General features: G+C 36.2%; 3 protein-coding genes across 3 annotated transcripts; 2 read left to right on the forward strand and 1 right to left on the reverse strand.

The window, feature by feature from the left end:
* Positions 1–14653: 14653 nt before the first annotated feature.
* On the reverse strand, positions 14654–16139 carry LOC141602099 (protein FAR-RED IMPAIRED RESPONSE 1-like). The gene is made up of 2 exons (XM_074422411.1): positions 15857–16139; positions 14654–15765 (listed from the first exon to the last, which is right to left on the reverse strand). Exons 1-2 carry the CDS (start codon positions 16137–16139, stop codon positions 14654–14656), a joined length of 1395 nt encoding a protein of 464 aa, XP_074278512.1.
* A 4842-nt stretch (positions 16140–20981) lies between these two features.
* On the forward strand, positions 20982–24577 carry LOC141602100 (protein FAR-RED IMPAIRED RESPONSE 1-like). The gene is made up of 5 exons (XM_074422413.1): positions 20982–21222; positions 21316–21926; positions 22442–22693; positions 23266–23837; positions 24571–24577. The coding sequence occupies exons 1-5, from the start codon at positions 20982–20984 to the stop codon at positions 24575–24577; spliced, it is 1683 nt and encodes a 560-aa protein (XP_074278514.1).
* A 9441-nt stretch (positions 24578–34018) lies between these two features.
* LOC141600350 (protein transport protein SEC23 E-like) lies at positions 34019–43911 on the forward strand. The gene is made up of 12 exons (XM_074420571.1): positions 34019–34921; positions 35022–35195; positions 36037–36198; positions 36529–36671; positions 37392–37467; positions 37672–37844; positions 37947–38028; positions 40545–40622; positions 41399–41560; positions 41645–41908; positions 42208–42312; positions 43383–43911. Exons 1-12 carry the CDS (start codon positions 34214–34216, stop codon positions 43527–43529), a joined length of 2274 nt encoding a protein of 757 aa, XP_074276672.1. The 5' UTR covers positions 34019–34213; the 3' UTR covers positions 43530–43911.
* The last annotated feature ends 10866 nt before the right edge of the window (positions 43912–54777 follow it).

The raw sequence follows: 54777 nt of genomic DNA on the forward strand, positions 1-54777 counted from the left end.
GTTCAAAGTTAATGGCCAATATGTGAAGCATTATCACGGATCAGATGCATATGTTGGGAAAGTCGAGGTTTTGTACTTCGACCCGTTATCAGATGATGCAAAGTGAGGTAAAAAGGTCGTGCGGGACCTCTTTAACCAGCGCTAACCGGGAGGCAACCCGGGTTGTAATTATTTGTAATTTAGGAATTTTATTTTGTTATTTGATTTTATTCGCATTTCTTTTGAGTTTATTTATTTTCATGCATTTTGCAATTTCTTGGTTTGGGAAAATTGTGCGCCTTTGATAATTTCTGCAGGAATTTATTTTATGCAAAGTGCGTAAGTGGTTTACTGGATGTTGTGAGAAAGACGGAAATTAAGTTGGCAAACAAGTTTGACGAATTTGAGCTAAATTGCCAGCTCTAGCAGTCGATCGACTAGGTAGTTCAGTCGATCGACTGAAGCGGAGACTCCAGAAGCTGATTAAATGACAGACCGGTCAATCGACCGAGTAAAGTGGTCGATCGACCACTTCGCGGGTTCAGAAACCGTTCTAATAAGGAAGTTTTCTCTCCTTATTCATTCATTTACTCTTCTTTTCTCACAAACTCAGAAAATAAGCAAACCCTAAGTTCATCCCTTTTTAGCGATTTTCACCTGAAATCTCGTCTTACACTCGATTTTTCTTGCTTTAATCTTCAAGCTTCTTCACGGTATGTCTCTAATCCCATTTCCATGCTCTATTTTCGCCTCTACTGCGGTTTTTATGCAAAATTTTCGAGTAATGTGCTTTTAAGATGGAAAAAAATCGATTTGGGGAAATTGATTTTTGGGATTGATTCCTTGTATTTTCTATCCTTTGATCGCTTTTTCTACCCTTTCCCCCTTGATTTTTGACACTAGCTAGCATCGAGGAGGCGATTAAAGCCGTTTTCCCCAAAATCTCGAAACCCTAATTTGCGTGGATCATCTAATTTTGATTCGGGTTTCCATAAATTGACATTGTTAGGGGATTTCTCGTTGCTAATGCGTTAATTGCAGGTAACAAAAATGACAAAAGGGAAGGAGCACATGTACGGGGGACAGTCGAGCCAAGGCCCTCCCAAGCGGCCACGAGGACCGCCGCTGCTGATTGTAGACACCACGGATAGTCTACCTGACTATCCGCAGGTTATCTTTGCTACTTCTACTCAGCGTGCCAAGTTTGCTCTTTTTGTTTCGAGAATAAAAGTTCCAGCTACCCGGTTTCTCCATAAAGATACTTTGGAGAAATTAGGCTGTTATGAGTCGGTAGTGTCCCTGCTAAATGGGACGGGTATGACAGGTTTAGTGGATATGGCTGAGTTCACATACTACGTTTTGACCCTTGAATTTTTTTCGTCTTATGCTTTTGACTCAAAAGCTTTTGAGGCTGATAAGACCAAACCCTGCATTTCCTTTCGACTTTTCAATGTCAATTACTCTCTGACATTATCTGATTTTGCCGGTCTTTTGGGTCTTTGTTTCGAGGGCAGAACCTCGGATACCTCTGATACTCATAGAGTCATGTGGTCTTGCATTAGTGATTTCTACGGGCCTAAAAGGACGGGCACTTCCGTCCACTTGCCCCCTCTTCGTTATTTTCTACGGCTAATGGGTAATACCATTTTTGGCCGTAAAGAGTCTAATAATGTGAATAATATCGAGCTGTCTATCTTGGCGGGCTATCTGAACGTTGAAAGTCGGATAGCCCGTATCTATAACATCGCCTACTTGACTGCCGCTCACTTTCAGACTGTAAGTGAGGGCACTTTGACCACCATTGCTTGTGGTGGGTTGGTGACACGTATCGCCAACCGTCTTGTTTTACTTTTCCCTCGACAGGAGGACCCCATCGACCCTGACCTGCGCTTCATGGACCTCCCTTACGCGAGGGGTGTCTATTAGGTCGATAGACAGATGCGGTGGAAGATTGATTCTTTCATCTGTGACCGCATCCCTGTCACTGGCTACCCTCCTGTCCTGCTCCTTACCACTATTGAGGGGGTAGCTCGGCCGCCCTTGCCTAGTTACAGGCTTCCTCTGGTGGCGGCCACTCCTACTGCTAGCACTTCGAGGAGAGCTCGTGCCTCCTCTTCACAGGCACCCTCTACCTCCACTACTGCTCCCACCGGCTACCCAGCCACTTCCACTTTCCGACCACCTACACCTTTGGTTGTCCCTTCGGTCATGGACCAGAGGGCAATGTCACGTGTTTTGGGTGATTTGTGCAGGAGTTTCAACCAGCACAGGTTGGATACGGCCATCGCCCTGTACCCGGTTTACGAGGAGTTAGCTCGGGGGGGGGGGGGGGATGCTTCCACAGGGTGACTGGACTCACCCTTCTTACTTTGTTCCCCCTGTGGGTGGCTACCCTCAGCCTGCCAGGAGACCTCCTCCTCCTACTACTACTACTGGTCCCTCCACTTCCAGGAGAGCCATTGCCGCTGCTGCTGAGGCGGATGAGGAGGATGACTCGGGGTCCTGAGAGTCTAGTGGCGAGGAGTACGATGGTGGAGATTAGATGCTGGTGACCTCCCCGTTTTTGGCTGGTTTGGGGAGGTCGTATTTTGTGAGTTTCTTTCCTTTCTTTATTCGTTTCCTTTTATTTTATTATACTTTTATTCTCCCATATTTCTGCTGGTGATTTGCTGATGAGCACAATGGGGGCATTGTGCGTTTTGGTTTGGGGAGGGTATTGCATATGTCTTTTACATCTGCATTTGTTTTTTATTGCATTTCAGTCACACGTTTACTGCATTTTAGCTTGCATTTGTGTTATTTCAAAAAAAAAAAAAATAACAAAAACAAAGAAAAAATTGAAAAAATTCATAAAAATCAAAAAATATCACGTTTACTTTTGCATATAGTCGAGTCGGATTGGAGTTATTAATGATGATTTTGCACTATTAGTCAAATATGCCATTCCTTGCTTTTTCACAGCTGCTTAGCTAAAATTAAAAGTGATTTCTCAAATTTTGTTATGGAATTCATTTCGGGTAATTAGACTTGGCTCATTACTTTTGGCAAACTACTTATACTTTCTGAGATATAGAGCCTATAACTGGTGACATTCATGACCGGTTAATTTAGGATTGAGAGTAGTACTCCCTTCATTTCATGTTTTGCACGTGTATGAGTTTTGATTGCTTATTGCCTATACGCATTGGTTTCTGGTCGGTATTGCATGTTTCGAGAACTATTGCATCCTCCCCTTTCTCGTTTTACCCCATTAACTCCACTATAAGCCATAACTGCCAGTTGCCCTCAACTACATCCCATACTTAGCCTACCATTCTGCCAAGCTAGGAAGTAGTAGAGGAATTTTTATCGGATTAGAAGCGGTTTTGGTTCGTTTGTACTGATGGAGTGAGTATTGATGAGAAGTGAAGGGGTTGTGTCTTTTTGAAGGGAAAGAAAGAAAGAAGAAATGAAAAAAAAAGAGATGTGTTTACCTGGCAGAGAGCACTGGAATGTGCAGAGTGGTCGATCAACTGCCATCACTGGTCGATCGACCACCATTTCACAATTTGAAAAAAAAAATGAAAATGAAAGAAAAGAAAAAAAACAGAAAGAAAAAAAAAGAAGAGTTTGAAAATAATAAGTTTTGGTTGAATAGAGAACACGCCTCATGTGCCTACTTCATGAATTGGAGGCGTTTGTTTGGGATATTGTGTAGCCTAGTCATTAAAAGGCATGGTTTATATTTTGAGTTGGAGGAACGGGATACGGTTTCTAATGGTTCGTTAGGTACTAGCTTGGCTCTTACCTTCAATTTTCCATAATTGTTTTGCCCCTTCTTTCCCCACTTAGCCTCACATATCCAAATCTTGCAATGGTTCGGCATGTAATAGTCTTTGACGATGGTTATGCGTATGTACGGTAGCTAGAATCATTATTCATGCTAGTCAAGCATACATGTTTTGTCGGTCGCAGTCTAGGTGAGAGACTGTATTTTTCCTTCCTCTCTTTTACATACAATCTTACCATTTGCTTTGCTGAGGGAAGAGTGACCCTGGAGAGTCCGAATGTACGAGTCTTGCAAGGTCGAACGCCCGATTTAATTCCATGATATGCATAAATTTGTTCACTTGATTTAAGCTCTGCAGTAGTTGGCTATGTGCATTAAACGATTTGGCATTGATTTGTAGCTAGCTCTGAGATATACTCCTTTCCAATAGATTTTTATATGGGTCATAGTGCTTGCTTGGGGACAAGCAAGGTTTGGTTTGGGGAGATTTGATACGTGCATATTCTATACACTTTATCTGCGGTTTTGGCACGTATTTCCATGCATAATTGTTAGCTTAAGGCTACTATTTCTCCCGAAACGGTTTACTTTGCATTTTCTATGATTTATTGTAGGGATGAGTGGAAGTAAGCTAAATCAAGCCTAATTCGTCTTCCGGAGGCGACTTCGAGGAAGCTTGGAAGAAGGAGATTCGGATTCACCCACCTTGGGATGCGTACAATGGAGTGAAGAGCTGATTTGGAGGAACAAAGAGGCCACTGCACAGCATAACCAGTCGATCGACTATGCTGTTCAGTCGATCGACCACTGAAATCAAGCAGAAGCTGTGGTTCTGCATTTACCAATCGATCGACCACGCTGACCGGTCGATCGACCAGCTTTCGAGCTGATACTTATTTCTTCGTGTTAGACTTTTAAAAGCCCAACTTGTAATTAACTTTGGGTATCTTTTTATCAGTAGAACGCAGCAACTTTGAGGTTATGCTTTCATTATTGAAAAAACTCAGTTTTTAGATCTAGCTTTGGGTGACGGAAAACCTCGAATTCGATACTTTGTTCTTGAATTCAATTAGTAAGTTTATGCAAATTTCCTTCTCTCTTAATTCTTGTTATTTAAATTCTTGTTCTATCAATTAAATTCCAGAAATTTATCTCTTGTCTTTTGTCTTTTATTTAAATTCAATCATGTCAATCTTGTTCTCTGTTATCAACTTAGCAATTGTTTTAGTTTTAGTCATGCGTAGCTAATTGTTTTGATTGGGAATGAGGTGAACCATGGCATAAATTAGGATTGTTTGTTAGTATGAATTTTTCCGTTTAGATTTTGTCGTCTGTTGATATGCCTTTTTGCTAGATTGAAAGATTAGTAATTAGAATTATCTTTAGATTGGAATTTCTCTTGAGTGAAAGCTTGAGAAATTTCGGGGAATTAGAAGACCGCAAGGTTAATTTGAGCAAAGACCGAAAGGCTTGCTTATACCCCTTGGGACCGTATTTTAGGAATTCTGCTACCTTATTGTCCTAACCATTGCCATGGTGAACCGAATTTCCCGATCCTCTTTTTATCTTGTTGAGAAACTTCATTTTAGCAATTAGTCAATTTAGCCAAACAATCTTAAAACCCCCAATTAATTGTTACTTTTTTTAGACTGAAAAAAAGCAAACAAAATCAACCTTGTCTCTCTGTGGTTCGACCCTTACTATCACTAGCTATAGTTTTAGTTTGGAGTTATAAATTTAATTTTGATACAAAACGACGATATCAATATGTTTATTAAACAATTGTGTATGTGCATGACAATGTAGAGTATGTGCATTAAATAGTTTTCTACATGTATAAAAAAAAAGGGAAAGGGTTGAGGGTTGGATTAGGCGGATCCGCGGTAGCGGTCCGCCTAATCCAACCCTCAACCCTTTCCCGTCCCGTTTTAGGATACCGAGCCTTCTACATTTAATCCCGTCCCCAAACAAGTGTTCACTCGATCCCTCTACGGTGTCTTTATTAAAACAACCTTGTACATGAATGAAAAAGCATAGTATGTGCATTAAATAGTCTTCTACATGTATGACAAAGCACTATATGTGCATTAAAATTTTACATCTGTTGCTATGCTCTTTGATGCATTAATGCTAAAATTTGTCATTTTATGTGAAATGCTGAACATTACTTCACTAAAAACTTCTGTACATCACCTAATTAATGTTGTTTAACATTTGACAGATGATGGGGATGTCTTCTTAGAAACAGTTGACAACGAAGCTACTACAACAGAAACATTTGACAAGGAAGCTTCTAAACCAGAAACAGCTGACAAGGAAGCTACTAAAACAGAACCAGCTGTTCCGCGTCGAGTGAGTCCTCGTACTAAAAGACCAGTTGATGAGGATGTCTTAACGAAAGATGTTGAAGAACCATCTACCAAGAAAAGGAAGTCCACTGTTACTGATAAGAAAGATGCTAGCAGCATTGCTAGTAGGAAAGGAAGTCCACATAGGAAGTGTGGTAAAGATTATGATACGCTGGTAACTAGGATGAGTCCTTCTTTGATAATTAATTTTATCAAGTCGAACCCGTCTGAGAAGCAAATTGAAGCTATTCAGAGCATGGGTTTTGGAGAGTCTGTTAAAACTTGATCGGAAGAAATCCATGGCCATTTGGCTAGATGGATTGTGGAGTCTTTCAATCCATTCAGTTGTTCGTTGATGAATGGGGATTTGACTATCACGGATGAGGATGTCTACCTTGTCACGGGAATTTCTATGGGGTCATTAGATATCAATCCAGTTGGGAGGTACTGTAAAGAAGAGGGTTATTTAGAGGCTGTCCGGAGATTTAAGGACCAATTTAGTACCACAGATATTACCAAGAAGGATTTACTAGAGAAGATGATTGAGCAGCGGGATGCTGGAGATGATTTTAAGAGGATTTTTCTTGTATATATTGCTTCTGTTCTGTTGATGGGGGTAGCTAGTGATTACCCCAGCACTCGTATATTAAGCTGCCTGTCCGATCTGTCTGATGTACCTAAATTTAATTGGTGCAAGTTTGCACGAGTCAACATGATTGAAAATGTCATTTCCTGGAAAAAGGCAGCAGCTAAAGACCCTGGTACGTCCTTTAAGGGACCAATTCTCATTTTCTGTCTTATCTACTTGGACAGAGTCGTTTTTAAGATAAGAACGGTCATTCGATCTTTCCCTTTGTTAGCCAATTGGTCTGACGAACGTATCAGAGAGAGGGTGAAGATGGAAAAACATGACGCAAATGGTTTTGGAGAGGGGCGTGTAGAAGACAGATTTGTTTATAAAGCACCCGTGTCTGAAACTGACAAACGGGTTGATGCTGCAGTGACGACAAAGGGAAAGGAAAATGTTGAGGGTGCTGGAGTGACGACAAAGGGAAAGGGAACGGTTGAGGATACTGAAGAAGGAGGTCCCGTTGATAAGAAAACAACAGATTGTATCAATTTTTTAGCGGGGACTGCTGTTAGTCTAGCAGACTGTTATGGTGCATTCTCAAAGGCAATCATGCAAGCAAAGTTTGTGGTTCCTCGTATGGAAGCTGTTACCAAAATGTCGACTTTGGCAGATTCGTTATTTGAAGGGTTTTCACTTTCGCAGCAAAGTAAAGAAGAATCTGAGATGGAAGAAGAGGAGAGAAAGGACGAGGAGAAAGATGACCATGAAATGGAGGAAGAGGAGAGAAAGGATGCGGGTAAAGTGGAGGAGGGGAAGAAGTATGTGGATTATATGGACTCTGATGAGTTTTACAACGATCCCAACATCTTGGCTGATTTAGAGGGGATTCTGAATAGTGCATATAATCGTGTTGGTGAGGCATTTAAAGAACATCAAGTTACGAAGGAAAAGGTGGACAAGGAACTCATGGAGGGACCATCTTTCAGTCTCTTTCACGGTGAGGATGCGTTATATACATCTCAAGAGTTCCGCGAAGCACGAGGCAGTGATATGTGTGATGTTCCCCATGCGAGCACGTCAACTGCACCTGTCATTCCATCCCCTCCCTGTGCAACAACGTCAGCTACACCTTCAATCCCATCCCCTCCCCGTGGAAGCACTTCCGCTGCACCTTCTACTCATTCCCCTCCCCGTGCAAGCACATCAGCTGCACCTTCCAATCCATCCCCTGCATCACCAATACTTATCTCGTCATAACTGTCATTGAATGAATCTCCAATTATGCCTTCTTCTCCGCTTGTAGAACTGTCCCCAACCGTCCCCTCCCAGACCGGGAAGTGTAAGAGAAAAGTTAAGTTACCTGACGTTTTTCGTTCACCTTTTTTCATACGAAATGTGAACGTGATGGATGCCTTGAGTCAGTCTGAAAAAGCGATGGGTGACTATGCATTTTTTGACTTAGATGAAGGGTATGTATTAGTCTATTAATTTTGCTTTTATTTTTTCCTTATTTGGTATATGTATTATATTTTCTTTCTATAACACTAAGGTTTTATTTTTGTAGCGAGGTTCTGTTCAGCCGTGGCGGCAAGATTCTTACACGATATGATATAAAGACCTTGCTATTTGGTGGTAGCGTTAATATCGACGTGATCAATGTGTGGTGTGATTATCTGAATAATGGAAACAGGTTAAGAGATCGTAGATCAATTTCCCGACTCTTTCTCACTGAAACAACTGATGTAAGTTTGATATTTAAATTTTGTTGGTCTAAGTTATCAACTTGTACCTTTTTATTCTCTAATACGGGTCACCTAATTGAAACAACAGATAGCCTCATTGGATATCAACTATAGAGACGTGAAATTGGTAAGTTGTTCAATATTTTAAAAGTTTTAAAAGTACATAATTAAATAATATACAAATCCAACTAACCATTGTTTGACAGGTTTTATTCCCTGTTGTTGCACCCAGCCCACTTCTTCATTGTTTTGATATTGATCATAACTTGTATGAAGTTATACACCCGTGTGATCCAGGGTGTGTAGATTTTCATGTCAGTGTTCAATATGTGGTATGTTTTCACACCGTTTGGCAATAAGTATGTTAAATGACTGATTTAATTCATATATAACGAACTTATTTGCTTGGCATTGTCTTCTGCCTAACAGAAGAAACAGTTAAGTGCAAAGCTTTCTTCCATGATTCCAAAGCTGCAGGCTACATATTTTGTAGTAGCCAAAGAGTATGTTCCGAATAAAAGTTTCTCTGTCGAGCGTGATACTGGAATTTACATGATGCGACATATGGAGACGTACAATGGGAATAAGTGTCGGTATACTTTAAAGCTGCTCAAGGACGTAAGTCTCCATTATTTAAGTCAAATTTTTAGTTGGTGTTTCTATATTTCCCGATGCCAGAAGCCATCAACATGCATGTATTAGCTTTGTTCTTTCATGAATCAGCCTTGTATGTGTATTAGGTATGTAGGTATGTGTATTAGATGTGTAGGTTCTGCGGTTGATTTCACTTTATATCATTGTTCAGAGAACTGATGTGAAGCATTACATTGTGAGGGTTTGCAATGAAATTTTGACTTGGCAAGACAACATCGTGAAAGATCAAGTGAAGTCTAAAGCAAAGGCTTACAAGAATGGCTATGTGATTCGGTAATCAGAAATCTTTTACCAACAATGCTTCTCATTACTATATGATGACTCCTGGTTTATTAAAAGTGTGCTATGCTTATGTAATTCTTCTGTGTTTTCCCTTTTTCTCCCCAGGAATGAAGTTCCACGAGACTTGCCCTATACAGATGAACACTTGATGAATTTTATTAGGACAAATGTGGCAAATAAGGAGTAAGTTATCACTGACCATATAGCATCTTTTTGAGTTGTTTTTGTCCATTTTGCTGTTCTGTGTGCATCTAATTACAATATGTGCATTATTAGTGACATTGTTGTAGACACTCCATGGCTGCAAGTAACCCAAGAAGGAATGTCGACTTTGTTTGGAGGAAAATGGATCATGGATATGGTCATTGACCTTGTTGGTCTTCGTTTAACACGTGAAAGACCAAATCTTGTGTACTTTCCGACAATAATCAAGGTATTCATATTCATCCTTAGTAACCGCTAATGTTTCTACTTGGAATTACCAACATTTTTCACAAATTTTCTCAACTTTCAGGATGTTGTCGCTAAAAACAGTTTTCAAAGTCAGTACATTAAGCTTCAGTACTTGCCCAAAAGTTTAACCAAAGCTAAACTGCTAATTATCCCGTCACTTTTTTAAATTATTATATCGACGAAATTTACTACTTGCACAAGAAAGAACTTAATTAATTATCATGTCTAACCTGTTTGTATATTATCCCGTCAAACTGGTAATTATCCCCTCACTTTTTCATTTCCTTATGGGCGTTTTTGCAGGCTTTCTTCCCTTACTGTGTTGACCGTGAACATTGGTTTGCTTGCGTGTCTGACTTTGTTAAAAAGACCAACTTTATACTTGACTCAAACTTGCCTAGGCGTCCTGACACAAGATGTAAATTTGTAGTTGAAACGGTATGATTATATCCGTATGCCTTAGGGTTTGTTACCTCAATTTTGTGTTGGTTTTCCTTCGCTTTTATATTATTCAGTTTTTCTTTTTTTGGTTTTTTGTAGTTATTTCCTGCTTTGGGGATTATTGCAAGAGACTTTCCAGGATACAAAAAACTGTTGCAAATAGAAAATTTTCCGTTTGTGACTGTGGATGTGCCTCGACAAAAGAATGGGTATCTTACATGTTTAAATTATACTCTACTCGTTTTTAATATTTTCGATGGGATACACACCATTTTAAAGCGTTTAACAAATTTCCTTATTTCAAAAGGTATTCTTATGAGTCTATTTCTTTGAAGTTTCTAGAAAACTTGAGTTGTCAATCATTATGGTCCGATCAGACTTGTTACGAGGTAATGATGTCTAAACCAAGTTATATTAGTCAAATATTATTCGGCATATTTTATTGCAACACTTTCAATATTGTTGTCAAATATATATGCAGAATTTGGATGAATATGGTGAGAGTATGATTGTAGATCTTATCAGATGGGAGGAAAACAAGAGAACGGTAATAACAATATCTTCCGAATGCTTTATCTAATTTTGTTTCTATTATTTCCCAATCTTTTAACTGCAAGACTTTCAATATTGATGTCAAGTGACTTTTTTTTGTAGGATTATAACTAGGTGTTATTTTTGCAAGAATATGGTGAGAGTTTGCGTGCTTAGCAAACGGGAGTGGCAGAGAACATTCTCATTGTCTTTTGTTGATTCTTTTATTTGGGCAGGCATTAGTTTGAAGGTGGAATAGTAGTATAGCATAAGTAAGGGTCGAACCCAAGAGAAGGTCTAACAACTAAAACTTGACTAGTAAACTAATTCAGATACTAATGACGATTAAAATTAACAATCAAGGACTAATCACAAACTATGCATATTCACAATGAGCAACAATAAATTGACATAAAAGAGGAAATTGGGTTTTGAGATAACATAACAAAGTTAAAGATGTGAACTTTTCTAAGAGACAAATCAACAAACACTTGATATGCAAAGACTTCAATATTTGGGAGAACTTGGTGTAATTCTCTCTTAGTAATCCAACAATGATAAAGCTTGATTCTTTTCTCTCTATTATTATCTATCCAATACTATCAACTCAAGAAATTGATACACACAATTAAACCATATATGTGAATCCTTCAATTCCAACCACAACTCATTAAACCATGAATGAAGACTAGAATTGAGCATGAAGCTTTTACCAAAAGATGTAAGCTAGAATCAAATCCTACTAGATTAAACCATGCTAACAAGAAAAGACATGTAATTTCCTACTTGATATATGAATCCTTTAAACCAAATCAACATACACCAAGTTTGCTCCAAACAATTCTAGATAGATTAAACCATTTCTGTAGAATTTGCAATAGTTAGGTAAATAAGATGCAAGAGTGATCAATTCATACATTCATCTACTCAACATAAGAATTTAAGAACAAAGGAAAGAACAATAGATAAATTTAGAGAGATTTAAGAGTCTTACAATACCAAAGTTGGATACTTTGATCAAATTACACCAAGAAATGAAAGATTTAGCCTTCCATAGTTTGATTACAACCCAATTTTTGTGGAAAGATTACAATGAAAATGGAAATGATTAAGGTCTAATTATTACAAGATTAAAAGCAAAGCATAACCTTTGATGGTAAGGAGGTGAAAAGGGGCTCCCAAAACCTAATGCAAAACATGTATTTATAGTCTAAAAACAAGGCATAGGAAAATGGGCTTTCAATAGGAACATATGACGGAATTTAGAATCTCGTTTCCAGCCAAAACGGCAGTCTGCCGTGGTCTTGGCAGTCTGCCATGGCAGATTGCCGTTATTTTGGCAGACTGCGGTTTTTCCTGTGGCAGCAACTTGCGAGAGCCATAACTCTCTCGTTTCTTGGTCAAATAAGGCATGCGACCTACCGTTGGAAAGCGAAGCTCACAAGCTTTCACCTCCACTTGGCCTTGCATCGATACGAGCTTTATAACTCCAGATATACGCGTTTGAAGTTGACCCTTGTGAAATGGAGTTCTCAATTCTTCATTTTGGCTCTTGTTTGTGCATGTCAAGGCTTCAATTCTTCCTTTTGCTTCCTTCTCTTGATTTTGCACTTATTCCCTTGGCTTTCCTTTTGCTCTCCTTCTTTGCCTTGGTAAGTTATAAGCTAAGTCTCTAAAATTACAATCAAAAGTGCAAACCGGTATATTACAACAAGTTCAACTAAAACCCGGTATCAAGCATGTTTATTGTGATAACGTTAACCTATTGACTCGTCACAATTTGACACTATCAGTACTCCAAGTAACTTTTGCGTGTATAAAAGACCCTCCTACGTGCATGAGAAGGAGTTGTATGTGTATGCAACACCTTTCGACGTGCATGTAATTTGTCGACTTTCGGGTCCGTTTAACGAGACTTGAGCGTGCCTGAGGAGGCCTTATATGTGTATGGAACAGCTTTTGTTACCGTGTGGGGCACAATTATGTCACTAGATTATGGCCTTTTTAAATGAGACTTGTAATCAGAATTACCCCATTTGTCAGGGTGTTGTTGTTTTAAAATCCCAAAGTAACTTGCATATTTACATGCATGAGAAGGCGTTATATGTGTATGGAACAACCTTCTACATGCATGAAATTTTTCAAAACAAAATTACTTGCATTATTTAGAGTTCGCCTAGGCTATGCTAGGTCATGGCCTGTGTCATGCTCGTATCGTGCTTGAGCGTGCCTGACTAATTCTTCAACTTTAAACCAACTCCTATGTACTTTGAGCGTGCTAGGCCGTGCCTAAAGTGCTGATAGGATTGGCCCGACTTCTTCAATAATCACTCACATTTAAGTTTTGAGACTTGAAATGAGAACTAAAACCCACATTTAAGTCTTGAGACTTGAAATGATCCTAAAAACAAGTGTTGTAATGAGAATTAACCCATCTCATGGGGATTATCCCATTTGGGTTATCTGTGCATAAAATGGCCTTCTATGTGCATGGAATAACCTTTTAGTTGCATGATATTAAACGGCTTGTCGTACACGATGATGATTCAACTAATCACATTTTATTGCTGGCATAAAATGATCACATGTTTCAGCTTTTTAATTACCAAATTTGGAGAAACAATTATCACGTGCATAAAATGACCTCGTACGTGCATAAAATGAGCTCGTATGTACATGCCATAATTGCTAAGGGAAACACATGAATCACAGATGAAATCCATGTGCATGGAATAACCTTTTAGTTGCATGATATTAAATGACTTGTCGTACACGATGATGATTCAACTAATCACATTTTATTGCTGGCATAAAATGATCACATGTTTCAGCTTTTTAATTACCAAATTTGGAGAAACAATTATCACGTGCATAAAATGACCTCGTACGTGCATAAAATGAGCTCGTATGTACATGCCATAATTGCTAAGGGAAACACATGAATCACAGATGAATCCATGTGCATGGAATAACCTTTTAGTTGCATGATATTAAACGACTTGTCGTACACGATGATGATTCAACTAATCACATTTTATTGCTGGCATAAAATGATCACATGTTTCAGCTTTTTAATTACCAAATTTGGAGAAACAATTATCACGTGCATAAAATGACCTCGTACGTGCATAAAATGAGCTCGTATGTGCATGCCATAATTGCTCAGAGAAACACGTTTTCTATTCTTAAATCGAATCACAATTTCATCTTCTCAAATATACAATTTAAAAATCCGGAAGACTCCCGTTACATTTATTACAAAACAATTGTTGCCTTCTCAAATGATGCTAAAAAATAATCCTAAAAACTTCAATGATGCTGAAAAATAATCCTAAAAACTTCAATGATGCTCAAAAACAAGTGTTGACTTCTCAAATGATGCTCAAAAATTCCGCTGCACAGTCCAATTCCTCGCAAAAAACTTCAATCTCACACATAAGAAAGCAAATGTCAACAAAGATAAAAATTAGAAGCAAACAAAAAGGGTAAAAGTAGAAAACTTGCGCTAATAAGAGACATCACTTACTCGACTATTTGTCAGTGATCCTTTGGTCGGTCACAATTCCTGCTATCGTGGTTCGCCATCTGCCCACAAGCCTTGCATCTTCTTAGTGGTTTCTTATTGACTTCCCCTGCTCTTTCTCTTTGTGAAATCATTATTTTTCCCGAGCCTTTGTTTTTGCATTGTCTTGGCGGCAAAATTGTAATTTCGCTAGGCACACTTGTACCCAAGAGCATTCCAATTTCCGCATTTTTGTCCCTTTTCTTTCCAATACTACTATTACCACCATCATCAACGACACTACTTGTTGTTTTCGCAAGTACCCTTTCCTTGAACTCGCGTAAAATGGTTAGTAACTCATCACAATTAACAGGACTCTGTTCAACTAGTGACACACAAGTGAACATTTCGACCACAATTGATCGGTTTGTTCTTTTGTGCATCGACCGATCTGCAATCGCAAAAACCGCCCATCGAATTGAAGTTTGGGTGGCGGGTTGCTAGTTTGCTCCACCTATTAAGTAGGTATTCGCTTGGAATTTTCTCAAAACCATAATCTTTAAGGACACAGAGAATATGTCGACAAAGTATTCCATGTCGTTCAAATTTCTTGCAATTGCATACTAGTTTCACTTCAGCTGTCTTATAACCCACCTTATAGTCTTTCTTTCTCTCACGATCCTTGACATCTATGTAGAGAATTGCATGATTCTTATCTTTTTCTTTGTCCCCAATGGCACATGTAAAGCATGCTGCTTTTATTTCCACTTTGAACTCCTCGAAAATTCTCGGAGTATAGGTTTCTGCTGCATGCTTTTCCAGGTCTAGAGGAGTAGCCAAGTCAGGAAACGAGTACTTAGATTGTGCAATCAGTTTTGATTGAGGCCATCGTTGTGTATCCATTGCACTCTCAAAGCGCATCCAAAATTCAACAAGGGTCAAATTTGGATTAGTGAAATTGCTAAAAAAATGATTTTCTGACTCGGACCTCGAGGTGGTTCTCATCAACCCTCCTAATAACAAGTCACGAAGGTAAGCTGGAATCCAAAATTGTCTAATGCCATACTTTTCCTGAAGCCACTCATTATTCGACAACCCATGAGCTTGCACAATGGCTGTCCATCTTTCCTCAAATTCAGCAGGCTCCACATCTTCGCCCCAAACACATGAGTTTATCTCTTTCAAAAACTCAGTTTCTCTACATATCACAGGCCCTACCTTCTCTGGAAACTTCTTCAATATGTGCCACATGCAATATCTATGTTGCACTTTATCTTTAAAGACTTTTTTAAGTCCTCCTTCTATCCCCAAATGTTCGTCAGTTATTATACAAACAGGATAACGACCCCCCATATCTTCTAGGAATCTCGTAAATAACCAAGCAAATGACTCCTTGCTCTCATTAATAAGAAGCCCTGCCCCAAAGGTCACACATCTCTTATGATGATCCACCCCTGTGAAAGGGGTGAATATCATTCTATACTTATTTTTTCCTAAAGGTAGTGTCAAAGGATGTCATGTCCCCAAATAGCAAATAATTTTTTATACTAATAGGGTCAGCCCAGAAAACATGTGACAATCTACCTTTCTCATCTACCTCAAAGTCAAAGTAAAAGGATGGACACATTCTTTTTATTTTCATAAAATTCTCAATAAGCATTTGAGCATCCCCTTCTGACAAGAACTTTTTGATATCCCTTGAAAAGTTTTTAAAGTCTTCCAATGAAGCACCCACATTCTGATAACCTCTGACATACTCCTTAAACATCCTATAGGTCATAACTGGACCTTTGTTAACCTTTGAGTTGTCAACTATCATTTTTTTATGAACTATATTCAATTCTCTCGTTTGCGTCAGATGTACCATTGTTAATGGTGTAGCTGGCATATGATTATGCCCTTCAACAAAACCATAAATTTGGTATTTACCGTTAGCAATTCGTTTAAACTTAATCCTAGCAAGGCAACCTACCCTAGTCCTTTGCCTACGGTGTTTTTTGCCTTTGGCTTCACATTCTCCAGCCTTAGTACACAAACAAGTTTTATGTGTAGTGACACCCTATTTATTCTTTTGTGAGCCTTTCCTAGTCATAAACCCACATTCTTTTGCATACGCTTCATAAAAGGCAATACCGAGTTCAAGTGTATCAAAGACCATACCAATAACAGGCTTGAGATGGGTAGGACAACCAAAAATCCGATTCATGTTGCTTGAACCGGACGCCTCCTCCTCCTCCTCTGCATCCTCTATCACCTCTACCTCCTCTATTACCTCTGCCTCGTCTACTACGTCATCTGCACATGTGATGAAATTAGTTAGGATTTAGATTTACTGACCCAAGAAACTCTTGTACGATTATATAGAACAGTATCTGATCATTCAACAGTTCAACAGAATTGTACCTTGTACGATTTCAGGAACATCAATGTTAAGGGCAAATATTTCTGATATGGATTGAGATGAAATAACTTCAACCATCTGTCCTTCATTTGTAATGTCATTTGTAATGACATTAGAAGAACTACGCGACCCCATTGAACTAAGAATGTCATTGCTGCAATAACAACGACTTAAAATTAAATAACTGACAATAAAATCATATCAGGGAATTATTACTAAAACTAAATTTAGAAATTTTGATGCACATAGCAATAATTTGATGCACGTAGCTAATAGTTTGACGATTGTAAAACCTGTCTAATTAAAATGAATCGATTAATTGAAAAATTACAAACAGATCAAACTATAAACCCTAATTTAACGCACATAGTAACAATTTGATGCACGTAGCTAATAATTTGACGATTGTAAAACCTGTCTAATTCATAAAACTAAGCTAACAATATCACGATTTCAACCAATTTAAGCAATTTCTAATTTTACCGAACCCTAATTTCTCAAATTACCAAACCCTAATTGCTCAAATTCAACAACTTTAATCGATTAATTGAAAAATTACAAACAGATCAAACTATAAACCCTAATTTTAATCGATTAATTGAAAAATTACAAACAGATCAAACTATAAACCCTAATTTTAATCGATTAATTGAAAAATTACAAACAGATCAAACTATAAACCCTAATTTGACGCACATAGCAACAATTTGATGAACGTAGCTAATAATTTGACGATTGTAAAACCTGTCTAATTCATAAAACTGAGCCAACAATATCACGATTTCAACCAATTTAAACAATTTCTTAAATTACCGAACCCTAATTTTCAAATTCAACAAATTAATCAGCAATTTCGAATTCAACAAATTAATCAGCAATTTCGAAATATTACCAGGTTCCATTCATGAAGGACGCGTCGAATAGGTAGATCGTTGAAGAGATTGATGGATCAGTAGTTGAGGATCAATGGCGCGCATAAAATGGTGTTGTGAAGATGGTGATATTCGAGGAGAGAGAAAGAATGATGAGAGGGAAACGAAAATTGGAGAAATGACGGAGTTTAGAATGTTTAGGGGTAGGTGATTTGCGCGCGCGTCTACAATTGTACTCCGTATTAGATTATTAAGGTGGTTCTCACGGTTCTCATTATATGGGTGGTTCTCACCGGATCCCGACCCTATATATATATATATATATATATATATATATATATATTAAGTTTATCATGCATTCCTCTCTATCATCTTGCTTCTTCTTTGTTTTATTTTATTTAATTTGTTTTACAAGCTAATAAACGCAGAAAAACAACAGTGACAAAACTAATTAAGCGATTAATACTTAGAGAAAGAACATAATTATCGATAAAAACAAATGCAAATGAAATAATTAGCGAAAGAAAATAAGGACTGAAATGACAAAATCTAAATTAAACCATGCATATATATATATATATATATATAGAGAGAGAGAGAGAGAGAGAGAGTAAAGTTCTTCTAAGTCCTTCATATCTTTTGAGTCCCTAAGTACTTATAAGGGCTCTTGGATGAAGGGAATGAAGGGATGAGATTACATCTCAATGGATGGCCACAAATCAATCAAGTCTAATTAGCTCCTCATTGCAATTAAGTTACCCACTAATCCATTCATCCCTCATTATCACAAACTCCTTCCCTCTCTCTAAATCTCACAATCTCTCCTTTTTCTCTCTTCCTCTCATCACCAAACCACAAAAAAAAAACCAAACAAAAAAACCCAAAACCAAAAAAACCAAAACAAAAATTTGAAAAACAATTTCATCTCCCTCCTTCCCTCCCTTCATCCCTCCCGTACCCTCAAACAACCACCCCGCACCCGACCACCGCCACCTTTCCCAGCCCGCACTAATATACCATCCGACACACCACTCCGACCATATACACTACGACAACCACCGTCACCTGCAATGAAACTCAGAATCGAAACCCGAGTTGAATCGAGACCAGATCCGATAGCAACCACTGCTACCCCTTCAATTCGAGCAACCCAGCCTCGATAACCGCCGGAGAGAATGGCGAGGCTGCTCACACAATCACCTCACCACCTATCACTCACCTTTGCCGACCATCTATAACTACCTTTGCCTTCGTATTCGCACCTCCACGAGCGGTAATGATTGGAGCATGACCGGATGACAAATGAAGAGATTGGAGAGAACGAGGGTTCGTCGGCGGCCTGCAACAACTAATCTATTAGCCACTGGTACGTCCGGCGTCGGAGTCGGCGAGCTGAGTGAGTGGGGTTAGAGATAAGGAGAGAGGAAGGATGTAAAGATTAGATATGTCGGAGACGAGGAGTACGTCGCCGGCGTGTTTGACCGGTGATGACATGAATAGGGAGGGGTGATTGGAGTTGAAATGGGGGAAGATGAGTGGGGGGCCTGTTGATGAGTGGATAAGGGAGCAGTATACGGAGTTTGGTTAACGTGTGTTTTGGTTTATAAGTTAGTTCGCACGGTTCGCACTGAACTTTAAGTTCGCACGAGATCCTATTTCTATATATATATATATATAGATATATATATATATATATATATATATATATATATATATATATATATATATATATATATATAGGCAAGATCCGGTGAGTTTGCCACTTTTCGTGAGTTTCCCCCGCATATATAAGCAAATGAGTTGACAAAACCCAATTATCAAAAATTTAGCCGTCATAATAATGCGCAGCGCTTTCTCTCTCTTTCTCCCCCTTTCTCTCTCTACTGATAAACACTCTGTTTCATCAAAAAATCAAGCGAATTTTTTTCATCAGTTCTTCAAATTTTGATCAACAAATTTGATCAAGAAATTCATCAGTTCTTCAAATTTGATCAACAATTCGTTCATTATTTTGATTCTTTCAATTAAAACTATCAATTTGTTCATCAATTTTTCGAAATTTGATCCACAATTCTCCGAAAACCCTAATTCTTCAAATTCGACTGAAGGTATTGATATTTCTTCCTATTTCGATTTAATAATCGAATAATTTGTAATTGAATCAAATAACAAATTCTGCCTTAATTTACGTGTTTTTCTAATAAAATTCAAACTTCAACGATCTTTGAATTGACGATCAAACGCTTACTATGATTGATAATAATCTTTGATAATCAAACAACGATGAATTCAGGTATAAATTTGTGACATAATGCTGATATTAAAACTGTTGTTATTACGTTGATAAGTTTTTTGTTCAAATTATCGATTGCATGTAAGTTGTTTTCATATTGTTTTCATAACAATGATAATTGCATGTAAAGTTTAAGCGTAGAATCGCATGTAGGTTTTCATTCATGATATCATTCAATATCTAGTATTTGAATAATTGGATTACAATAATACAATAAGCGCTTTACAAAGTATTAAAATAACTTTGTTATTACATTAAAATAATCGCATTAATACTACTTTATAGGAACTGATAGAATAATTGCATTTGTATAATACAATAACCGCATTATAACGTTAAAATAATTGTTGTAACAGAGATTGTTTTTTCCTAATAAATACTACTTTATAGGAACCGACAAAAAATCCTTACAATAACTACTCTTTCGTAATGAAATAACTTTGATATTACATTAAAATAATCATGTGTGTGCATTGTGGTGGACTAGGCTACCAATTTCACTAAAACCCTTTCCCCCTCTGATAGAATAATTGCATTTGTATAATACAATAACCGCATTATAACGTTAAAATAATTCTTTGTTGCACTGATTGTGTTTTTCATAATAAATACTATTTTATAGGATCGACCAAAAAATCCTTACAATAACTACTCTTTAATAATGAAATAACTTTAATACTACATTAAAATAACTGTATGTGCGTTGTGGTGGACTAGGCTACCAATTTCACTAAAACCCTCCCCTCTCTGATAGAATAATTGCATTTGTATAATACAATAACTGCATTATAACGTTAAAATAATTTTTATGAGATTGTTTTTTTCATAATAAATACTACTTTATAGGATCGACCAAAAATCCTTACAATAACTACTCTTTAATAATGAAATAACTTTAATACTACATTAAAATAACTGTGTGTGTATTGTAGTGGACTAGGCTACCAATTTCATTAAAACACTCCCCTCTCTGATAGAATAATTGTATTTGTATAATACAATAACTGAAATATAACGTTAAAATAACTGCTGCTGCAGAGGTTGTATTGTTTTGTTTTGTATAGAATCTAAGATATTGAAATTAATAATACCATAACAGTTCTCTTGTTTTAATGTTTCCAGGCATTGAAATTAATACTACCAATGCAACAACTTTTTCACACCTTTGTTGCGTCTGAAACAGGAGAAAATACTATCCATAATCTGGGATTGAGATATACTCCAGGTGGCAGTGAGGAGTGGAATAGGATGGTAGAAAATGGTTTCAAACCTGCTCTGGGGTTAATGTTTGTAAAGCTGGAGGAGGCAATAGAGTTTTACAATTTATATGCTGTGGCTTGTGGTTTCATACCAAGGAAGTACACACAAACAAGATTCCGTGATGGTTTGATAGACAAAAAATCAATGGTCTGCAACAGACATGGATTCAAAGAGGATCGCAAAAAACTCAAACCTGTTGTTGAATTTGAAAACACAGAAGAGAAAAAAAAGAGGAAAAGGTCTGTAGAGCCAAAGAAAACAAAAATAACAAGATTTGGTTGCAAGGCAAAAATACGGTTTTGTGCTGTATTCAATGACCTTAAGGAGCTAATAGGGTATGCTATTGATACATTTTATGAAGGTCATAATCACAAGCTCTGCTCACTCAAAGAACGGGAATTCCAGAAAAACGTAAGAACACTTAACCTTTACATGAAGCAGACAATTGTTAACAATTGTAAACTCAACATCGGGGCTACCAAGACTTTTAGAATTCTGGCGGAACAATCAAATGGGTATGCAAACATTGGTGCATCTCTCAATGATTTCAATAACTTCAAAAGAAATATTAAATGTTATATAGGTGAGAATGATGCTGACATGATTCTCGATTATTTAAAGGCGCTTTCTCAATCGCAAGATGGCTTTTACTATGCTTACCAAGTTGATGAGGATAATTGTTTGGCTAAACTCTTTTGGGCAGATGCACAAGCAAGAATGAATTATTCCTTGTTTGGGGACACCATCACCTTTGATCCTACTTACGGTACTAACAAGTACCGCATGGCCTTCACCCCATTCACTGGTGTTGACAACCACAAAAAATCGGTGACTTTTTTCACGCACTTGTCGATCATGAGAACGATGGGTCATTCATTTGGGTGCTTAAGAAGTTCCTTGATTGTATGGGCAACAAGGAACCTCGGTGCATTCTTACCGATCAAGATCCGCAATTAAACTCGGGGTGTGTTCGTATTCAAGCAAGCAAGACATCGCTACTGCATGTGGCATATAATGAAAAAACTTACCGATAAAGTTGAGTCACAGATTTGTAAGGAGACTGACTTTGTTGAGCGGATATGCGGAGTTGTTTGGGATACTGACTTGGAACCCATTGAGTTTGAAGAAAAATGGACTCAAGTGATTAATGACTTTGAGTTGAATGATAATACTTGGTTGACATACATGTATGGCAAAAGGCACAAATGGATACCTGCTTACTTTAGGGATTTGCCTTTAGGTCGCCTTTTGAAGACTACACAAAGATCGAGAGTCAAAACAGTTATTTCAAAAGATTTGAGAGCATAGACGGCACACTTGTAGAATTTTGGTTGCGTTTTCAGAGTGCAATGGAACAACAACGCTATAATCACAGATTTCTTGATGCTGCAAGTGACAGCACATTGCCACAGGTTTCTTCTAAGACAATGATTGAAAAACATGCCTCTAAAATCTACACACATACTGTTTTCTATGAGTTCCAAGAGCAAGTGCAAATGGCTCCCTGTTCGTGTGCCGTTGTTGGATTTTTCGAGCAAGGAAACATGCACATTATAAATGTTGAAGATGCCTACGGGAAGCATAGAATATTTCAGGTTATTCAATTTTATAAACATAATTGTCTTTTTACTTTAACATACAATAAGCGTGATAAAAGAATACAATAACCGTCTTTTACCATTACAATAATCATGTGAAAACTATACAATAATCACAATTATGCTTTACAATAATTGATGTAGAGTTTATTTGCAATTGTTCTGATTTTTTTCCATAAATATATTAATTTGATAATGCTTTACAGTAATTGATAATGCTTTACACTTGCCAATTTGTTACAATAATCAAGGATATGCTTTAAAATAATTGGGGAAGAGCCTTACAATAATCAGATACATGAGAGCTTTAAAATAATCAGAGGTATGCTTTACAATAATTGGGCAAACGCTTTACAATAATCAGCTACATAAAAAGCTTTAAAATAATTGCATTTGATCATTTGAATAAATTAATAATCATGTGAAAACTACTTTGTAACATTATATTAAACATAAAAAAACTGAAGGACTTCTACCTTGGTGTTAATTGCTAGTCTGCATAAAATAATTCATGTTGAACTATATAATAACTATGATTGCCTTTTAAAATAACTACGCTGTGCATGCAGGTTGCTCACAATAACGAATCAAAGGAAACAACATGTACGTGCAAGATGTTTGAGAGGAAAGGAATCCTTTGTAAACACATTATATGGATTATATCAGGAAAAGGACTGCAAAGCATACCGGAGCAGTACATCGAAACTAGATGGACGAAGAAATCATATAGAAAGCCTTTGTATGGACTGGATGGAAAGTTATTGCAAGACTACGATCCCACTGATTTGAGAAAATTGGAATTATCAAGGGTATGGTCAGAGTTTTATGCAACAATAAGTGTTCTTAACTCGATGCCTGATAATCAAATCAAGGAGCTAAGTTTGATGCTTTTACAATTCCGAGAGAAAATAAATCCAACCAAAGAGAGCTTGACAAAGGATCAAGAACTGGAAATGCTCTTAGGTTGTTCAGCAAAATCAAATATTACTGTTCTTCCACCCAAGATTGCAAAAAACAAAGGAAGCCGCATGAGAATGAAATCAAACAAGGATAAGGCAATTGAGAAGGCGAGCAAACCGAAGAGGCTATGTAATAACTGCAAACAAATGGGACATCATGACAAGAGAAACTGTCCAAATCCGTTTGTTGAGCATGCTTTGGAGGAAGAAGATGAAGAGGAAAACGAAATGGAGGATGAAGATGAAGAAGAAGAATGAAAAATGAAAAATGCATTACGCTTTAAAATAATCAAGATTACGTTTTAAAATAATCCATATTATGCTTTACAAATAACCGCAAGATTGCAAAATAATTGTGTTAGACTTTTTACAAGTAATCGGGGTATACTTTACAATAAGTGTGTTAGACTTTTACAATAATCAAAGTTATGCTTTACATTAATTGATGTTGAATTTTTTTGCAATTGTTCTGATTTTGTTCATTTAATAATACCTTGCGCTATTACAATAATCATGTGAAAACTATACAATAATCACAATTATGCTTTATATATTTCCATAAATATATTAATTTGATAATGCTTTACAGTGATTGATAATGCTTTGCACTTGCCAATTTGTTACAATAATCAAGGATATGCTTTAAAATAATTTGGGAAGAACTTTACAATAATCAGATACATGAGAGCTTTAAAATAATCAGACGTGTGCTTTAAAATAATTGGGCAAACGCTTTACAATAATCAGCTACGTGAAAGCTTTAAAATAATTGCATTTGATCATTTGAATAACTGAATAATCATGTGAAAACTATACAATAATCACAATTACGCTTTATAATAATTGATCTTGAGTTTAGTTTTCGCAATCGTTCGATTTTTTCCATAAATATATTAATTTGATAATGCTTTACAGTGATTGATAATGCTTTGCACTTGCCAATTTGTTACAATAATCAAGGATATGCTTTAAAATAATTTGGAAAGAGCTTTACAATAATCAGATACATGAGAGCTTTAAAATAATCAGAGGTATGCTTTAAAATAATTGGGCAAACGGTTTACAATAATCAGCTACATGAAGGCTGATAGAATAATTGCATTTGATCATTTGAATAACTGTCTAGAGATATTACAATAATAAGACTTAAAGGCATTACAAAAACACTAACTTGTTCGATCAACCAATGATGACTACATCAAATTTGTTCAAAAAATCAATAATGACTATCTAAACATTAGATTATCGAACAAATCCATCTAGAATTGTTTGCTAAATCCATCTATAATCAATCAATTGTTCTTTTATGTGTTTCCGAGAAGGACCGATGAATTACGTTGTTTTAACCCTTTTCTTCCCCGATCTTGAATTTTATAAGTTCTTTCTCTACTTCCGATATACTCACTTTGAAAGTTCCCACTTGTTCCAAAAGAGATGCTCTTGACTCGTTGACATCTGACATCAACAAAATAGCAACCATCTCAAGCCATATAGGAATCCTCTCACATTTCTTGTTAACCGCATACAATCCTTGCTCGTGCTTCCCTTCATATGTGAGCATGTGAAACATTGTGTAAAATCCCGATTCCTTATCACCCCTGATAGTCGCTTTCCATTCAAAATCAACATTCACGAATGTAAATGTGTTAATGACAACTCCTTCTTTTGCTGTTTTCCTTGTCTCCAAAAAGTCAGAAAAACAATTAACCTACAGCATGTACAAAAAAAGAAAGAATTAGAAAGCACGACTATACAATAACAAGTTTAAAACAATACAATAACTTTGTTTACAAAGAATACAATAATTTGATTTGAAAATAGCATTTGTATATGATCGGGAGTTAGAAAAACGTCTTTCGCAATCTTTGCAAGTCTGTAAAAATCGGATTTTTCCCAATCTTTATGCGACGTATGGTCCAGCACATCAACCGTCTTGTTCATAAAGTTCACACAAACACAAAAGTAGTACTTCTCTAAAGACAACGGGATGAAGACAAGGTCCACATCGATCTCAGAGTTTACAACATTTTCACCTAAAAAATGGGACCAAGACTGCACAACCTTGTCTTTCTGGCTGTCAGTTACATCATCACTATCTGCTGCTTGCTCTAGCATCTCTTCAAAGATTTCCTATAAATACCATAAAACTGTTAATAAAATTGAAGATAAATGATTAAACATTCTACAGTAACTGAACAATGAAAAACAGATCATACCATATGTTGTGTCCCAAGGAACATCATCACTGGCGCTTCTTTCTCCTTAACCTCCATGAAATTCAAGACAACTGACCAGGCAGCTATTACGCGCAACTCAGTGTAATCATCGGGCTTCGTAGAAAGAATATCAGACCTATCCAAAATAGCATTGCCCGCAGAAAACAGAAGTTCACTGCAAAGGAGTTAAAAAAAAAAAAGCTTAGTAAATTTTAAAAACAATATTTAAAAAATAACTACCAGCAACAATAAACGAGTTTTTCATAAAACAATAACTATGTTAATGTAATACAATAATCGATTATTGTACTACATTAACATAGTTATTGTTTTATGAAAACTCAGTTATTGTAATTGTAAAAAAACATAGAATAATTGAACTTGTAGAATACAATTATTAGAATAATCACACAAACTTGTTTCTCATTGAGTTTGGAGAAAAATGAACATACTCATCTGCAAGATTGTAATCATCCAAGAAACAATAATCAACAACTTGTTTCTTCTTGCTTGGCATATAGCGCGTGTATATCTGCTTTGTTAGCCCTCATAACTTTTGAAACAACAACAAGCTTTGTATCTGCCTTGCCACAGTTTATTGAGCAGCCAAGACCATCAGAGTTCGGTCTACTACCACGGCCTGATCTAATCATCCCAGCGCTCATAGGTGTACCAGGCATACTCTTTATCCTAGGCCCCGGAGTACCTACACCATCATCAGGTTCCTCTGCCATAACCCTAAGAGCTTCCAAAGCATCACTTCACCCTTGCCGCTTCAACTCGGCTAGCCTACGCTTCTCAAGCAAAAAGCAAAGACAAAGGTGCCTTTGTCTTTGTAAAATCATCAACCAAATCCAACAATTCTTTCCTAATTTTGTTGATATTGGCTAAAACCAAGATGGCAGCTATCTCAGCTCTATATATGATCTTTTTCAATGGGTCATGCAACTCAGATTTGAACAACTTCCCAGCATAAAACATCATATGAATCATGACAAAAACACCACAATCCAAATTCTGGGACCCTTCCGATTTCCACCCAAAAGCCACATTTACAAATTTGAAATTGCGGACCTCACTGCCTCTTTCAAAACCTTTCTCGACAAGATAACTACCAAATATTTCAACCTGGTTACATTTTTAAATCAAAAATCATCACTAAAGAACAAGAAAAATAACTAAAAGAAGTAGATGAAAACAAAAACTTATAATAAGGTACATACAATAGAGTTGGTAGCCAACACCCAGATACTATCTTCAAAATCATCATATACACGATTGTCAAGATAGTCACAGTCTTCCCACAAAGTTAACAACAACACGAAAAAATGATCTCCAAAATGAACAGGAATAAAAACCTGGCATGATAAAACAGACGTACATAAACCCTTTGTTCTCAACGATAAAATAATCAACGAGAAGAAAGAAAGAACAAAAAGAATTGGAAAAATTACCAAATCGGCACCAATGTCAAGAGAACCTTCGTTGTTCTCAATGACAGTGTCCCAAACATTAGAAATTTCCTTTTTGTATAAATCTTTCTCATCATCGCACTTTGATAAGCTTAAACAAAGAAGCCTATGAAAAATATTACCACACGATAAGAGAAAATGAAATATCACAATGAAAAAACTTGGTTAATCGAATACAATAACTACTATTCCCGCTTTACAATAACTATCACAACAAAAACAAACTTTCATAATACAATAATCGAGTTTTCATAATACAATAACATTGTTATTGTAATACAATAATCGATTATTGTATTACAATAACAATGTTATTGTATTATGAAAACTCAGTTATTGTAACTTGTAAAAAAGACAGAATAATTGAACTTGTATAATACAATAACTGAAATACAGTATTAGACTAATCACAGAAACAATAAACAAAATTGAAGAATAGGAAAATTGAAGAATAGGAAAAACTGTTTTTTTGAATAAAATAACGGCTAATATACTTTACAATAATCAAGTAACTACAATAGAATAACTGTCATAACCATTGTAAATTTATCAAACAGAAATATATAAAAAAATTTCACATACCGAATGACTTGTACAAAAAAACTTCTTGTGGGGGATAACCCTTTCCCAACCTTGACCAACATGTCATTAAGTAAGAATGACCAAAGAATCAATCACGTTCGATGTGATCATAGTCTTAGAGACAATGAAATAATGTCATCTCGAGTTAACATGTGATGAAATGAAAACACAACCAAATCCTCCCTGCCACATGAAAACAAATTATATAGTAGATATATTAGCAAAAAAAGAAAAAAAAAAGAGGGAACAAAAAACATATAATGCTTACCCAATTCGTAGGTCATGATCGTGCAGAAAACAGTAATCAAGTACAGTCTTCCTCCGCATTAAAATAGGAGCAAAAAGCTCCTTGTACTTGCACAAAAAAAAGAAACTACAATCGCATCGGGATTGGGTGATTCACAATCTAAATCACACCCTATACCACAAATCCCAAAAACGTATGCTCGGGCATAACGTCTGAATGCAGCAGGTAAGCACTTATAACAGAATTATCTTGGATTCTATCCCCAACAACACCCTCGTTGACAACTTTGTTAACAACGTCATCCACACTACTCAAGTCCACAGCTTCATTCTCAACATCAATATTATCAATGCCGTCATCAGTTGGCACCTCCTCATTCGGTTTCTCAACCGCTGCATCAGGGACCTTATTTTTACCTTTCTCCCGAGAATAAACCACCTTATATTTTTCGGGATCAAACGCAAAACCCCCATTCCTTTCATCTTTTCCCTTTACATGCTCCCCCTTTTCATGCTTCCCCTTTTCATGCTCCTTACAAAAACTTTCATACAACGGCAGTTTACTTCCCGCCTGTTTCATTTCCTCAGCTTTTTCACAAATAAAATTGAAATATTTAGTGAACAAAGAATCATCGTCACTAATGAAAGCAGGAGTCGAAGAAACTGAAGTGGCTGTCGAAGAATCTTCAACTGTTGAAGAACCACACTCCTTCCCCATCGCTTCCTTCCGTTGCGTGTACAAATGGAGAAATATCTCAACATCCCTCTTCATCATCAAAAGATGTGCTTGGGAAACCTAAGAAAAAGAAAAAAAAAATGAATAATTATACTAAGTCTTTACAATAATTATACTAAGTCTTTACAATAATTGTCCTAAGTCTTTACAATAATTGTCCTAAGTCTTTACAATAATTGTACTAAGTCTTTACAATAATTGTCCTAAGTCTTTACAATAATTATAATAAGTCTTTACAATAATTATACTAAGTCTTTACAATAATTGTCCTAAGTCTTTACAATAATTGTCCTAAGTCTTTACAATAATTTACAATAATTGGAAAACTAACTGCTACAAAACTTTAAAATAGCTACACTACACCTTTACAGTAACTACACAAAAATGATTGAAAGAATGATTGGAACTTACATCAGCGGCCTTTGCTCGAATAACATCATCGTATCAAAAAGCAGTCAAGGCGAGTTCAGATACTTTTCCCAGGTTCGGAGTTTATCAACGATCGCACACACCTCGCAGACTTTTGCTTCTCTTAAGCGTTTGCAGACAGGATACACACCATTGACATATTCCCCATTACCTAGCGAACCAGACTTGAGCTCTGAAATACACCTACTAACAAAATACTTCTCATCCCAGTGCTTGATAAGAGGAGTCTCAGAAGACATTGTTTTTTCCTTAAAAGACAAACGATGGAAGTATGCCACCATAACAACAAGTATGCAACCACGCAAAGTAGAGAACCCAGTTCTACACTCGCTCAACACACTGCGACTAATTTATCAAACACATACCCACACCAATCCAAATGGTGGATACGTGAAACATCTTGCACCGCTTTAAGAATTGTAAAGTCAATTCCATAATTTGAAGGGGGAGCAAGGACAATGGACATAGCATAAAGCACAAATGTGACCTCCAAATTCATCTCCCCATCATCCCCCAAATCGTAATTGCAGTATAAACAGCAGGATAGTAACATAATTTGTCCCTTCTACGTTAAACTTCTTAGGAACTCACTTTCAACGTTTCTTGTGAAGACAATACACTATGTCCAGTATAAACAACCTCAACCTTATCACCACCATTTGGCAATCCAAAAACATCACACACATCATCTTTTGTGAAGAAATTTGACATCTCTTGCTTTAAAAATATGAGCAAGTAGCATTAAAGTGTTTTACAAACAATGGTATAACACCCAATGGTGGTATTGGTCACTTTAAAATCAAGCAAACCACCAAATCCGATCTCAATGACTTTTTTGATTTGGACCAAGTTGTTTTACCAGATTAACCAAACCATTAGGACGATGACTCACTTTAATGTTTGAAGCAATCGAAAATGGAAAATCAAGCAAAAATTAAAAAGAGTAACACATCAAATAAAGAGAAACTCATAACAAGGGGGCAAAGACACATATACTCACATGTTCAATTTTGAAGTTCCAGGAACCTTACTGAGCTTCTTTTTTGGAAAATTTACTTTTGAGCGTTTCAAATCATCTTTATTACCATCTTCAGGCTCCCTGCTACGTTTAGGACCCATTTGTTTGTATCACTGAGCAACAGAATACAAAATTATCAGAATAAACACAAAAAATATGACAACAACTAATACAATAACTGAATTTTAATAATACAATAATAAAAGATACAAAGAATACAATAATGGACTTGACTAAAATGATAACTAAATAATACTACGTATAGAATAACTAAATTACTATATTACAATAACTACCACAATACATTACAATAACAACATCAATATATTACAATAACAAACTTTTCATATCAAAATAACTGGACTTGACTAAAAGCTGACTTTTAAACACTAACCAAAGATCAATATCTAAAATAATACTCATTACAATAACAGATTTTCTAAATTACAATAACTAGCACAAATACATTACAATAACAACATCAATATATTACAATAACACAAATAATTCCAAACAAACACACATTATGTTCATTAGAATGTACAGGAATTCAAGACAAAAAAAGAAAAACCTGAAGAAAAGATACAAAAAATGAAAAAATGAATTACGAAACCCTAAATTATGCGGAAAAATTGAAAAAATTAATTTAACAACAAAAACAAAATTAAATTAAACTATATACTAAACAAAATGAAGATTAAACACAGAAACACAAAAGAAAATCAAGTAGAAAACAAAATGAAGAAGAGGAACCGAAAATCGAGTAGAAAATCAGCGGAAATTGAGCACAATAACTGAAGTTCAATTGAGTTCATTGATTACCTGTTGAGAGAAACCGAAAATGGAGTAGAAAGACGAACAAATTGAGCACAATAACTGAAGTCCAATTGACGAGAACCACGAACGAAAATGACGAGGAATGCAGAAACTGAATAACGAAAATATGAGAGAGAGAGAGAGAGAAAGATAGAGAGAGAGTGAAACTGAATGAAAAAAGTGGGAAAAAGAAGTTCAAGTGTCAAAAATTTACTTTATATATGAGATGTAAGATTAAATCTCAGCCACATATCTTATGTTAGATGAATGGTCCAGATTTAGAGGGGTAACTCACCAAAAGTACCCTAACTCATTTGATCCTATTTATATATATATATATATATATATATATATATATATATATATATATATATATATATATATATATATATATATATATATAGATTTAGGATCCGGTGAGAACGACTACTCGGTGAGAACGGTGAGAACGACCTTCAACCATTAGATTAAACAACAAACTCACGGCTGTAATAAATCTCTTTCTTAACCAATCTTACGTCCCCTCAATTTTTATCCATTTATAACTCCCCTCTCCCTCATCATGATCCACGAAGACCACCATCACCACCATTAATCTCAGCTTCCGACCACCTAACAACCACAAGAAACGGTGCTCCTTCATCCCCATTCGAAATCAACTATGGCTGTCGATCCTGCCATTACATTTCAGATCTACTTCTTATCTCCATGTCTAAGATCAAGGTCTTCCGTCGGATGATTGGCGAGCTCGCCGACGATTTCTATGGCGGTTGTCAGTGGTGCACGACGTTGGTGCTAACCTCAACAAGTGATACGCCCAATTCCGATTTTAATTCAAACCAGCGCCCAACTCTAAAATTTCCGACGATGGTGGCAGAGAGATCCAAATTTGAAATTGTGTAAATCTGCAGGATTTGAAGCATATTGAATCATTATGTTGTTTTGACCTTACTTTGCCTTTTTTTTATAATGGGAAAATGATCACGATTTGTTTTAGCTTGCAAAAGGCATTTGGCTATTCTTACCATGTTAGTTAAAATATCAGGGAATTTTATTGAATTTTGTAATTTGGGTTGTATTGGAGTACTGTAAGAGTGTTATACACAGGTGTATTTAGTTCACAAATTTGTGCATCTATATCATTAAGATCAGGTGGCTATTCATCATCGTCTCTCAGATTAATGTATCTACACCACTTTTTTCCGTATCTACAAACTATTCGTATGTATCTACCATTAATACACTAAAATTGTTCCTAGATACGTTAAAAGTGCTTTGAGATACATCATTGTAAGGAGTAGATGCATCATCGTCGCATCAGCCCTTCTGTGTGGGAGCAGTTATTTCGAACTCGTCGACGCACGCTATCCAATGTAACATCGTGCATCTCCAACTTCTCACATTACCGATAAGCGCGCACAACCCATTCTTTAATCACACATTCGAGATCTTTCACACCTCAAAAACCAACTCATTTTGATTTGAATGAAATTAGTGTATTTGATTAATGTATCTCAAAATTCTCAATACAATTTCAATCTATCTAGTAACAAATTTTATGTATCAATGTTAAAGATACATTAAAATTATGGTGAGATACATCAAAAGTTAGTTTAGATATAGTGAATGTTAGTTTAGATATATTGAAATAGATGAGAAGCCACCGAACAAGAGACGGTGAGGTACAGCTGGCGGACCCGTCGAAGTTCCACCGACGACTTTACCGGGGAGATAGTCGGCTAACCTTTTGTGAATATGAATCGAGACGGCTTTTTCTGTGAAAAATGGTACCTGATAAACGTCTACAGGGTTGACTGCTCCGCCAAGTTACGTTGACGGGGTTGACTACGCCGGTGGGTTACGCCGGCGCCGACCTAGTGATGTTGAACCTCAAATAATGGTTGCCTGACATGTTAGGATGGTGGACTTGTAAGTTGTATCAGGTGTACGATTAGGAATTTTTAGGAATTGGATTTTTGAGGGTTATTGTGAGATAGAGGGCGGGTAATATCATTAATATGGGTCGTTGATTTAGGTAATCTAAGGGCTGAGGTTTGTTCTCACCGTATGCACCGAATGTTCGTTCTCACCGGATCTTACCTCTATATAGATATATATATATATATATATATATATATATATATATATATATATATATATATATATATATATATATATATATATATATATATATATATCTAAAGGAGTGGAGCGGGGGTGGTTGCGAAAGGGGCGAGAGACGACGGTTGGCCGGGTGCGCATATGAAGGGGTCAGTGCGGGAGGGTGGTAGCGGCAAGCGTGGTGATTAGGTGGTGGAGGGAGTAAGTTAAAAGGGAAAAAGCGAAAATAGGTAGAAAATTGAAAAAGTTGGGGTTAAAATGATGAGGGTAAAATGGTAAATTATGTACATAATTGAAAGAATCGGATTTTAAAAGTAGTAGGAGCTACCAAGTTAGAAATTATTGCTAACCCCTATTTTGACCTGGACCTGGGATTAATGGATTATAAACCGGGCCAATACCCGACTTGTGTAACCCGTTTGACATGTTTAATTTGAGAGGCAAAGGCAAGTACTACTAAATACTTCCTCCATTCAACTCCACTCTACCACTTTCTTTTTTCACGTTTGCCAACGCATGTTTTACGCGCTAAATATCGTTGGCTACGTATTTTCAAAAATTATAAAAGTAAGATATTTTTAATGTCTTTCGTAAAGAAAGATTTAATCAAACAAGATCCCACATGAATATATTTTCACTTACGTATCGAAAGAAAATTGAAATTGAATACACTTTTATGAATAGTGTAAAAAAATGATATTGGTAGAGTGGAGTTGAATGGAGGAAGTACTAATGGACTATGATCACCTATGTCGACGGCATTGTAGTTTTGTACTCCTACTCCCATCTCATCTTCTCCATCAGCAATCCAGCATATCGCTTCTCTTCTTCTCGTTCTCTTCCGGGGGTTAGGTTCTTCTTCAACCCCCCAAATAATTAAATTATTATTAGAGTAACAAAAAAAGAAAAAAGAAAAAAAAGAATGGGGGAGATAGGGGGAGGTGAAGGAATAGACGGAGTACGAATGACATGGAACGCATGGCCACAAACAAAGGTAGAAGCCTCTAAATGCGTAATCCCAATCGCTGCATCAATCTCCCCTATTCGACCACACCCTGACATACCCACGCTCCCTTACGCGCCAATCCGATGTAAAACCTGCGTTGCTGCGTTAAACCCATTCAGCCGCGTGGACTACACCGCCAAGATATGGATCTGCCCCTTGTGTTTTCAACGCAACCACTTCCCGCCACATTACGCCTCAGCCATCTCCGAGACCAACATCCCTGGCGAGCTATACCCACACTACACCACAGTCGACTACTCCCTCACCCCTCCTTCTGCTTCTGCTTCTGTTTCTGGTTCTGTGTGCTTGTTCGTCGTCGACACGTGCTTGCTTGAGGAGGAGATGGAGTTCGTCAAGTCCGCTGTCAGGAGGGCTATGGTCTCCCAGAAGGAGAATGTCATGGTTGGCTTTATATCATATGGTACTCAGGTCCATGTTCATGAGCTTGGTTTTAGTGATATTATCAATAAAGTTTATATTTTTAGGGGTGATAAGGAGGTTACTAAGGACCAGGTCTTGGATCAGCTTGCTCTTTCTACAAAAACCGCCTTCTCTAAACCCGCTACCAATCCTGTTCATCGCTTTTTGTTGCCTGCTTCTGATTGCGAGTATACCCTTAATTCCGTATGTCTCCTCTTTTTTATTACCTGCAATTCAATTCTGTGTTTACTTCAATTTAATGTACCGGCTGATTAGTTTGTGGCCTCATTTTCTGAAATTGTAGATATTGGATGAGTTGGACACAGATCAGTGGCCTGTACCACCTGGAAGTAGATCATTGCGCTGCACAGGCGTCGCGTTAAGTGTTGCAGCAGGATTGCTAGCAGCCTGTACTCCTGGCACTGCTGCTCGCATTATTGCCTTGGTGGGCGGACCTTGTACCGAAGGGCCAGGAACCGTATGTTCCATCCTTTATATTTTACCTCTTTATTTATTTTTATCTTCTCATTTCATTCTAGGATAAATATTAATTGTTCCGTGTCTATTATAGTAAACAAGAAACTCAATTTTCTATAGTAGTCATAGTTAAGTAATACTTCTAGCCTTCTAGGGTAATAAAACTGATAATGGTATTTTTCATCAATAAATTTTAAATATAAGCGTCAATCAAATGGGAATAGTATATTTTATATATAAGCTTCAAATGGTGTTTAACTTAGGGGCATGGCTAGAGTTGCCAAAATGGATCCGACCCAAACCCATTCTGCATCCGCAAGTATAACTCAAAGTTGATGCGAATTTGAAACGACTTGATCTGAAATGACCCCGACAGTAAAATGCTTTGGTTTGACACACAACAATATGGATTTATTGATTTGAAGCAAAAAGCCAAAAACCTTAATAATTAAGGCCAAAATTGGCATTTACTGGCCCTTAATGGCTTGAAAACGTACCAATCCAAATGCGAACCAGGAATAGGCATGCCGGTTACCAGAATCCGATTGGAAGTGATGGTTTGAAGTGTTCTTTTCATTTTCTATGCCGGTTGGTCTTTTCTCAGTTAAATGTATTGTCGCTTGTACATACGTGAAAATCAAACTGTTTTACCAGAGTTGCGGATGAGGACAGTCGGATAGATGTAATAGATGGCCGTGTGGCTTTATAATGCTAATTTTGTCAGGCTTTTAATATCTTAGTATAGGACCTTGTTGATAGTGATTTCAGCAAGAACTTTGATGTAGCCATCAACTGAAAGCCTGAAACTAGATTTGACCCTTATTCTTAATCAATCATTGCAGATAGTATCAAAAGATCTATCAGACCCCGTACGTTCCCACAAGGATCTTGATAAAGATGCAGCACCTTATTTTCACAAAGCAGTGAAATATTATGATAGTTTAGGAAAGCAGCTGGTTAGCCAGGGTCATGTCTTGGACCTGTTTGCCTCTGCACTTGATCAGGTACGTCATCTTCGTGTTGGCTAGTGGCGGAGGGTAGGAGGGAGGGGAGATCATCTTTCTCCATTGTCATATTTATTTTATTTTATTTATTTCTTTTATATATGAGATTGTTTGTTCAATCCATTTGTTTCTGTGGTAATTTGTTTCTTTTGAGTTAGTTAGAGTGCTTGATATGCCTCCCCCCACGATGCGCTCCTCGTGAATAGATTACGAGCATACTTAAGGGTTGAAGGAATTTCAGCTTCGATATTCCAAATGTTGTTACATTTCAAATTTCTGCAAGTGAGAATTGTGATTTGTTTATTAACAAAATCTTGTTGCAAATTAAAGGTTGGAGTCGCAGAGATGAAGGTTGCTGTCGAACGAACTGGTGGTCTTGTTGTGCTGTCGGAGAGTTTTGGTCACTCAGTTTTTAAAGATTCCTTCATACGTCTCTTTGAAGAGGGGGATCAGTCTCTACGTTTGTGCTCTAAGTAAGCACTTATTATTTGGGAAAGCGGTTTTTTATATTTTTTTTTCTCTTTGTGCTACTTGAATATGTATCACTTCCTAAATCTATCTCATTGCAGAATATTTCTTTGGCTTGTGTCACAGCAATAGGATTTCATACTTAATTGTATCCTATGCTAGTTAGTACGGCTGACACTCTGTTTATACCTTCCATTTCCTTCTTAAAACCTGTTCTAATACTTGCAACATCAAAACATATACTTCCAGGGATTGTGTTTTGATGTGTGATTACTGAATTAGGAAGGGGATTGTGAGGGTCTGATCGAAACTCTAGTTTCTTATAGCTTATATCTGGAAATGATATGGAGTTTTCTAAAGAAAAGGCGAGAGTAACTTGGGTGATGGATTTTTATTATGCCAATGTACACTTACGTTTAGGTTTTCCATCGGTCCCTCGTGGCTTTGAAGCTTATATTCATAACTCAAGCAGTTTTGCACTTTGGTACAAAGCCAGGAATCGGTGAGTGTGAAAAAGTGTCAAGGTTATAATATTTGGGGAAAGTATTAGAAGGTGGTAGTGATTGGTGGTGATGTTTAGAAAATTGTGGTGACAATGTGATATTATAGAGGAGAAAAGTTGAACATGAAAAGTTGCGTTATTTTGTAGATTAATATAACAAGTAATTAAGTATACCATGTTGTTTATGTTAATTACTCCTAACTCTAATTCTCTGTTATTGCAGTGGCACTCTTGAAATATATTGTTCAAAGAATATTAAAATTCAAGGCATTATTGGACCCTGTACTTCTCTGGAAAAGGTTTGTACTGGCAATTGTGCTCTATTTTGTTGCATTCTCGCACTCTGGTATCTCCAATCCTTGATTCATGTTATATTTTGATTGCATCCTTTCAGTTCAGTTATACTTCATATCTGGAAATTTCTGAATCTTTGCTCTGTGGAATCTTTAATATTTGCAATCTGAGATAATTATTGCTGACACTGGTATTTCATGTCCTTGCAGAAAGGAGTTTCTATCGCAGATACAGTCATTGGACAGGGAAACACTATGGCGTGGAAGATGTGCAGTCTCGATAGAAATACTAACTTGACTGTGTACTTTGATATTTCTTCAAGTGATCGTTCAAATCCTCCAGGAACTATGAATCCCCAATTGTATTTGCAGTTCTTGACCAGGTCAGCTTGGATTTTGAACTTACAATGTCCGATATTGTTTCACTATGCTCCCCTTCTTTCTTCTCTGGAATATTAGAAGTATAATTTTTAATATGTTCTCAGCTACCAGAACCCCGAAGGTGAAGTGATGCTTCGGGTTACAACTGTCAGCAGAAAATGGGTAGAAAGTGGCGTTGGTTCTGAGGTATGGTTTTTGGCACCTTTATTTCTTACTCCTGAATTTCTCGTTATATACATATGTCTCAACAGTCTTGATCTTTTTTTTGTTTCTGTTAAGTAGTTTCTGAAGTTGCTCGATCCGAGGGTGATGTTTTTGTAATTTTGGTTGACTTATTTGTTGATCTTCTTCCTCCCTTTTCAAATATCAGTTGTTTATATCTTACAGCATTGAACTTTCGTTGCTCATGTCATTTAAATATGTACAAAATTTTAAGCTATTAAGCTTCCACTATCATAATCTTTGTCCAAATATGAAAAATTGTTGGTCATGTTCGGCCTAGAAAATCACACAGACCTGTATTATAAAACGGAGGGAGTGTTATATTAATATGCAAGGTCTAGGAATCTCACCGTGAATGCGATACCATGTAAGAAAAGATGTGTTGGGGAATTAGTGATTTAAGAATCACTGGATATTAGTTTGGCTCTGTGAGTGACGGGGACTAAGTGATGCTGCAGTTGGTAAGCTTGAGAAGTCTGAATTGACAAGATTTTGAGCCTATGAGGGGAGCAGGGGAAACACAAGAAAAAGAAAACATATAAAAGGGATTGGAAGTGATATGGATCTAGGCGGGACTCGAGAAATGAAGGCTTTGGAGAGGATGGATCACATCTCTATGTAGATGATAAAGTTTGCTTATTTTGGTTTTATACGATTTTTAGTTTTCATTAGTTTTTTTCCAACCTTATTTTTTTTGCTTTGTTATTCAATGTTTTTATCTCTCTTAATGTTCCGTCATATTTTTCCACTTGATTGTTCCGCACATTTAGTTCTTCCATTTAAGGTATTTTCTTAGTACTTATTCACAAAGGTTTCCTCATTTTTAATCATAAATATTTCTTCTCTTGCACAACTTTTTTTCTAGGGCTCATCCAAATGATTGTTTGATTGATTAACAATATAGGCTAAAAGAGTGAAAGGCGAAGAGAGGAAAGGGTTAAGTGGAGAAAGGGAGGGGTAGGAAAGAGCGGCTCCGTTTGCCCTCAAATCATTCTAACTTAGGAGATATTGAGTTTAAAGAGGTTACTAATATGAACTCCACGCTCCCTTCGCTCGTCTATCTGTACATCCAAACAAGCAAATTTGGATCCTTCACTCCCCACACACATTGTAACCTTCCCGAAACCAATATGTATAGAAAGAGTGATTTTAATTTCGCTGATATATTTGGAGGAGATAAAGAATCGTGGTTATTAAGACTGCCTAACTTCTTGTGAATATGCCACACCTGATATGCGATACACTCTTTTAGAGTAACCCCTCTATCTTTATTTATTCTTTCCATTGAAATCGGGCACATTAATTAAGAAACCGATATAAAACACAAAAAAGAGGTTGCAAATGAGAGTTCATTAAAACAAATCCATTTTCTTAAAATTACTTAAACGCAAAAAAGTTACCATCCAACCCCATCTCCCCTGAGTAATCGAATATCCTGTCATCTTTCCACCAATCATACTCCCCCGGCCGTCCCCACAAAATTTTGCATTAGTCCACCTTTCCACCACACAGCATACTCAACAGAAGGAGAGATATGGGCTGGTCGCTCGTGCTTCGGACTGTGGATGAGCAGTTAGATGGTTGTCAGTGATGACAAGAGTGCTTGTGGGGATTAGCTTGAAAAGCAACAAGGAGAGGCTGGAGAGAGGATCACGGAAGGGGGAGACTGAAGGTGGTTACAAGAAAGGAGGGCGCCAGTGGGTAAAGTGCCAACTAGGTTTGTGCATTTGGTGAAGATGTTTTGGGTGGTGAAGGAACAGGAGACATCGCTGCTTTGGTTAGGTGTTCCCAGCTGGGAAGGAGCTGGCAGGGGAGGAGGTGATCTGGTGGGAAAAGGGGAAGTGAGGGAGGAGGAGAAGAGTGGGAGCAGGGAGGTGAGAGAGGGGTTTCAATTATTTTGGTGGAGGTTAATGTTAATAATTTAATATTCCATGTTTAAAGTTTAGGTAGTTTTTGTAACTGCTCAATGATTATGTGAAGAAGTTGGTAATTTAGACACAAAAACTTCCCATAAATACGAATATATGAAGCGAAAGAACAAATCAGAACACACTGAGAGTGGGAAGAACATTCGAGGGAGCAGGGAGCATCTGTCATATAGATTTTAAGTTAAGCGCCGCAGCAGAATACACTTGAACTGATTCGTGATTTGCTGGAGGTCGAGTGTATCCGGTAATCTAGGAAGATTCTTCTTTTATTCCCTACAAAGTACAAATATCCTAAGTCCGAATTTCACATTTTTCACGAGACCTGAGTAATAAAGTTGCAATTGTCTGGTTTTTGTTCCTTAAGCAATCTATCCTGAACTCCAGAGAAGTCTCTTATATGTTGTCTTGCACATCTCGTTCAGTCACCTGCTGTTTCAGCAGCTTTACGCTACAGATGATTTGAGAACTGATGCTTCATCTACGAAAGTTAACTTTCATATGAGCTCTACAAATATGAGGCTAAAATTATACTTATATATTTTTTTCTTCCAGGAACTTGTACAAGGTTTTGATCAAGAAACTGCGGCTGTAGTGATGGCCAGATTGTGTTCTCATAAAATGGAAATGGAGGTACTGCTTGATAGTCTCGTCCTTTTTATTGTTTGCTTACTACCACCAACAAAAGTAGATGCCTGCGATGTCCTTAATTGTGGGACTTATAGTTCATGAGAGCTTCTCATTGCTTTAGTATTTACGCTTCTTAAAATTACCCCCCCCCCCCCCCTCGGTTTTTTGTATGATGTTTTTGTTTTTCGAGTTGAGCCCTTGCCTTTAATTTTTCTAAAAATATATTGGTCCAGAAATTTTAGAAGTTATACCATTAAATTCATTTGCCAAAAGAGCTTATATTTGAGTATACATTTTATGATATTTACCTATATATATTCTGAAAGATATTAAAGAGAGAATTGAGTGTCTCTAAAAGTGAGAATGACATATTATATAAAAAAAAGAGGTTGTAACTGATAAACTCTTCAAACAAAAGCTTCAGTTTGTTTATTTTATGCTAGTTCAGGCAACATAAATATAACTTATGTTCTCAACTTTCTTGTGGTACAACTATCCTAATTCCTATGTGCTTACTTTTTAAATTTAGCTGTTTTGATTTTCTTGTGGTTCAACTGGCGCAAGGCCATAGCTATCTTATGCATGTTATCAAATATCGGTTTGAGACTTAATCATGGAATTAGGCATTGTGGTCTAATATTGGTCTTACGCCAAAAATGCGGCTGATACTTCATCCAAGTGTGGCTGCAGTAGCCTTCAAAGACTTGAAAGTTCGATTGCGTTTCAGTGTCATAACCCAGATTTAAACCATGATCTTATGTCGTAGTGTCGTATTGCAGGAAGGATTTGATGCTACTCGTTGGTTGGACCGGAATCTGATCCGCATTTGTTCCAAATTTGGCGACTACCGGAAGGACGATCCTACTTCATTTAGCCTAAATCTTTGTTTTTCGTTGTTTCCTCAGTTTATTTTTAACTTAAGACGGTCACAATTTGTGCAGGTATGAAGTCCTGATTGCTAATACTTTTCTTGAACGTGATTTGTGGACTGAGTTTTCTTAGTATCTGTTGTTTCTTCAATTTAGGTTTTCAACAACAGTCCTGACGAAACAGCCTATTTTCGCATGCTGTTGAATCGTGAGAACATCACCAATGCAGCTGTCATGATCCAGCCTTCCCTAATATCATATTCATTTAATTCTCCTCCCTCTCCAGCTTTGTTGGATGTGGCATCCATTGGTGCAGATCGGATATTACTGCTAGATTCTTATTTTAGTGTAGTTATCTTCCATGGGATGACTATTGCTCAATGGCGTAATATGGGTTACCAGAATCAGCCTGAACATGAGGTTTATTTAAGTTTTTTATGCTTCATTTTTTTATGTTTGGTTAGAGAGTTGGAGGGAATTTTGTTTATATTTATCTGTAAATGCTGCAGTTTAGGTTATAAAACGTCTCCCTTTCTTTACACTAATTTGCTAAGTCGGATCGGTTATGACAATTCAAAGACCCTGCAACCACCTTCCTCTTCCTAGGAATATGATATACACAATTACACCATAGTTTCTTTTTTGAATTAATGTCGTGTTTTGCTAACTTGTCTCTGGAAGACCCTTGAACATGTAACAATTTTTTTTATACTTTTCAGGCCTTCAAACAATTATTAGAAGCTCCACAGCAAGAAGCTCAGATGATTATCCATGATCGTTTCCCGGTGCCAAGATTAGTTGTTTGTGATCAGCATGGCTCTCAGGTCAGCTCATTTTCGCATCTCTAGTTGCTGCTTGTAATTGGCATGGTTATTGACATGCATGTGCTCATGTTATGAAGCAGGAGATTGTCCTGTGGTATCTGTGTGCTTTATAGTATAGACCCGACAGATTGGCCCATGGGGTTATATTTATGGGTCATTTTAGTCACCTTAGATTGAATTTTAATTGTGGGTCATTTTGAGTCTAATTCAGGTATAGTAAAATTTACTTTGGTTCAAACTAAACAGTCACAGAGCGGTTTGAAAAGAAAATTCTGAAGTTTCGGGGTCAATTTACACATCGACCAAAACAATTACATCCCACATTTACTCTAAAGTAACTGTAGTAATATTGAATTTTGTGTGTAAATTTTCTATTGCTACATTTTACTTAAGCTTGTCTTAGCCTCTTAGGTCAGTGTATTTAGGGTGGTTTTATAATCGATTTCTCATTTTCCTGGTATTGGTTTGGGTTAGACTTAAAAGCTATGAGGCGGACGTAGGCACTCACCCTATGCGTGGTAGTTATTTTTGTTTCTCTCAATCACACTTTTTTTTTCGAAAATTAAATTTTGTAGAGTAGTACCCTTTTGGATTTCGACGAAGGCTGCGACTTGTGAGTGAGATAAAGGGGTAAAGAGAAAGGTATAGCAAAAGAACTTTAGAAGAAACATGGAAATTGTATAAAAATGAGCTTAAGTGCACCTTGCTAGCTGTGTCGTATGTATATTCTGCAAGGTCACGCGTGGGGTTTAGTTAGCACCTTGCATAATGCAGAGTAACTTTTTAAACACTGATTTTTCTGTGAGACGGTCTTACCAGTTTATTGTAAAGTCGCTTTTCCCATGACTTGTTTGTTTAGCTTTTTAAAACGCTAATTACTGTAGTCACTTTTTCCAGGACTTGTTTATTCTTGTGTGAGACGGTCTTAAGTGTGCCTTGCTAGCTCTTGTAGTCTCTCTTCTGTAAACATCTCATTGAGGGCTTGTTTAGTTGAGGCATTGAGGGGAACATCCTCAAATCTGCCATTTATTTAAAATCCATTCTTTCCTGACTTGTCATTTGCTTAACAGGCTAGATTTTTACTGGCGAAGTTGAATCCATCCTCGACATACAACAATGTTAACGAAATGGCAGCCGGATCTGATGTTATATTCACAGATGACGTTAATCTTCAAGTATTCTTTGAGCATCTTCAGAGACTGGCTGTGCAATCTTGATTACATGAAAGGTTCAGTTTCCATTGCCCAAGGTTATTGGGTGACGGGTTCCAAGTTGCCAATCTGTCACTGCCTTACTGGCACCCCCAGAATTAAGGTGTACATCGATTAACGTTAACGACTATGTTTTTTTTTGGGGGTGTCAGATGGGACGATTACACAGACAAAGCCCATTTATGGTTTTGTTTAAGTTATACAGGACGTATCTAGGTCGTTTGTTCCGGGAGCGCGATGTTGAGAGAGAAGATTTTAGACATGATTTACTTTCCCTTGTAACTATTATTACAAGTTAAAGTAGGCTATTTTTTTTTTTTTTTGAGGATTTTGTGGCAGTTTGTAGTGTTTTTGTTCCATGAGTTGAAAGAGCTTGATGTTCCTGAAATCTGATGTCTCCTATGTCCTACCTTTTTTTTTTGGTGAAAATGATCAGCATATATTAATAAAAATACTATATTCAAAGCGCACCAGCTAACAAGCCCACATACGTTTCAACTAAAGCTTACATTCCACAAAAACAAAGTGAAAATGTAAACAAGAAGCAACTTAGGAGCCTAAGAGCTTCCTATCCTCCTCAAGAGCCTTGATCAAGCATTCTGGCAGTAGAGGAAGGGAAATGTAACTACCAGGACATGAGATGTAGGAATCTGACAACCAAGTCCACTAGAGACTAAATCCAAGCATTTCTTACTGTATACACAGGTGAAAAATAAATAGCCATGTGTTTCCTGGGCAGCCTCACACAGAACACAGGTATCATCTGTGATGATTTCCATCTTTTTTAATCGATCTCTAGTTAAAAGTCGTTCATCTCTGCGATTAAATGGCTCCCTTAAGTTTGCTTTAATGTGAGATTAATCCCCTCAAGTTTACTTTGGAGTAAATAACTTCCTTAACTTTGCTATAAATTCAAATCAAACCCCTTTTAATTTTCCGGTCAAAATCTCACCGAATTTTTCAATTTCAGTGAGAAATTGATGAGATTTTGACCGGAAAAAAAAGAGGGGCTTGATTTCACTTTATAGCAAAATTAAGGGAGTTATTTACTCCAAAATAAACCGAAAAGGCTACATGTACACGGGGTGTACAAGCCCCTTGGTACACAGGCCTGTAGTAACGTGCCACGTGGAAAGTGGTAGGGACCATATGGAATCTTTTTCAATGGTTAATTCTACTACCTAAATTGAAATATTTTGAATTTGAAATTCAAATTTGAAAGAGTTGAAGAGTCATTTATTTTTATTAGTCTATCTATTTTTACAAAAAAAAAAATTATATTATATTATATTTTATTTTATGAATATTATTTTTAGTAAATACACATTTTCTTCCCCAAAACACAACCATCTTCTCTCCTTTTTTTTATCCCACCCATAAATCCCTCCACCACCGTCCGGCCATCTTCCGGCCACCACTGCACCCACCACCGGGAAAACGTGTCACCACCATGCTTAATGCCGGGAATATTTTACCTAATACACATTTTCAATTGCTCTCATTCTTCTCCTACTCAATAACTCACATCACTCTCCACCACCAACCTCCACCCAACACCTCCCGTCAACCAACCACCTACCATCATCGCTCCGACATCCTTACATTCCTACGCCCCTCACGCGCGACCTTTAACCCGCCGCCCAATACCCCTAGCCGCCGCCACCAACACTACCGGATCTGATTAGCCAAAATAGGTTTTGTTTACTCGTCGGATGCTAGATTAAGAAACAAGATGGAGAAGAAATATTTATTGTGTATTTGCCTTTTAATGGCTGCCGATGATATGATTTTTATACAAAAATGTACAAGCTGCTGGGTTAAGACTTGGTCATATCCCAAAGATCCGATATTGATACGATATTCACAAAACAAGGAAATATACGATATTAATCGTGGTTGTAAATATTGCAAAACTAATAATATCGGAAACGGAGGTGTGGGGTTTTTATCGTGGTTGTTGTGATGTTTATGTATAAGTTTCGTGGTGATATTGTGGACATGTGGTGGTTGGCAGTGACTCGGTCGTTGTGAGTATGGCACGGTGGTCATGAGGTGATGCCAGCGGTTGTAGGGTTGGTGAGGGAGGAGGCCAAAAAGAAAAAAATTGTGGTGGTGCCATTGCTTTCGAGTTTCATCGGAAAGTGGTGGTTGGAGGACGGCGAGAAAAACGTACTCCGTATTGTTTAATAAAGTTGTTAATAATTAATATTATTAATTATTAATTACGTACGTATTTATTTATAAAACATTGTTAGATAATTTTATCATGATTATGATTAACGATTAATCAATTGATATCAAAATTAATTATAATCGTGATTGTGTATAATTTGATTAAAGATAGCTTAATTCAAGTTAAAAAGAACATGACTTTTTTTTAGATTAAAATAGAACATGATTAAACTTTAGTTAATTTAATTAAGGTAAACTTAACTTAATTAGACATAACTTAATTCGATTATAAAATTATACAAACATTACTTAAAAAATAATATTTTAATTTTATTCATTAATTTCTAACTAAACGTAATTAACCCTAACATAATTTATCAAAATTTCATTAAACTTAATATAATTAACTTTACTTGGACTTGACTAAATTTTACTTAATTAGAGTTAAATAAACTTAGTTAACTAGATTTAATAACTTAACATCATTATTCAAATATAATCAAAGTTAATAACTAAATTTAAGGTAATTATACTTGAATAACCTAAACTTTGTTAAGTCTAAATAAACATAATTTAGATATAATAAGTGATTCAATAAAGTTCATTATTCAAATATAAAGTTACACTCATATCAACTATTTAATTACAAGTTAAAGTTGATATGAGTTTCAATAATACGCATCCGAAACGAAATATCGTTATTTTGTCTAAAACTAATATTATATACTCCGTATTATACAATAACTTATTTTAATAGTAAATATATTAAATAAAGTCCTCACTCCTGACGAGTCTGTCGTAGTTGCACTAAAACCAATCCTAAAATAAATCAATCCTAAAATAAACCAAACCTAAAAATACTAAAACCTTAAAAACTCCCAATCCTAAAATAAACAAAACATAAAAACACTAGAACAAACCCTAAAAACAACCAACCCTAAAATAAACAAAACCTAAAAACACCCAACCCTAAAATAAACCAAACATAAAAACACTAAAACAAACCCTAAAAACAACCAACCCTAAAATAAACAAAACCTAAAAACACCCAACCCTAAAATAAACCAAACATAAAAACACTAAAACAAACCCTAAAAACAACCAACCCTAAAATAGGTCAAACCTAAAAATACTAAAACAAACCCTAAAAACAACCAACCCTAAAATAAACCAAACCTAAAAATACTAAAACCCTAAAAACACCAAACCTTAAAATAAATCAAACATAGAAACACTAAAACCCTAAAAATTAAATTGGAGGTAAAATGTGAAAAAGTAAATAAAAATGTTTTTTTTTTGTAAATAAAATTTTTATAGTATATGATATGAGAGTATATAAATTATTGAATAAAATATGGATTAATAATATTATTATGACATGAAAAAGATTATAGATTTTAATAAAAATTCCTCCAACTTTCCCTCCTAATCCAAAATTTTCCCTCCAATATAACAAAATTTTCCCTCCAACTTTCCCTCCAAACACATGGCGGGCTACTAACGGGCAAAAGGTGGATATATGGATTGCTGAAATGGCGGATTCCTATTGGAGGAGAGGTGGTGGCGTGGATTAATGACGTGGCAGACACTGTGCAATGATACAATTTTTATGTACATAATACGAGAGACGAATTTATGATACTAATTTAATCAATGTGATAAGGAGCAATGATGTGTATGATACTAATTAAACATGAGTACTCATACATTAATATAAGTGTATGGTTTAAGTTAATATAACTTACATCTTATATAAATTATTACATAACCTCTTAAGTTAGAGTTGTAAGTACAAAGAAACAACAACCTCACAAAATTAGAACACACATAAATAAGACTTTTACTATCCTATCATCGACCGTATACGATTATGTATGATCAATATGTGATCCTACCCGATCTTTCCACCAAAACGATCCTACGATGACTTGTATCATTTCCACTTTTTGGATCATGGGATCGTACAATTTTACGATCTAGATCACGTTTTAACAACATTGAACTTGGTTATTCTTGAATTTACTAAAGTTAACTTAACTAAGTTGATCTATAAGATAAGCAGTAGCATGAGTTGAATCGAATCGAACTCAATGAAGTTGAACTAAAGTAAGAGTTAATTTGTGTAGAGATGAGTTTGTAATTAACTTAATCAAATTCTTCGAACCTAAGTTCGGCTCATTTCGGTTCTGTTCAGTTCAACTTCATTTAGTTGAGTTGATTCAGTTCTTTCGATTCAATTGGTCTAACTCCCGCTACTACTTCTCGTATTGATCAGCTTAATTTAGTTCAATTTAGTCGAACATATTGATCGTACATAATCGTATAAGATCGATGGTAAGATTGTAAAAGTCCTCAATTAAGTTTATTTATGTTAAGTTATGTTTATTTAGTGTTATACAGATAATTGTTTGTTATCATAGTGATTAAATTAGTATCATATATTATTCTCTCGTATCATACCCATAAAAATTGTATCACTACATAGAGCACGCCATGTCATTAATCCGCGCCACCGCCTTTCCTCCATTAGAAGTCCACCACGTCATTAATCCACACCTCCACCGTTCGCCCAATAGTATTAAACTCAGTTAATTTAAAGCATAGCTAGATTTAATTATCAATCCACACCTTCCCATTTCACCCATTAATAGACCACCACATCATCAATCCACACCATCTTATTTCACCATTGGTAGTAGGCCATATCATCAGTCCACACCTCCCCTTCCACCAATTTGATAACAACATTATTTTAATTAGTTTTATTTTGTTTAATGAAAAGCAGTTTTGATATTCGGTTTGAATTACATATATTTCTATTTAATTTTTTTTTTTATCAAAATCTTACTTGTCTAATTCATTCATTTACCGCTTATGATACATTCTTGTATAATATTTTTTAAAGTTGTGAAAATTCATTGTTCCCGTTACTACTTTCAATATAATCGTTGTTATTGTTACGTTAAATTAAGTTAAGCCAAATTCATCTTAGTTAGTTATTTTTAATTTAGTTACAATAAGATAAGATCAACTAAGTTATGTTAAGTTTAATAAAATTTAATTTTAGTCAAGTTAACTTTACTTAAATTTAGTCATGTTAACTATTTTAATTTAGCTAAGTTAATTTTAGTTAAGTTAAGTTCATTTTTTATTTAAGCTAGCCATACCCCTTACAAATTTCTCTAATATTTTAATCTTTAAATAAGTTGTTGTATCAGTTAAAATTATATTTTCTCGAAATTATACTACAAAACTATAGTTTCGAATCAGATAAGATCTAATTGTTTTAATTGCAATATCCATATCTGAACCAAAACCAACGATTCAGATCGGATATCCGATTCCAAACATAACTTTTTGATCGGATATCCAAAGTTTTAGATCGAATTCGGATAGAATGTCGGATCGGTTTGAATAATCGGATTTTTGGCTCAACCTTACATAAGAGTATAAGACTACTTTTGCAAAATTTTACCTTTATTCATCCGAAGCCAAACATTCATATTCTAATCTCTACCCTTTTTTTCCTCTGAGTATAACTCACTTCTTATTTTTTTTGTATTCTTAATGATTTTTCATCCTAAATTTCTATTCTCATGCTCACGGTGACTGACCTCCATCGTTTCCCATCTCCATTTTCAATTCATCATCATTTTTTACCCATCTTTTATCTGAAGCCCCTTAATTATCTTATATTAAATGAACTTAACTTAAACCTAATTAAATCAAGTAAATTAAATTAAAGTTAAATTCACACTATATGTAATATGTCATGTGATGATTAGCTAATGGAAAATGAAATAACCGCATTCGATTATATTGATTCGGTACCACCCGTCACCCGAGATATAATAGTCGCAGTAACTTAGTAAGTTTCACTTAAGACAACTCTATCCGTCTTAATAAGACGGATCAAATACATATATCACTTGTATATATAAAAATGCATAGGAAAAAATAAATATATTCGCGTTATCTACACAAGTTATATAATACTTGACCCGTTTAAGTTTAACATTCATATTGTCGTCTTAAATGAAAATTTGTCTAACTAGTAAATTCCACATGTATTTTTTTCATCTTTTAACAATACAAGGGTATTTTAGGAACTTTCGCTTTAAAATCCAAACAAGATCAATACTAGTTTCTTCGTTGTATTTTCATTGTAATTTGTTGGATCATGGATTAATTTAGATGGTAATTTGATTAGGTATTACCTTGATTAAAACAAGTTGGAGAATATGTTTTTACAATCTGATATTTAGAAGTATGATATTTTTTTTGTGGTACAAATAAGTATGATAAATTAATAATGGTGATGAATATGCTGGAATTCTGCACTTGACGACACTTTTAATCTACATATAACATGACAAAAATCACTAAACATTCATGATTATCAGGTAATTAGAGCAACCCAGAAATTGTATCATAAGACTATTGAACCAGATGGGCGACATCTCTTTAGCACTTTGCCATTGGATAGGCTGCAGCCCCGTCGACTCCTCAACTGCCGAATTTATCGCAATGTCTCAGTGTGAAGTTCTCATACTCGGATATTACGAGGTTTCAGGAATAGGTGTTGGATATGGCGTCGGGGTGGTTGATAATAGTGGCGGTCAGTGGTCGACTCACCTGTCGAGATCGGCTTGTGGTGGTGGTGGCGGTTGAATTGGTTGTGGTCGTGGGTCGTGAGCCGTGAGGTGGTTCATCGGTGGTGATGGGCTTGGGTAATGCGACAATATTTCATTAGCGGTGGTATTCCGGTGGCGGTCGTCGGCGACAAGGCGTGGTGGCAGGTTCGGGTGTGGCTGGGATCGCTAGTTTGGTGTAGGGTGGCTGGTGGAAAATTGGGTTGGGGGAGAGAATGTGAAATATAAAATAAAGGTAAAATGTGAAAATATAATTATAAAGTGATTTAATTATTTTATGATAATATAATATTTATTGAGATAAAAAATACTAATATTTTCAGTAAAACTTTCTCCAACTCTCCCTCCAAAACCAAAATTTTCCCTCTAATACAGTAAAATTTTCCCTCCTAAGTTCCCTCCAAACAAAAAATGGAATCTTTTTTAACCTTTACACGTGTCGCACTGTAAGTGGCCCGTGTACAAGTAGCTTGTACACCCCGTGTACTCCTAACATCTTTGAAAATAAACTTGAGGTGGTTATTTTCACAATAAATCAAACTTAATGGGATCGTTTACCACTTTCGCGATCTCCTTTTCAATCAACCAACCAATGAAATCATGTCTAGGGATAGCCTCACGCACCCAAACGAAAGAGTACCAATTAACTTTACCAGGAGGTGGTTTTAACCACTCATAGCACTCCTAATAGTATATTCCCTCCATTCAACTCCACTTTGCATGTTTCTATTTTGCACACTATTCAAAAGCGGACATTCAACTTCAATTTTCTCTCGATACATAAGTTAAAATATATTCATGTGTGATCTTATTTGATTCGTCTTTAAGAGTACATTAAAAATATCTAACTTTTATAATTTTTGCAAATACGTAGCTAAAGATATTTATTGTGTAAAAGTTGCGTTGACAAACGTGATAAAGCAAACATGTAAAGTGGAGTTGAAGGGAGGGAGTAAGAATTTTGATCATGTAGCCACCAATCCCCTGCATAACCATTAACCATCTGATCCTTAAGTACGCATAACTTTCTCCAAGCCCAACTACCATTGAGATTTGGTGTGTAATCTCTCCATGAGTCTGCTTTTATAAACACATAATGCACTCATCTCACCCACAAGCTTTTTCTGTGCCAACCACCAAATATACTTTCTATGTCCTACCTGATACCTGGTTTCTAGCATTATTGTACAGTACGTATGTGTGTTTAAGCAACATAAATTCGGATTTTCCGAGTGAGTTTGGCAATATGAGTTTTTCAGGTATTGCACCTTGGATTAGGACAATTTTCCATATCCATCTGTACAATCATATAAAAAAGCTCATGAGCAACATTTTAATCGCCATCCATGCAACAATTTGCCTTTTTTTAAACAAATTGAAATCAAACGTTTTACATTCTAACATAGCTATACTTATAAACTAAAACGCAAAAATAATACAAAACATTAATAAATAACATCCTAATGAAGCAAGGAAGATGAGATAATTGTTCTAAAATTCTCCAACATGTTGGTGGATTACGGTAGGGCGGAAGTTGCCATGTGACAATTCTAAAACCCTCAATACAACTCTAAAAATCCCAGTTTGTATCAATCAGTCGGTAGCGAGTAATTGGGAAAATAGAGCGTTGTTGATTTCCTTTCCTTCAATTCTCATCCAGATAGCAATTTATATCGGCTTACTTGATCCCAATCATGGCCGACTGGTCACCATTTCTATACTTATAGAAGTTGAGCTTTAACTTTTCTTGGCGTTAATCTTTATACATTTGACTATTTTACTCCCTTATTTCCCTTCTTCACTTCACTCTCATCTCCTCTCTCTCTCTCTCTCTCTCTCCCTCTCCATGTCCACCATAGGGCTGCGCAACACCACCTGCTTATCTCAATCGTTTTCTCCACCAACTCACCACCGCTCATAAATATATATATTAGTCCATCTACCCGCGAATCCGCGATCACAATCTATATCACAATTTTTTATATACTTTATTAGTTATAACCTATTGCGTAATGTAAAGTTATATGACCAAATAAAACGAAAATCGGATATGAAAATATAGTACATCTAGGAACGTTAAGGAGAAAAAACGAACACAAAAACATTAACTTGTTCTACAAAAGGGGTTTAGGCCACAGTCACTAACTTACCTTTGCCACATCATTTTTTTGAGTTACAACTTACAACAATTTCAAATTACAATTTACTCCAACAGTTAAGCTAATTACTATTAACTTGAATGGACCGGCTTAACACACACTTCTATTTATTTATTCAATTCTTAAATTTTAACATAAAATTAAAACTTTATAAATGAGATCACTATTTTCCTATTGTCTATATTCTTCTTGTGGAGTCATTTAAGCAAGTTGCTCCATAGCTCAAAATTATTGTGGGTTATTTAGTAAAACTAATCTACATGGACAACTCCAATGAGGCTACTAGCTTGTAATTTCTTAAAATTACAAGAAAGTCCTTAAACCAAACCATTGGAGATGCTCTTAGAACCCGAACCTGCCGATGAAGGGTTAATTGATGAACAAATGGCTATCATATATAGGGATGTCAATAGTGGCTCAAACCGAGCCGAAACCCAACCGAACCGAAGGAAAAAGTTCGAACCAAAACCAACTTTTGAAAACCCATTACCGATCCACTATTTAAAAATCCATATTCAAACCCACCATTGAAAAACCCGAACCAAATCCAAACCCGATCCATTCATACCCGAACCCGATCCATTCAAATATTTTTGAAAATTTTGGCTTTATTAAGCTTGAAATTTCAAATTTGTCATATTAGATGAATTTTTTATATGGCCAAAGGAAATTTTGATTGGATTTTGGATTATATAGTAGATCGGCTATGGATATGGAGCGGATATGGATTTGAAAAAGGTATATAATGGATCGGGTATGGATTTCAAAATTTTGGATATGGATCGGGTTGGATATGGATTGGTGATCCATTAAGTAAGTTGATCGTATTTGGATCTCCCAAAATCCGACCTAACCCGATCCATTGCCATCCCTAATCATATATAGTGAGTAAACGTAAATCTAGTAGAGCGTGGTCACATTATGACATAGCAAAAACTTTGGAGAGAGCGTTTCTCACTAAGTTATTGAGAGACCACTTTATCTTCTTTACGTATGATTGTACCCCTTTTGTTATTGAATGTGGCTTAAAATATCTATTTCATTTGGTACATAATTTCATAACAACCGTATCCATTTTATTATACATTCTAACCATTTTTATTAGTACCCCATGATACGGTTGTCGCAACCTATCAAAAATAAACCAACTGGTCTCTAACTAATATAGTTAGGGAAGTCGGGATCGTATCCACAGGGAGGCTTTTAGCGTTCTACTTGTCAAATTAAGTCTGTCTAAGTAACCAAATGGGGTTTGTTTGATTTTTGTTCTAAACTAAGCAATAAAATATAAGAGAAAGGAGCTAGAACATCGGTTCACCATGGATTATTAGGGTCATAGGTAGGGTCATAGGTCGGTCTCAATTACCGGTCTATAGGGCAGTGAAAAGGTTCTATCGGTTCGCTATTCGCCCTAGAATGCTTCTAGCGGGATCTCGCAACTTACTAAGGCACTCTAATGTGTGTGACAGGTCTAACTCTTTCCAGGCTCTCGATCTTAGGTCGGGGTTTACCAATTTAATCTAATTAATTATGCGCATTAACTAACCAACTTGCAATTAAATGTCACAATTAACAACATAGACCAATTATATTGACCAATCTAATTACCCAATTAAGACCGTCTCAATCCATGGCTCCCCTAAATCCTAGAAAAAAGTGGTTTAGCTACTCATAACGAAATTAATAGTAATAATAGAAATAGACGATAAAGGGAAAGAATTCATAATGTAAATAATTGAGAAATTAATTAACATAAATTAAACCAATAATAATAAGGATAGAAAATAATAGTAATTAAGCGAGATGAATGAAAAAGGAAAAGAGGAACTGAAATTACCAAATAATCGAGTTTGAGCAATAGAGAAGAAGAGATAAATTATCGATCTCCAAATTTTTTAGAAGAAAGTAACGTAATAGAGTTTACAGTGAATAAAAGATAACCTAATTAAAAGATTACAAGAGCTTTTATAGTCCAAGCCCGAAAAAGAAAATAAAACCAATAACTTAAGCGTTTAAAACAATCTTAGTCGATCAAAAAGATAGCTGAGGTCGACCGACTGAAATCATGAAGTCGACCGACATAGATCATGAAGTCGACCGACATAGCTGAGTATGTAGGACGCCCAAAACTGCTTCAAGTCCCAAACAATTGTTCCTGTGTCGACCAAAAGAAGTGAAGGAAAGAGTTGGTCGAACGACTGTATGATCAAGGTAGGACGACATGGCTACTATGTCGACCGACATGAACTATAAAGTCGTTCGACCAACAAG

The sequence above is a fragment of the Silene latifolia genome, chromosome 9 (assembly GCF_048544455.1).
Source record: "Silene latifolia isolate original U9 population chromosome 9, ASM4854445v1, whole genome shotgun sequence".
Lineage (NCBI taxonomy): Eukaryota > Viridiplantae > Streptophyta > Magnoliopsida > Caryophyllales > Caryophyllaceae > Silene > Silene latifolia.

What these genes read in the sequence shown, in the direction of transcription:
- LOC141602100 (XM_074422413.1), top strand. Translation starts at nt 20,982, where the DNA reads ATGCAACAACTTTTTCACACCTTTGTTGCGTCTGAAACAGGAGAAAAT. An exon ending in ACAAACAAGATTCCGTGATG is followed by an intron (nt 21,223 to 21,315) that starts GTTTGATAGACA and finishes TTGAAAACACAG; the next exon opens with AAGAGAAAAAAAAGAGGAAA. An exon ending in GGAAGCATAGAATATTTCAG is followed by an intron (nt 22,694 to 23,265) that starts GTTATTCAATTT and finishes CTGTGCATGCAG; the next exon opens with GTTGCTCACAATAACGAATC.
- LOC141602099 (XM_074422411.1), bottom strand. Translation starts at nt 16,139, where the DNA reads ATGGTACATCTGACGCAAACGAGAGAATTGAATATAGTTCATAAAAAA. An exon ending in CTTTGAGGTAGATGAGAAAG is followed by an intron (nt 15,766 to 15,856) that starts GTAGATTGTCAC and finishes CACTACCTTTAG; the next exon opens with GAAAAAATAAGTATAGAATG.
- LOC141600350 (XM_074420571.1), top strand. Translation starts at nt 34,214, where the DNA reads ATGGGGGAGATAGGGGGAGGTGAAGGAATAGACGGAGTACGAATGACA. An exon ending in CCTGTACTTCTCTGGAAAAG is followed by an intron (nt 37,468 to 37,671) that starts GTTTGTACTGGC and finishes ATGTCCTTGCAG; the next exon opens with AAAGGAGTTTCTATCGCAGA. An exon ending in AAAGTGGCGTTGGTTCTGAG is followed by an intron (nt 38,029 to 40,544) that starts GTATGGTTTTTG and finishes TTTTTCTTCCAG; the next exon opens with GAACTTGTACAAGGTTTTGA.